Raw genomic sequence first — 52,842 nt, 5'->3', positions numbered from 1 at the left:
AGTATTTTAATTTGTAGGCCCTCATCACCTTCTGCTGCTAGTTTATAACACTTTATGACACTTTACCCATGCACCTTGCCTGCGTGAATGCATTGGTGGGATTGGGGCTTGGCCAAGACTTTTGAGAGTGGCAAAGGTGATTTAAAGTACATCTTAATTTATTACTTTTTAATTAAAAAAAAACAAACAAAATGTATAAATCACTCTACCTGATTTGTACTGTCTTAAAAACGCAAGAAACAGACCTAGTTCATTTTAGAGGTTTTGCAGTGGTCTAAAGTTATTCTCCACTTACCTTATACATTCCAACCATCTTAATTATTCACTGCAAGTTTATAAGCACTTTTGACAACTCTCAGACACCAGTAGTGAGTTTTCCCATTGTGGTAAATCCAACAACTGGCATGCTAACAGTCTTTCACATTTATTGATTATCGGACAATAAAGCAGTTTATAATTAGATGCAGACAGGACACAGTTGATGTATTTTGACCTCAGGAGCATATACATTATATATGTACTGGGGCAAGACACATTTTGCTTAAATATATGGGAAAAAAATGTACAGTTTAATTTTTCAGTTGCCAATAGCAATGCTTTATCCTGATCAAATACAAAGCAATGATTGTCGGTCCTGGATGTCACCCCTGGCACCAAATTTCTTCTTTTCCTCTGCAGAATTCCCCTTCTTTCAGCATGTGATAACCTGTCCACTGTCCCCTCTTTGCCATTTGGGTGGGGGCGGGGGTATAGGGGGGGACAGGAAGTGGATCAGGAGCTCAGACGTACTGTACGGTCCCTCGCGTCTGGGCCGGAACCAGGATGTGTTGCTAGGCACAGGGATGATTGTGTCAGCACTTGTTGGGCCCGCTCCGTTTCCTTACAGGTGATCTCCTGAATGGACAATGACAGATATACGTTTCCTGCTATTTTTCACTTGTGCACAAGAGTAAGGGAGGGGGTCCGAAAACATGGCTGAAGCATTATGGGTAATCTCCCAAAGTTAGCCAGACAAAAAAGACATGATAAGACCCTTGGGTGACCCTGGAGGTGGGCTGGGGTGAAAGCCAAATTTGATGGTCAAAAATCCCAAAGACAAATGGTGGAGGATGACCAGGAAGCATTGAGGAAGCCACGCGTGATTTCTGACGCGTTTGATGAACTTTTTTGGGTGAGAGGTCGAGGAGGACAGAGGCAGGACGGGGCAGGACGGGGCAGGGGTGACAGTGGTGGCGTGTGGCAGAAAAGACAAAAAAAAAGGTTGTGCTTTTGATTAATGAATTTTCAACTTTGTGCAACTGTGAAATGCGAGGTGTGTACAGCCCAGCAGGGAGGAAGGAGGGATGGTTGAAGAACATTTTGATATTTTCACTAGGGTGATTAATGCTTGAGGATATTAGTCCTTGGAAAGTGTTGGCCCCTGAAGTTGTGTTTTGCTACATGTCTGACAGACCAGAGCGATTTGGCCCCCTTTAGTTTTATGACGCAGTCTGAAGAGGGGTCAGTGCTTTTTCCACAAAGCAGGAAATATCTGTGTGATGTATTTCTAATGGGCAAACACCTAAGGAGCAGTTTAATGACATCCATTTGATTTAATATGAAACATTATTTTAAATTTGATGAAGATACTTGCAAATAACAAGTGAAGGATTACAGCCAAAGGCACTGAATTAAACAACAACAGAAAAAAGAGCATAAGTGGTCCTCACAGACAGTGTAGTTTGAAGTAATGATTTAGTAACGTGGTAAGTGAACTGAAGTCAGATTATGTCATTAAATTTGAATGATGCCCATGAGAAGAACAATTAAGTCTGTATCAATCTTGCATGTATCTTTTGGGTGTATTCATAAATGCATACATGGCTACTCAGAGTTTACTTTGCACTTCTACTAGAGAAAGCATATTTTGCAGTAACAGAACTTACTTGAGTACAGTTTTTGGTACCCAGCAACATAGACTGAATTAAAATTGGTCAACAAGCTACAGTTGTTTGAGTAATAAGACAAGATATGTGTATATGACTGTTCAGTTAATGTGGACATGTGGACAGAAGAGAAAGTGCCTTTAGGATGCTAAACTTAAAAATGTCACAAATCCATTTAGTGAAAGTATTGTGAGATATGGCAGAGTTAGGGTTTCCAGTCTCTCAGTTTGAATGTGCTATGGTCAAACTGAAATCATGCATTTTCCCACTATTGTGTGTTCCTAAAAAGTCCCTTCTTAAGTGCAGAACAAGTCATTGAATTTCCCTAAATGCACAAAAACAGTCTAAATATAAACTACTGTCTCTATATACAGTATGCTGTTTCCTTTCATTCAGGCTTAGCTCAAAGTGAGGCATTGGGTAAACAACCGGGAAACTCAAAATTCAAAACTTAATAACACCTCATTGTACAGGTGAAATGCCGACTTCAGTTTTCAGTCTGGGACATAGTAGCTCACCACTAGTTGAAAGACAGTAAATCATATTTGTGTTTTAGACCGCGGCTATTCCCTATGGAGCAGCGGACACATTAAGAGGTGACAGGAAGCCCCGGGGTCAGCCATGTTGGGGACCCTCCACTCTGCTATCTTGTTTTTGGAAGACATAAATCACACAAAATGCACCGGTTCCTCTCTTCTTCAAAGGCCTTTGTTTTCAGGCCTCAGCAGAGAGGTTATCAACGGGGCAATGGCAATAGAGTGTATAATGGGCCTGCACAAACCGCCAGATAAGATGCATGTAGTCTCACACCAATAAAATCTGTGTTTTTTTAGGATTACGCCAGTATGACAGCGTACAACTTGACTGCCAGTGTAAACGTGAAGAAGAATTGTTCAACTTCCTGTGTAAGGCTTTCTGCAACTGACCCTGTCTCAATGATTAAATGGCTCTGAGCGGGTTTAGTGGCATCACCGCCGTTGGATCAGAAGGTTAGCGACTCCACTGCTATTTGATATTGATGTAGTCGATAAACATGTCTTGAAGTTATGTCTGTCGGCTTGACGCTCCAAGGTTAAGCACTGTTAAGCACACCTTGTTAGACAGTGTTTGTCTATGTGTCACCATATGTCAGCCTATTTTATGTCGAACAACTTTCCCCGTTCACCTCTCTTAATGGTAGGTCACCCTCACGCTTTGAACCAAGGAGCAACGCTGTTATGGAGGAGCCGGTCTCTAACACAGTGGCTAATGGTTGAATCGCTAGCCCGGATGATCTCCAGCTAACCTTGCCCACGGGTCTCTTTTGTCTGCACGCTGCACACGCCTGGCTCTATCCCCTCTCTGTTATTGAGCGAGGGGAGGGAGGGGGCTTAATCAATGGCGAATCTCTGGCATCGTTCTCAGGACAGTGACCGAAATCATTCCCTCCACCCCCACCTCACCCCACTCTCCATACACACACACACCCGTGACCCCTCCCCTTCTGATTGACACTTGAAAGGTGGCCCGAGAAGGGGGCCGCGGGCGATGTTCCGCGCTTTGGAGCAGTGCGTGCGGGGGAACAGCTGGTGACATCTGCAGAGAGGCCCACAAAAGGCAGTTGAAAGCGTAGCATTGCACCCCTCCCTGGGCTCTATCGCTCGCTCCTTCCCCGCTCCTCCCTGCCGGGCCTCGTCCCTCCGTCTGCCTCCCTTGTCCCCTCTACTCGTTTGACTTTTATATTTTTGTGCTTCGGTGTCCCCTTCTTGTCCTCCCCTCAGATGTCCTCACTTTCTCCTCCGAGCCAATGCTTTGTGCCGCAGTGATACCAGGTCCTGAGCACCTTTGAAATGAAAGCTTTAAACTTTAAGAGCTAAAGCATGTGTGCCTATGCAGTACGTGGAACAGGGGAAAAGTGTTTATATTGTACCATAACAAAACACATCACAATTAATTGCCTCTAGTCATTTATTTATCTGGGTCTTCACTGAGAATTCATCAATTGTCTTTGCATTAGATCTCCCCACATATAAAACTGTGTGTCATATTGATATCCATGTGCACACGCCTAGTTAAAAGCTGGCTTTAAAGAGGGCCCCATTGTCCCCGTTCAATGGCATTGCCCCAGCCCAGCTCACGCTGAGTGCTTGGGAAGCGGAAAGGGGTATTGACTCTCGTTAAAAGAATACACGGACGTTTGGTGACGAGACACACATCGCCCAAAGGAATGTCAAACTTCCGATCCATTCCCCCTCGCTTTCTCTTTCTCTCCCCTCCTATTTTCAACTCGTCCCATCTCTCGAATGCATCAATCCCTTTCAGTGTCCTAATTTAGAGAGCAGTTGGTCTTATTCTGAAACACTTTATAATAAACAGGCGTTTTATGTATGTTCAACCTTTGAGATGGAAGATAAATATTAGGCAGTTGAATCGAGTTGCATAAATACAGGTCAAATATTTTAGTAGATTGTTTTCTTAAGATTAAAGAAGATTTAAAAATATATATATATATATATATATATATATATATATATATATATATATATATATATATATATATATATATATATATATATACACACATCCACATACATATATATATTGAGCCACAGGAATCATTAAATACATAAGTGACTTCACAAATGAGAGAAATGATGGTTGTAATGAAGACAGAGAACCTGGATGCAGTAAATTGATTGATTGTCAGGAATAGAATTTCTTTAACCTTTTATACTTTTCAAATCCAATAATTGTGGCCACTTCAGAAGGTGGAAGGGATGTTTTATAGTTGTATTCCATAACAAAACATCAAAGAGCTTTTCCACACCTCTCTAACCTGACCCCGCCTTCAGTGGCAGTTTCCGCTTCTGCCTTTCATCCTCTGCCTTCTCCAAGACTATAGCACAGGGTCAAAAGGTGGCTGTGCTGCAGGTGCCCTCCGGACATGAATATTTCAGGGCTGTGTGAATCCCTCCTTTCAGGGAGCCAGGCGCGCTGACTGAAGGTATCTTCAGGAGCCAGGGCCGGGCTGACGGACGAGCACAAAGCAGCCGTCACAGCGGAGCTTACAGTCAGGCCTTTCTCTGTGAGCTACTGTTTGTGTGCAGGCAGAAGGCTCAGGCAGCTCCCCCGCGGCCTCCTTTGTTGGACTAACCTGTTGTATGAATGGACCGGAGCCCTGAGTGACAGAGGAAAGTGTAGCTGTTGGTAAAGTGAGATATTGACCTGGGTCGCGGTGGAGGGAGAGTTAAGCGGTCACCACATGAGCTGAATGTACATCAGTATGAAATGTGTCAGGCTAAGGGTTGTTCAAGGAAACTAAGGCAAAAGAGTTTGTAAAAACGTGCTTGTGTTGTCACTCCTGTTCTTTTGTGTTATGTCTACAGTTGTTTCCTGTTAGCTCAAGAGCAGAGGGCTTCACCTATTGCTGCCCAGTAACATGAAACAAGATTCCCCCCAATGATAATATTCAGTTTCAGCTCTGCCAGCACGTCCTGCCTGGCCCGGTGCAGAGTCCCTCCAAGACAAAGGGAGAAGGAGCCCAGCGGGGGAACAGTGGCTTCTTGTTTTTATGACATTGGTAACATGAACTCCTTGGAAGACTTCTGCTGTCATCCCACAGGTGGGGGGATGAGAGGGTCACGACCTCCCACACACATTCACCTGCTGCATGACGCGCTGGGTAAAAACGGGATTGAATACGTTTATTGGCTTAGCTGCCCACAGCCTTTGTGAGGACTCTCTAGGGAGGCTAGACACAGATTAGGCTATGGGTTGATTGATTCATATCAGCATGCACTACCTACTGAGGAATTTATAGTGCAGAGAAGGCTTTAACTATCCTACAGTTCATATCCAGGAGGATTTTCAATGTCCAGGTCAAATACTTTATTTGTCATTTTATTAACAAGTCAAACACAATTCTGTAGACAGAGGGCTAGGTTTAAGTCTTGTGCACACTGCCACTATGAGGCATTCTGTGAAGTTGGAGGAAACACACAGAAGCTTCACACAGGAAAGTAACATTCAGAGTGGCATAAAACTCAGGACCTCGTTGGTGTGAGGAAGAGTTTTAACAACTATACCACTTTGTTTCTCTTCAAGCATTTGCTATTCTAAAACATTCCACAACATATCTATAACTGTATGTGTAGTGATGCCACCTGTTGTTCTTAACCAATTACATTCTGCGCTCACACCTTCTGGACTGAGTAAAAAAGCACTCATTCAGTATATGACTCCATAATGAGGACTAAAATAACAATGTGTTCAACTACAAATATGTGCTAATGAGTTTTCATATTTTCCAACTACAAAGCATGTGACAACCCTTTTTTCCAGCAGCCACTGTTTTCCACTGCAGGTATGTCAGCTTGACAAAAAGTGTCACTGGCACTTGGCCTCTGACAGAATCCAGCTATTTTTAAAGTCTTATTTGTTGCACTATTAATATTCCCGCTCTGCAGTCCATGGCAGGGTTCAAAGGCGCGCGCCATGGAGTAGGAGATGACAAGTCTGCCCCGGCCCACCGCGAGCCAAAAAAGTGACAGCGACGTGCACCGTTCTCTCTTGTTAACGAAATAAATAAATGTGGTCTGAAAAGCCAATAAGCTGCGAGTAGGAAGCTGCGCCAAAGATCGCAGCGTCAAAACCAACCGCTCCAGCCATTAATCTCCCTAACTCTCTCTGCCCCTTCTCACCGTCTCCCCCTCCGCCCAGAGAATTAGTGCCATAGATGTATAATTCACGGTGCTTTGGCTTTAGAAGGCAGCGGTTCTGTTGGAAAACACGGTGACAGCCAAGTTAGCGCACCCTCTCATTCAACTCTGCCACCTGTTCACCGGGGAGGGGCCGAGAGGGACATCTGATTTATATTTCATCTTTGCTCCCAGTCTAATGACTTCATTACACAGCCGCACCTCTCATGTATTAAAGATGACAACTTAAAGGCTTCCAAAAACCCTCACATGATGGAGCGTGAGGCAGAAACTTCAGCTTGTACCTGGGACTGCTTGCGTCAACTTTAACTTGTCAGCAAGCAGCTCCCGAGACAACACATCCCTTCAAGTCCAATCAGTGTCACAAAGTTACAAAAAAACCTAAGCACATTTAGTTCTGATAAATGTTTTGCCCCTCTGCAAGTTAAGGCTAGTCTACAGGCAGTTTCACGACCACGATGTAGTTGGTTGTTAAAGGTTTTGTATTGCATATACTGTATTACTAGCTTCACTCACTAAAGACCAAATTGTCAATTTAAGTCGATTCTACAGGTTTTGAATTATGATTTGGTTGACAATTGTGAGAAACTATTAGTGCCTTAGCACTGGATCTTTTGTGGAATTCTCTTGTCTGCAGACACCTGCATCAGCATACCCGTGCTGGCCATTTATTAGCGCTGCTTGATTTCTGGAGGTGAGGAGGAATAACAAGTTAGTGTTTTGGCAGCGTTGTCTCTGGCCCATCTGTGTGCCTGCTGCATCAGTCTCAGGCTTTTCCTCGCTCATGATGAGGCCTGTCAGAGGCTTTTGAACATCCTAACTGCTGCTCCCCACCGGCCCTAATCACACATTAATGACATGAGGAGGACCCCGGGGCAATTACCCAGCAGCAAACTGCCTCACCTCCGCTCGCCTGCACACAGGTCAAGCCTGTTAGTGCCCAGGTTAGCTCACCAGATACAGCGCGCTCAAGGAATGAGCTACACCCTCTGTAATGGGAGGTGAGTGACAATGAACTGCTAAATGGAAGATTTATTATTATTCAAATGAACTGATTTGTCTTCTTAGAAGCAATTTGACATGAAGTACTCAGATTCAGTATATCCACATTTCTTTTCTGCTAATTAGGTTCAAACTATAACAATACTAATGATATTGTAATATCAAAAGTTTCTCAAAAATATTATTTCACAATATATCAATTGTGATCTTGTTTTCTGAGATAAAAGACACAATGATTGGCTTAATTTCAGTGTAGCAAAATCAATCAATACATAGTTGTTATTGAACACTTTTAAGTCATAAATTTGTCAATAATCCAGGCATCACTGATATGTAACCCTCTGAGATTAAAAATAATTCTACTTCCAGAGCAGTTATGTTGCTTGTGTTTAAATGCTTCTTTATTATAATATCTTAGATTCAATGCACTCCATTCTGTGCTTTCAGTGTCGTCCATTTCCCTGTTTGGAGATGAGCGAGAGTGTATGAAATATTAACGGGCCATTTGCTCCCCTGCTCCCCTGTTTGAGCACTGGAGGTTGGCCCTGCGTCTCTAGCCTCCTCTTTGAGCCCATCTGCTGGGTTAGGGGCACTGGGAGACCTCCACAGAAGAGTCAGGGAGGGGGGGACCATAGTCACCCATGGCGTGCCCCAGGGATTCACGCACCCGACCGGCTGGGTGACGACGCATCAAAGCTTTCCAACCTTCCAGATCCTTGTACATGTTAAAGGCTAGCTCCTATGTAAAAACACAAACCATTAGACTCCAGGGGTTTCCGTGGGGGGCTAGTAGGGGGTGCTATTTTGGTGCTGCCTTTGTAGAAGAGGCACTGGTCACACAGCCCTTGACTAAATGCCCAGAATCTCTCTAGACATGTTTCCTTTGTAATCAATAAAGGTTGCATCCCCTGTCTGCACACAATATTCCCTCATGATTATTGGTAAGACTTTCATTTGAAGGACCATGTCACAAGCTGCACTCTCAAGTCACAACTGAGGCATTTTACATGGGGATGGCATTCACTTTGAAGAACTCTGGCATTCCCATAAGCAGAAGACACATTTTTACATATATTTCTATATATTTTGTCTATATATAAAAAGAGACATAACATAACAAAAAGTATAAGGAGATAAGGAATAAACCACAAGTGCTTAATCTTGTCTATAAATTTAGCCAATTTCCTTATTGGATCAAACCATAAAATCATTAGTGGCTTCAAAGATCATGGCTACTAGACATGAAACTCAATGCCAATCTGTACCAATCATTCCACACTAGATAGATGTCTTAAGTCCAAAATATTTTTATTCTGTGTTCAATTGTCCAAAGAGTTGAACATCTTGAATCCAAACAAGCTAAATGACCTGATTATCCAGTGTCTGCCTCACACACTCTCCTATAAGACCTTTCTTTTCTGACATCGGCCCCATAATCTTCAGAGCAGTCCATACAATCTGTGGCTGTTTGTTTGTTGACATTTGACGCCCTTGTTTGGTGTAATAGATTTGTCCCTGGCTCAGAGAGGGGCAGGGCCAGTGTCAGTCTTATGAGGCCCCTGGGTTAAGGAGGCAGCATTAGCCCGCTGCTAACTGATTAGTGATCACACAGCTGCCCCATGCATATGTAGGAGATATACGGCCAAACTATTACCGTAATTAAATGCACCCGCAATTAACGTGTCCTCAGTTTATATGACCAGATCAAAGCAGAGCATACAAATGCTTCTTCATGATAAAATGTGCATCGCTCATTTTTAAATTTAATAAGAATTTCAAGGCTTCAAGCTAAAGTATGTCACACTATTTACATTTTCAGATATTCAGATATAACCAAGATGAACAGAAAATAGTATCTGACCTGTCAGTCATAATAGTTACATGAACTTATTTGGATGCAATCACTTTTAATCCCCTTTAATACTTTACTTTAAGAACTAGGTATACCCTGGAATTACTTAGTATTAAGGAGTATTAGAAACCACTCATCACCCAAATAAGCCCTATAGAAAGAAAGGGCCTATAGATTAGATTGATATTATAAAGACAGGATTAAGTTTGAGAAAGCCAGAAAATATAATCACAGCTGACCTTCTTTCATAGACCTCACACGCACCAGCAGACACACTGTAGTGTGCCCTTTCTTGCCCCTTGTCCCAGAATAACAGCATCACTAAACTTCCAAATAGATTGAATGTAAAAAAAAGTTAAATAAAAAAAAATCTGCCATGTTAGCATGCATTAACCAAAACAAAAAAGTAAACAAGGAGCCATGGAACAACCCAATAAATTGCTGGGTGACAACTGGTAAATACATTTATCACTCTATCGAGCACAGTCCTGCCCACTTTTGCTACTGACTGCTACTAACCTGCACTTTCGGTAATGGAGGCGCCTAACTTCCAGAATTAGGTCAATAATATCTGAATAGTTCTGAATGCTAAATTTAGCATGTAGCATCTTAAAATGTACATTGGTTTAAGATTAGGCTAACTTAAAATCCTCTGTGTGAAGTGACAACCCGATCTCTATATGAGTCAGATAATAAAGATGGTATCATGTTGCGCCAAACTGACCCTGAAGTGCTGAAGACACAATTGGCCCATAGAAGTGTGACACTACGCAGAATAATAGATTTGATCGTGTGTTAATGGACAATCTCCGTGTCAGATTACACCCCAGAGGACCACTACAGCTCACACTGTATGGACACATCAACCTCTCAAGCAAATATACACTTACTTATCAACACTAGTCTTGTATTTTGTAAAATGGTCTGGAGATCTCTAAATCAGGAAATTATATAATCAGTCATTACAGTGTTTACATCATCATTCATTAAAAGGGCACAATGTAGCACCTTTATTTTCAGTGGAGAAGTGGTTTTGCTTGGAATTTTCCACAAAATCACATAACATGCAATCTCTGTGGAGAAAAACAAGTATTTTTGGCAATAAAAAATATGATTATACATTCTGTGGAACATTATAGGCAAAGTAAAAACATTTTTTGAGAAATGCAGGTAATGGACCCTCCACCAGCCTTTTTAGTTTTATGTAAAGCTCAACTGAAAGCATTAGCACTTTCCATTAAGTATGTTTCTGAATAGAACAATATGGTACATACAGTTTTTTAAAAAGTGAAAGTGAAAAAGAAGACCATATGTAGGGGGTAACTTGGGCAGATTGAGGTGTTAACAACATTATTGCATACTTCCTCTCATAAAGCGAACCATTGTTTCCTGTGTGGCTCTCAGGACGGGAATATTCTAATCCCAGATTAAAAAGAATGGGCTATCTGACACACATGAGCGCACAATGAGTCTTTTGTGTTAGTGTGTATTCATGATTTGTGTGTCAGTGTTATTGTTTGTGGGTTGGACTTGGACACCTGCAAGAGGAGCACCAACGTTCTCAGAGATGGCATTGGGCAGATTTGTCCATTCAGCGCTAACGGCACATTCATGAATACATGCTAGTTAAGACTGTCATCAACTGTTTCAGTGTTTTTGACAAGAGGGGCCATCATTTACCCCCACTTCAACAACAACAACAACAAATCTTGAACAACAAATAACTGATTGTTGCTGTCAATTTTTCAGTAAGATGAAATGTTGGATAGTACAGGATCATCAAGTTCTATAAAGCTTCTACAGATTGTCCCATCTAAACGTATTTGAGACAGGTTGCTGCTAATGTCACCACTCTTCAAAAGCTAGAAATGACTATAAAATTTGAATAATGTATTGCTGCTTAAATTCAGGATTAATGTATTCATTTATTGCATTTTCCATTGGGTAGGTTTTGATTATTTTTTCAGTAAATGTTTTCCTCCCTGGTTCCTCCCAATTCACCTTTATGAGGGGGTCACAGATTATTACATCCAACATCATCTTGGTGCCAAAGCAGTGGTGTATGAGAGTCTGTGGTTCATGGCTGGAAAATAGCAGCGTCCTTGTGACAGATGTCCTGTAGAAGATCTCTGCCCCCCTCCCCTCACCCCTCACCTCAACCACTGTCCCCCTGTCCCATGCCCTAAGTGCTCCTCCTAAGCTGGGACCAAGCAGCGAGAGATGCTTCCAGCCTGCTTAACCTACTTCCCAAGACCTGGATCATAACATGTGTTTGTGTGTGTTTACACATCGCTGCACATAATAACATTGTTAGGATGGAACCATTAGCACTATACATATTAGACAAACAAGACATATCCTTCTTTTCATAATCTTCAACCAAATGGTTTGAAGAAGGAAATATATACAACATTAACATCTGCTTTTGATGACCAATATATATAGGCACTTAAGGAAACCTTTTCGAGGACAATGGCCCTATGTGCAAAAATATCATATATAATGCCCAGAACAAAACGAAAGATGCCACTATACACTTACATCATTTGGTCAGGAGGAGCAGTGTGTGTTTTTTGTGGAACACTGGACCAGCTCTATAGCCTTCATCAGGAGCTTGAGGGTTCAAGAGAGTTTTCCTAGTCCACATGTGCTTTGTGAATCTGGAAAAGGCATTTGACTGTGTCCCTCTCGTTGTCCTTTAGGGGATATTACTGGAGTATGGGTCTGGGGCCCTTTGCTAAGGGCTGTCTGGTCGCTGTATGATCAGAGCAGGATCTGCGTTCACATTGCGGCAGTAAGTCAGACCGGTTGCCAATGTGTGTTGGGCTCTGGCAGGGCTACCCTTTGTCATGGGTTCTGTTCATTGTTTTTATGGACAGTATTTCTAGGAGCAGTCAGAAATCAGAGGCTGTCAGCTTTGGGGACCACAGGATCTCATCTCTGCTGTTCGTAGATGCTGTTGTCCTGCTGGCAGTTTACGAATGTGACGCACCTCCAAATCCAAGGTCATAGTTTTTGAACCAAAAAAGGTGGCTTTCCCTCTCCAGGTGGGTGGAGAGTCTCTGCTTCAAGGAGTCCAAGTATGAGTGAGTATCAGACTGTTGTGGTGCCTGTCCCACTGGGAGGAAGCCCTGGGGAAGATCCAGGACACATTGGAGGGAGTTTCGGCTGGCCTTGGAATGCCTCAGGATTCCCCAGAAGAGTTGGAGGAAATGTGTGTGGAAAAGGGGAGTCTGAGGATATGTGCTCTCTAAAAGGCATTGACCCTAATTTGCTTCAACACACCTATAAAAACAAAGATTAAACCTACATATTAATGTTCTTTCAAATGTATACTGTAAAAGCTCAAAGATGTATACAATCAAACTAGACAAGCTCTAAGGCTGTGGGATGATCTGAGAAAAACGTTATGAGACTGTCTCCATCACACACACACACAATACATAAATAAACTGCCATTGCATTTTCTGAAGAGTGTTTTTGCGTTGACGAGTAGCCGCTCCTCAGTCAGAGCAACCGCAGCTCAGAGGTAGGATTAAGGCCCTGCCATGACAAACTCTCTCATTTTATTTACAGCAAGACCAATCAGGCAGATGAAAGCACAGTTTGTAGTTAAAGAGAAATTAAACGAGGGTTAGGGGATAGATTCTCTTAAATAAGCAGAAATTAAACAGATGAGGGTATCTTTAAATACCGTTGCTTCATCCTTTAATGTAATGAGAGGAGGCAGACTACAGGGCAGAGGATAGAAAGGTGACTGTGGTTTTATTCTTCCTTTGAGAGCTGAGTGCTGCGGACAGACTTATCCTAATGTAGATTACATGGTAAATCTCCCACATAGAAGGGGCGTGCACTGGTTGTGTTCACCTCATTTCACTTGGGACATGTAATAATGCAGAAAGATGTTTTGGAAACCCCAAGAAGCTATTTGCCTTGTTACCAACCCTCTACAAAAGATGCATTGAACAAAAGTTAAACCTATACTAAAGTAACATGAGAATATTTGCAGGTTTACTGCAAAAAATTAATTAATACATTTTAGGTACAGAATAGGCTATAAAGAGAGTCTGTATGCATCAAATAGTTACATGTAATATGCATTTCGACCAACCTGGACGTGTTTTCTACTAGATCTGGTGAAATGTTGGTATCCCTCTGTTGTGCCTTGGCATAGATGCCATTTATTGTTCAAGCAGATCATTAGAGAGTGAAGGGAAGTGTGTGTGTGTCTCTCCATGTGTGCAAAATAATCCCTGTGAAATCCAGATTTCTCAATCTAGGAGCTCAAGCTGACACTTTAAATAAAATCATTCTAATCCCACATGGTAAGAGAAATGAAAATGAGGAGATTAACATGGGCAGCCTCTGCCTCGTCTCCTACTCTCACCCCTTTTACCTTGCTCCATTTCATCCTTGGGAATTTATTACACTCAGAAATAGATGTAGCTTGAACTATTTGGAGAAGAGAATGGTCTGTATGTAAATAATTACAGTCCCCTGGCATGATCCATTATTTCCTCACATCTGTTAGTGATAAAGCTACTTTAGTAGCCACAGCTGCCATGAGGCTGACTAATGGAAACTTGGTTGCCAATCTGCAACAACAGTCTTTCGGACATCAAAGGTTACTCACACACTTATTGAAGGTGAGTTTCTTGTCCAAGAATATACTTCGACAGTCTGCACAAACTTTGGGTTGGTGGACCAACAGTGAACAACTGACACCCCAAAACTGCCAACTACAACTAACTTTGGACCATTAAATAAACCTGTTACTCTTTCAGCATTTGTTTCAGATTAGCCAAAGATGACCCTGCCTCCCTCAGCAGATCCAGCCTCACAGTGCCACTTATTCACACTTGATGCACTGTGTTTATTGCCTAATCCTGCTGTTGTGCTCATACTTCCTGCTTCCTCCTCCTCCTCTCTATCTGTCCATCTCTGTCCTCTTTCCTCTGCTCTGTCACCTCCTCTCTTCTCCCCTTGTTCACTCAGATGCATCACTTTTGAAAACCCTGTGGCACTTTATTTCCATTTGCACCAGTCTTATCTCTATCCGGCCTGTGTCTATCTCTTAAGTGCGTCCTCTTTTCCTTCTCCCACTCCTTTTAACGGATAATCTGCAGCTAAGTGCAAACTGCTTCACTCACTGTCTTTGTATCTCTTAAGAGAGCGGCCTCTAATCTGTGGCCTGAACTTTATAGATTGAGATTAAGATGAGTGAAGAGGGGAATCAAGAATAAACCTACTCCAAAGTACACACACAAATTATTCGGAGTTTAGTATGAAAGAAATAGAATACTTAAAGCTTAAATTTGGACACAGATATATGTTTTAAATGTGTTTATAAATGACTAAAATACTTCAGACTGCGCTTCTCAAATATAATGCCAAATATAATGCAGAGTTCTTGGTAGGGTTATGTTCGGTCTTTGAGTTCCTCTGTCCTCGTCACGGGTCATGGGTGGATAAAGCCCTGTCACTTTGGTCCAGGAGGCCTCACTGACAGTCTGTCCCAACTCCACAAACTTCCGAACGGGAAGCAGAGATTCCTGCAAGGAAAAGGCCAGGAACACCAGGAACAGCCCGGGGCATCAGCTGCTCTAGCTCTGCTAAAGACACTGAACAAAGTGTCATTAAAAGGGACAGTGTAATGTGGAAATGTATTGATGCTGCTTCTACAACTTTAAATAATTGTAACTGTGTTTACAGCTAACACTGTACTGTAATACTACTACTACTATGACTACTACAAAATGTGATATCAATTAACTGAATTTCACTTTCAATGATTTTTAATCAGAGCTAAAAAGTCATTACACACTACCACTTTATACAGGTGTAGAATGCTATAGGTATTCAATTTTATTTTATTTATACAGCGCGTTTAAAAACAACTTCAGCTGCCCAAAATGTTTCACATGAAAGTCAACAATATACAAATATACAGATAATGTGATGCATAGTCAAAGAACAATAAAACACCCAGATATCCTAGTACTAAATACCAGGGATAAGAGGTTGGTTTTTAGTCTAGTCTTAAACTTGTGCTACAGACTGAGAGGATCTGACAGGCAGAGAGAGGCGGTTCCATAGTTTGGGCGCTTCCACAGAAAAGGCTTTGTCACCTCTGGTCTTTGGGCACAGCCAGCAGGAGCTGTTCAGCTAACCTCAGGGCTCTGGGTGGAGTATACTGCTGCAGTAACTCCCTCAAATATACAGAACCCTTAGAGTGCAGACATGTAAATACAATCAATAACATTTTGAATTGCACGTGATAAGGATCCAGTGTAGGTTGAACAGCACAGGTGTGAGGTGCTCTTGTCTCTTTTGTGAGCAGACGAGCTGCAGTGTTCTGGACATTCTGTAAGCGCTTGGTATGTCACAGATAGTTAAAGAATTTGTTTGCTACAGAAATGCTCTCACATATTATCTTTCAACATTCACTAATAATAAAGACAATTATTTTTGGGTACAGCTGTTTTACACAAGGACGTTTAAGTGTCGTCTCTTTTTCCAAACCTGCATTCTTCTCAGTAAATGAATGAAAACGTGCTCCTGCTGCCGTGAGTCTCAGAGAGGAGGACAGAGATAGGAGCATTACACATTATTCTTAGAGCTGTTATTCAGACAGAACAAAAGAGACGACAGTCCGGTACCTGGCCACTAAGGTACATATAAACCAGGTTAGAGCATGGTCAAGGCACCACACTATAGAGAGAAAGAAAAAGACTGCTTATGCTGAAAAATGAGGAGATAATCCCACCATCTCATCTAAGAATTCTGTGGCTCTCAAATATATAAGTGCATTGGCCATCGCATTCCCCCTCATTACAACCAAAATAACCCCTTGAATGCATATGATGGTAGCTCATGCATGTGTAAGTAGATCTTTTATCTCTGTGACAATGAAGCCACAAATAGACACATGCCCAGCTAATCTTAGGCTAATCTGGTCCTTTAAGACTGCGCTGGTTTTGTATGTGCCTAAAAAACACAAGGGAAAAAAGAGTCAACAGAAGGTTCTATTGCCAGGGCTGTGGTCATGAAACAAGACAACAATTTCTATTTGTTTCTCTCATCTCAAGTCGTTCAAATAAATATGCTCTCTCTCCCCTCCATCATAATGTTACTTCAACTATCTGCCACAAGCCCAATTGTTATTTCAGTACTGTTTATATTAATCTTTACAGTGCTAACAGATCACATTGACAGATTATGTAATTTCTTATTTTTTTATTCTTCAGACTGAAATATTATTAACATATATGACACTTGCCACATCAGTAATGCATGTGGATGAAACTCAAGTTTGTTTGTTTTTTGTTTTTTTCTGAAATTAGTAAAATTAAAAGACACTGTTGCAATTCAGTAAATCTACTGGCATTTGACTTCTCCAAAATTGTAATTTGGAGGAAGTAATCACGTGTATGGTTAGGTGCCAAGGAACAAACACACTTTTTATTGCAGTAATGTGAGCTGATTCTCTGGCTTGATTGTAAAAAAAATAATCATATAAGAGCTCTTAGCACAATCTTCGATGAATTGTTTACTGATTTTCAATTCAATTGTATTTATATAGCATATTTAAATACAACTTCAGCTGCCCAAAGTGCTTCTTGTAAAAATCAACAAAACACAAATATACAAATAATACAACACATAGGCAAAGTACAATAAAACAATAAAACACCATAATATATCCTGCCTATAGGTAGAATTAAATGCCAGGAGGAGGTGGTGGGTTTTCAGTCTAGTCTTAAACTGCCTTAAAAATGAAGAGGATCTGACAGTCATTTGGTTTTACTGTGTGAACACAGACCTATATTAAATTTCTGTTTTGGAATGCAGAAACAACATACTTCCTCTGGAGAATACAGAGGGGAACAGTACATCTTCATTGCCTGTTTTTGAGCATATGTGATGATGCCAGAGGAGGGATCTGAATGGTCCAAAGAGTGGCACACGACCGGAAATAGGATGCAATATCCACATGTTAAACACTTGTTTCCTGATATTTTCCCTTTCTCCTTTATTGTAGCCTGTGGAATATATCTATAAAGTCTATTTTTGTTTGTCACTTCATACAATGATCAGCCCAGACAATCATAGCAAAATAAGAACAAAAGGGTGGCACATAAGACTGAACAAGAACATAAACCTAGGATTTTCTATAGTGCAGTCCTATAGAATTTAAAGCCAACGGGAAATGTAGTAGATGTCATTTCTTTCAATTACATTATAATCACATTGTAATGGTGAAGTCTAAGAAATACAATTGTTTCAAAAACAAGTTGATTTTTTTTCAGGTAATGCAAAATATGAAAATCCTAAAGATAGAGGGGGAGCAGAGATGATGATGGTGAAGAGGAGGAGGAAGAGGAGGAGAGGCAGACTGGGGCGTGGGGGGTCTTCCCAGGGGTCGTGCTCTGAGGCCGTGGAGCAGCACGAGAGGCAGGATGTTCTGGTTTATTCAGCTCAGGAGTGGGGGCAGCGTGGACAAGGTGCACCATGCCCTCAGCACCAGCCTCCCTGTGATTTATAGCAGCGCTGGCACACGGCTCTGTCCACAGGGAAAGTCTTTGAAAACGGCAGGATCCCAGCTTGTGCACGCGGATCCAGGTGTGTGTGTCTGACTGGATGTAGGTAGAGCGTGGGTAAATGTACGCTGACTCCAGTGTACAAGGGGTGCCATTATAGGCTGCTGTGTTTTGACCTGTGTCTGGTGAGTGTTCAGGCACAGTCCAACTGAGGATATGTGGTCAAGACACTCTGATTAATTACCACACGCATGTATGCATTAGAGGCTTACATTATAGAACAAACTACTATAGTAATTATGGGGCGGAATAAAGAGAATTGTACAAAAGGGCACCACCTGTGGAAAACTCTCAGCTTAGGTATGTAAAGGTACAAGAAGAGCTTTTACTGTACTACTGTAATACAAAACAACTTGTTCCAAAACTACAGCAGTCACACTTACATTACTCTGTCAACAGGGTTTAAACCAGGACCAAACCAGGATTAAACCAGGATTAAGTGTGAATGTTCTCACAAGTCAATACAAATAAAAGCTCCATAATAAAAGACATTTCAGAAGGTTCAAAAAAAGAAACAAGTTAAGTGTCAGAAATAGGATGTGAGGTTTTAAGTTCACTGTCAGAGATGTTTCTTTGTTTTAACTGAAAATGAATCAATAATTGTAAGGTAAAAAAGGTAATGTTTTCCTGTGTTACAGATCAGTGCACAAATAACATGTGTAATTATCCATCTGAGATTGCAAGTCTATTACAACAGCAAAAACAACATTACCCTAGTTCTGACCTCCCCCCGGGACATCCTGGGCTTTTCTGGGGTTATAGGTCATCACAAAGATGGAGCCACCAGCAAAAATCCAGAGGGGTCAAAGGTTATAGTGAACAAGAGGGTGCCAACAGGTACACAGCATAGCACACCGCTAAACATATAAGTAATGCATGTGTTGACAGGAGCTACTTAAACCCTGAATAGGTCACTTCACAGCCTTTCTAGTCTTTATAGCCAACACAAAGACAGAGTTACAGGTAACCGCTGGCTAATTACTCCTAATTGCATCAGTCACCTAGAGAAAGCACTGAGAGAGAGAGCGTGTGTGTGGCCGTTAACCAAGCATATATTCAGGAGCTATTAAAAGCTCATTAACCTGCATTTTATTAGAAGCCCCCTGCCCTTGTCCGTCACAGCGTTAATGTATTTTCCGTAAGGCTTTTGCTTCCTCCCTCTTTAGATCTAATTGCTCTTTTGATTTTACGACTATACGCCTGTGTTGGGGCTGTATATCTACTCTTTTTTCTTCTCATATTTTTATGACCAGGATTTAGTGCTGCACAATAAGCCCCCCAGGGAGCACCACTTACCTCCACTGAGTAATGTGATTATAGCCGATCAGAAAAGGCAAAACAGAGCATCTCTTATCTGTAACAGACAGGTTTTTTTTTTTCTTTTCAATTTTTTAGTTCTATGTCATAGCAGGTAATGTTTTTTGAAAACCGATAGGCCACCCCCCAAAAACTAAATATAACTGGACAAAAGTCTTGGACTTAAAACTGTATGAAGGTGAAGTGATACATTTAGCTTAACAAAACAGAAATAATTGTTCAAACTCACCAAAAAAAAAAAAAAAAAAAAAAAAAAAAACAACCATGAGCTAGAAGTAAAAAAGTGAAGAAATGTATTGGTCACATTGGTAGACAAAATTAAGTCAGAAAACAACAACCAGTCATCTTTATAGATTTTGATGAAATTTGACTAGTCTATCACTGTGTTCTTTCCACAGTAAATTAGACTAAGTCACCGCCAGAAGTAAACACAAAAGTCCTTTCGTGTTTACAAAGTAAAGTCCTCTCTGTGTGTTGACAGGTGAGAGTTCACAAAAGCAAAGTTGGTCCCCTCCCAACGGAGCTGCGAGCGTGTAACCCCCAAGAAACACGCGCGTGTGTCAGACGGAGAGATAAACAGGGCTCAGTGGCTGGGGGGGCTCTTTGACTTTGAGCACTAAGCCCTTATTTCATGCTGCCATTGTTTGTTTTAAGGACGTCAGCCTTAATACAGTTCCAGGCGATTTCCCACTGCGCGTCTCTGCGCGCCGCACCTCCAAGGCTCCGCTCGTGTGGGCGCACGAGTGAGAAGCGCGCACGCCCTTCATTCTCTTTGACTTTAGCCCAACTCATAGGACAGACACAAATTTCAAGGTTTATGTACTTTCGTAGACTTATGGTTCGTGCAAAGAAGAAGCTCTTTAAATCTCTGCTGCAAAACAAATATGTTCAGTTCTCAATAGTCTATTTGCTTGAAACAAAAACGAAAGAGATGTCTTGGTTTTAGGTGTTTATTATTTTTCTATTATTAGAACAGTAACAACGGTGGTTTGTGAGCAGACGGTAAACTGTGCTAATCCTGCAGGCTACCTTAAGGCTATTCATGCATTAAGGCAAAGAGAGTTCTATGCAAACTATGCAATAAATCACTATTTGATTTCTCAAGTTCAAGAATGCTAAAAGTGCGTTCTCTAAGCCTATAATATGGCAGGGAACAAGAGGCTATTCCCCCGGACTTTGACCCTGCAGTCTGGACCGTGCGCATGTGGCTTTCACCTTGGACTTGCTTACTGGGAATCCACTGAATAAACATCTTCTCCAAATGTTAGCTAACTTCTGAAATCAGTAACACAACCCTATAACAGAGGGTCATGTGTTTGAGTGGATTGTTTGGTGTGCGTTATTGGCAGCGATGCGCATCGTTGCAGTGGGACATGACCTCTTTTGGACAAGCAACTACAGCTGGAATTAGAGATGTATTTTGTTTGCAGACATATACACAATTTAGTACAATTTGGCAAAATCACGTTATATTGTTGCTTTATTAATAAATAGTGTATGTGCTCGTTACGTTTTAACATCAGTGCGGGCATGCAAATAAAGGCTTTTTGCATGAGTGTGTGTCGGTCTTTCACTGAATGAGCCAGGCCACAGAGGACAAACCCAACTTTCTGTGCCTCTCTCTATCTGGGCTATTTCTCCCTCTGTCTGTGTCACATAAACACGGTGCGCCCGCCTCCATCATCAGCACTTGTAGCCTAAAAAGAGGGATGTGGGTCACGGGGGCCAGGCCGAGCCAGAATGGCCCCATCGTGCACAGAATAAGGACACTTTCTTTATTAGATCAATTACAGTAGTTTATCCTGGGTTTTTAGAACATTTTTGAACAAGGCCCCGACGAGGACTTAAGAGACTGTCACACGCCTACGCATTCATTAATACATGCGGACAAAGTCTTATGTATGCGCCCTTCTCTCCATCACCAACTCTCCTAACCCTTTTTATTCAGACACCCCGAGACCTCCGCGGAACAAAACAGCTTTTAGCGCACTCCCATCGTCTCCAGCTGAAAAATATGCACTCCTTTTATTCTTAAAATGCACGTGAAAAAACTGCAATATTATCAAGTTTAATTTTATTAGGAAAATTGTACAGTGTTTTAACAATTAATTATTTAATACAAACTTTTATTAAGCCATGGTTAGTTGATTTTGTTTATGTTGTTATGTTTTATAATCCCACCATTTAGTATTGACATTAACAAAAGCATAAAAAAAAGAATAATAAGGATGAGTCGTTCACATGACTGGCTTTTGTCTAATACGCACCAGGGTACTTAACAGCGGTCAGAAAGCGATCAAACCACGCACCTTTTACAGCACCCGAGGGACAGCTTTACTTTCAACAGCTCTTTAACTTTTTTTTCTTTTTGGGCCTGCGTCTAAACCCTACAAAAATAGCAGTAAGGCGCAATTAAGCCACCTGGACCGGGCCGTTTAAGAGACACCCGTTTCCGAGTTTCCGTTTCCAAACAGCGCTGTCTGCCTCCCTCTAAACACCGGACTTGTGTATGTGTGTTCTCAACCCGTGTGCGCGCACCGGAGGCACCCGAGGGAGTCGAGGCCAAGCGCGCAACAGGCCGACGACATCTGCTTTGGAAAACAGCTCTTCAGATCGCAAACTTTGCCCAATTTGATTGCTCTTAAATATCACAGCACGCCTGGCAAAGTGGAAAGTAGACGCGCCTATTTCCTGGCATCTTTCTGGCACCTGACGCAGCGCGCAGTGGAAAGGCTTTATGAGAGCTCAGCTATGACCCCGTATTTATTCAAGCGATATAAAAAGACAGGAGTGACGACAGAGGGAAAATGTGAAAGTCAAAAATATTATCCCTTTGAGACAGTCGTTAAAAAGCATTTCAGAGCCTTCTAAAATGTGAACTGGATAGGGAATAATCTCTAGGGAATACATTTGTAAAACATCATGTGTTTACGCGTGAAAAGTGGGCATCAAAAATCCACGGGAAATTATTAGACGTCAAATTAACACGATAACATAAATGTATTTTTCTTGGAGGAACAGGGCTTAGATATATTGAAATTTATTTCTCTTACGTTAATTAACAGTCCAAATGAATTTTTGCGCAAAATTTCAACAGGTCCAGTGAGATACCTGCGTGTCGTGTCTCGGCCGTTTGAGGCGCTTATCTCCGCTTATATTTTGGCTTGTCCCGGATCATGTGAATTCCACAGCAGACACGGACAACGCGCGTGGAGTTTGTCCATAAATCACAACGTGACATAAAATACGGTGCGTCAAATATGAGTCCAGCATGCCAGAGTGAACCCAAAATGCCCAAGTAACGCTTCAACCACACCAGACTTAACTAAGCATTTTTACACAATGCCACAGGAACAAAGAATAAAAATAACGGGCTAGAAAAACACACGTTGTAATTTAGTAATTCAACAGTCTATAAAGCCATTGCCAACACGTTTATATTTGTGATTTGTATTACACTGACTCCTTATCGAGTCTGTAAAAGTGAACATTGGGAGGTGTGCGCATTAAAACATTCTTTTTCATACGGAATCAAGGCTTGAAGTAATAATTAACATGCATTATTCCAACTGGGTTATTATTGTCACCTGAGTAAATGTCCACATTGGACTATTTGATATGAAGAGGCTTTAAATATGATATTTGGTTTTATTTGATTTGACTTTAAAAGTGTGATATTAAATAAATTGTCTCTAAAATGTAACTTACATTATCTTTTGAGGAGAAAAATATCTAATATTAAAACTGTACAGCCACAGTCAGTATTTTATAACGGCACACGCGTTATTCATTTCACACCGGAGCTTTGAGAAGACACCCGTAGAGTGCCCGTTTCCTTCCCCCCTCTCTCGCCCTCTCTCCTGTTCTGTCAATCCCTCTTCTCTCTCTCTCTCTCTCTTTCACTCAAGTCCCGTTGTGTGGTCAAGTTCTGTACATCATCCTCCGGCCCCGTACCGAGAGAAGGCTTCTTATTGGTTCGCTCGCCCCTCTTACATCACCGGGACGTTTCGTGACGCGCACGTCTTCCTGTTTCCTTCTGCCGCGTCTTAAAGTGAATCTTTTTAGTGGCCGAGGAGCGCTCCTGCATCACAGTGCCTCTTGCATCCCACGCGTCCGTATCTGAGGATAGACGGACGACGGACCCGTGACACCCGTTTCAATCCACTTTGTCGCGACTCTTTGTCCAGCTCTTTGAAAAATATTCATCCCTCCTCAGAGAAACTTCCCTTTTGACGCCTTTGGGAGTTTGAAACAGTCCTCTGTTCGTCTAAAGGGTGAGTAACCTTGTCCTCGCGCTGTGTCTCCTATGTGTGCCTCGCCGTGCTGTGCGTAAAACAAACTAATAAATCCATTCTTCTCATCAACATCCAATTATGTGTCCATGTACGTGGTTGTATTTGCTCTGTGCCGTTCCGCTCTGGTCCTGGTGGAGAGTTGAGTGAGCAGCGGTACAGTGGGTTTTTTATTGCAAGGATGATACGCGTAGCCCAGCCTTCTTCATCACAGCGCAGATTGGAGAGTTGGTTCACACTTATAGAAGTAAGTTTGTAAAGAGCGCGCTTCAGGGACTTAAAAACAGAAAGAAACTTTGTACTTTAGATGAATTTGATTTGCGCCACAATCCCATTTTACTCCAGTTTGTGGTTTGAATGTATTGGTTGTTCTATGACATTTAATGATCAAGGACGATCGCTGCGCTTGTGAACAGATGTGTTTCGCTCTGTCTTTATATTCTGGTCATTTTATATGTAAAAATCGCGCGCAGAAAATAAAACTTTTTTTTTTAAGTTTTGATAAAAATATGATGTGAACTTGTACTGCTGAGATATGAATTTCCCTGATATAGAGGAAGTGGAAGTTGACAAGTTGATAAAACAGGTGTAGCCTAATTAATTGTAAAGTAATAGTTTAAAGCGTCTCTGTGAGTGACAAAGAGTGTGAGTGCGCATGGGCAACAGAAGACAGGTGCTCCGTCAGAAAAGACAGGTGCTAAAGACTATTTGAAGCTCATTGTCAAGTTGGAGTTACATGGACTGTTTTATGAGCTTCAAATATGTTTTATTTGTTTTGTGTTTTATTTTACATTCATGAGATTTTATTGTTGTTACACACAACAAAATTAGAATGACTTTGTGAGCAGTACAGATTCCTTATGGCAATATGTGCATCAAATTCATAAACTAGGTCAGCTAAGTAGTTTAAATAGTATTTTGTCATATGTGATAAAAGTTAGTCAAATGTGTAGTTAAATACTAAAATTACAATCGCAATTAAATAGAATATGCATATTTCAGGATGTGTTTAAAAGTCTTAAAATCTGTTTATGTTCTTTTTTGGAACAGTTTTTCTCACATCAGTGTTTTAATTTTCATATATCATAGAAGAGAAAAGTAGAATAATAGTTTTACACGTAAAATATAAGGAATTTTTAGTTTTTGGTCTTGGTTTTCTGGAGATCGGACTTACCTTGTTGCTAACTGCTGCTCACACCATTATCGATGCAGGCCTGTACTGACAAAACGTTTTGCTTTCAGAGGGGCATTAGGGTTTTTGTAAGAACACTTTAGGTTGTTCCTTGCCAGAGTTGACCCCCTTGACCTATTCATTTAAGCAGAATTAACTGCCCTTGCCAGATGAAAAGACAAACAAAAAACACAGAAGTGAGCTCACGCTGGCACCAAAATCAATAGGCCTGTTTTGTGTTTCTTTTATGTGTCACTCTCTCCTTTTCCTCTGATATGATGGCCATATTGATTAATGTCAACTCACAACTGCAATTAAGAGAAAAAAAAAAAGTATGGGTACAAAATAATATTCCAGCCTTATTACACCAAACTTAAAAACATAAAATTTAAGCTTGTGTGAGTTTGTGCCGCTTTTAGAGGTGAATAACAATAGAATTAACAGAAATTTGAAACAAGTACAAGTTCTACATTTCTCAGTTTCAGATTTTATTTATCTATTTTGTTAATTGTCCCTGTGTGGGCTCATAGGGCTCGTATATGTAAATGAGGACAACTACTTAAGTAATTATCATAATTTTATGCAGCTTTGTGCTCCGTGGGAACTGGTTCAGTGTCTCGTGGCGTGTATCAGGGGAAAGGATAAAATGTAGGACTTTGCCCTGGAATGTTGAGCAAAGGCCTAATTCTAACCACACAAATCTCTGAAGTTCATCAAATCTAATCATGTTTATGTGTTTATATAGTAGCCTACTTATATCTCTCCTGATTCAAACCCTGTATTCACAGGTTTAGGTAAAATGTTTTATACATTAAATATGATTTGTCCTGTGATAACGCATGTCTATAAACTCTGTCCTCAGATACACAAAAGGCTTTGGCTAAGAGGAGTGACCTGCGGGATATGGCCCAATAGCCGCAGCACGTGATGCCGGACCATGACAGCGACTCCCTTCTGAACAGACAGACCAAACGCAGACGTGTGGACATTGGTGTGAAGAGGACAGTGGGCAGCATAGCCTCAGGAGCCACCACTGCAGATAGCATTGCTCGCGCCAAAGCAGCCATTTTCAGTGCCATGAACTCTCTGAGCTCCCACTCTCACCACGGATCAGACACAGACTCCATGGATTGCTCTGTAGTGCAGCCACACGGTGGGCCTGGCGTAGTGTCAGCTAGTGACAGTGAGTCCAAATCGAATGTTCTGCGAAAGCTACTGAAGAGGGCTAACTCATATGAGGATGCCATGATGCCCTTCCCTGGCACCACTATCATCTCTCAGCTTCTCAAAAATAACATTGCGAAGAATGGAGGAGGGCATGAGCGAGGGGACAGAGGTGAAAGGGATATGGGCTTCTCTAACTCAGGGCTTTCCAATACAAGTTCAGAAGCACCTCAAGAAGATGCATGCAGTAACTCGTCCCAGGACAGCACACCTCAGGAGTGCTTGTCTCCCTTTGGCCGTCCTCCTGGCCTGGCCAACTTTGACATTGAGCGTCTCAATGATGAACATCTGCGTGCCAAGCGAGCCCGCGTAGAGAACATTATTCGCGGCATGAGCCACTCACCCAGTGTGGTCGTACCTGCTTCGTCTCGACATGAGCGTGACCACGACATTGACGCAGATCGGGACATGGAGTTAGACTGCCCTCCCCCCAACTCCCAGCAGCAGGCCCCCAGCAGCCCCCGGGGTGGGGAGGTGTGCAGCAGCAACCGAGAGAACAAGCGCAAGCAGCGCCTGCCTCAGCAGCAGCAGCAGAGCTTCACCCAGCTGGTGTGTCAAAGGAAGGAGCAGAAGATAGAGGAGCGCAGGCAACTCAAGCTCCAACTGGAGGACATGCAGAAGCAGCTGCGGCAGCTCCAGGAGAAGTTCTTTCAGATCTATGACTCAACAGATGACTCTGAACACAATGAGCTCCACAACGACCTTCATAATGATATAGGAAACATGTCTGAGGACAGCCCGGCCCGCTCCGACAATGGTGCTGATGAAAGAAGTGGAGAGGACCTGCGCTCTGACAATGAGATGTCTGACCTGGACCCAGGCCATTTCCTGGACCGGGCCAGAGCACTACTTCAGGAACAAGCTCTGCTGGATGGAGACAAGCCACGGAGAGAGGGGCTGGGACGCAAGGGCCCAATGCATCCTGAAGGAAAACAGCTGGCTGAAACACTGAAGCAGGAACTCAACTCAGCCATGACCCAAGTGGTGGACACGGTGGTCAAAGTTTTTGCCAAGCCTCCACGTCCCACACCTCAACAAGCCTTCCCCCCACTCTCCCTCCCTCCTGAAAGGTTTCCCCCCACAGTGAACGGAGACAATCCTAACTTCCACACAGCCAACCAACGCCTGCAGTGCTTTGGTGATGTCATCATTCCCAACCCTCTGGACTCTTTTGCCAGTATGCCAGGCCTGCCAGGGCCAGCCAACGACCAAACAGAGGCTCTGCCTCTAGTGGTGAGGAAGACTCCCAGTGAACATCACCACCAGTCCTCAGCTGTAGGGGCCCATGGTGGGCACCACCACCCAGCCCTCCACCCCTCCTCACTGTCTGCCTCTATGGGCTTCAGCCCCCCATCTTTCAGGCACCCTTTTCCCATTCCACTCTTAGGTTACCCTTTTCAGAGCCCTCTGGGAGCACCCACAGGTGGTTATGGAGGGAAAGACCGGTCCTCACCTGATTCCATGGACCTGTCCCGAGAAACTACCAGTTTGAGGACCAAGATGGCCGGTCACCACCTAAGTCACCACCACCACCATCGCTCTCTTTCACCAGCACACCCCGGCAGCACAGCCGAATCTCTGTCTCTGTCCCTCATCAAATCTGAGTGCAGCGACCTCCAAGACATGGCCGACATCTCGCCCTACTCCGGCAGCAATGTATCCTTTTATACAGTAGTAACCACAGCATTAACAGATGAATCTAGTAAAGTTTTCAAGTTTTCTAGTCAAAATATTGACTAATCTGACTGTTGTTCTCTCTTACACATTTTAATATATCTGTTTATTCATTTTTACACCGATACATCTTCATTCCCACAACACCAGATAATCTTTTCTTCCATCTTCAACCTCGAGTGCTTTCAAAGCTCTCCAGTCACATATCACTTACTTACAAAGATTAGTTCCCTACGACATTTACTGCCCCAATTCCTTTTATAAAAATGGTCACAGGGAAGGAAGGAGATAGCGTAATGAAACTTGGCAAACAATGGTCTTGTATAGTGTCCCTTATAGTTAACCCCAGAGTGCCCCAACAGTGGCCTGCGGATAAAGAGGCTATGCCCAGTGGGAGGCTCAAATTGACCCCCCTGGAGACTCAAGGCTAATAGACACATTCAGTCCTTCTCTGTTTCTGCGATACCACCTTGGCCTTGCCATTGTGTTTCCAGTTATTGCTTTTCGTGCTTAACTAATTCTGTAAGTAATGACCAGGAGAATATGTCATTTTATTTTACATCTGTGTAGTGTGTTGTTTCTCACTAAAGGTTCGCCTGAGGACTCAGTAAAGATGTATATTTATGAGTGCTTGTGTTTTCCCTCTTCCTTATCACCTATCGCTGTTGTAAAAGGCCCACTATCATTGTCGTCTCTCTTCTCTTTTTTTCATTTCATAAAGATCTGTCAACAGCCTGGGGGGCCCTTCGGCTGTTGCTTGGCAGCCGAATACTTCTTTTTTTGTTTTCTCTCCCTGTACAACCACCGCCCCCCTCCTCCCTGTTCTTTCTTTGAAGCGGACGTTAACAGGTGTTTGCAGCGAGCTGTTTATCTTTCATTACCTCGCCTTGTCTTGTCTTCTGACCCAAGGGTGAACGCTTTCCAGAGATCCATAATCCTTTGCTTCTACTGGTTCCCGATGGAGGGATGAAAAGAGGGAGATAGACATACACTCACTGAGAGAAAGTAGACAACAATCAACCAGTAAGCACATATGCCAGATGTTGTGGCTTTATTGTTGCATTAGAAATTGCAGACTCTTTCCAGGTGTACATGTCCAGTTAAAAATTAGGAAACTATTTATAGTCTATTTGATTTGACAAAGTTGACCATTGGTTGAACTTTTGTAAGTTTCATCTTTGAGTTTTAGAAGTCAGGGACAGTTTGACATTTTATGGGGTGCGTTCAAGTTCAGCAGCTCGAGCGATTTGAGGAGCAGATGGCTGCTATCAATTTCCACATTTGTTCTCCACTCGACTCCAAATATTCTTGTCCTTACACCTGAAATTAGGAAGAGGAGCAGCTATTTTCCCCCTCATGACTTTGTGCTACGGGGAAGTGTTGTGAGAATGATGATGTCTTGTCAGATGTGGCATGCGAACAGTGGGCCAGCTGGTGTGAGTGCACCATCATGACAAAATAATAGCCCTGCACGCCACCCCTAAGTCCAATCACAATTACATTTGCAAGCTGTGAGTGAATTGAAAATGAAAATGCCTCATTAGGTGATATGAAGCGTCTTAATTGTCATCTGAAAGGGACTGATATCACATTCAGGGGTAAAACCAAACTCGCTTTGTTTTAAAATCATTTGTAATTTAGCAGTGAAGAAAAATTATAATCCTAATTAAATTTGCAAAAACAAATAATTCTTAGTGCAAACGCAAAGCTTTCACACAAACAAATCCAGCTATAGTCTGGTTGAAAGGGCGCCTTTTCCTGTGCTCTCAGTCTGTGTGAGCAGCCATTGTGTTGGTCCACTTGCAGCAGATGGTGTGGTGTGGAGAGTGGAGTGCTGCTCTTTTGGCCAGGCCTGACAGAGTAACACCAGTCTGCCAGGGTTTCCCCCACAAGACCCTCGCTGCGCACACAGCCTCCCTGTCTCTCTCCCTGTGCTCGGTGAATCAGACAAAGTAGACAGGCTCTTTAAGGAGCCAGCCCGGTGTGGCTTTGCCATGTAACCCTGGGGCCAAGGGCAATCCAATCTCCCAGCTGATGCCTCCTTCCGACTCTATAGTTACAGCTACATCTGGACACTTGACTGACTTTAACGATCAGAGCCACCCCTGTTAGATCATAAATAACGTCACCCAATGTATTTTGTCCAGTCAAGTGTAAACAGTCTTCATAAAAACTTAGGGCTGTACCTAGTGTATAATTTAAAGCCCTGTATTGCCTAGTTGATGAAAACCCTTGTTGAAACAGCCTGAGGTTTTCATATGCGTCCCGCCCCCCCATCCCGAGCTCCTTTCAATGTCTTCTTCTCCAGATTGATATTATCAGATGCATTATACGGCTGTTAATTCACCATGGAAATGGCTTGGGCCGTTCAGTGGCGCAGATGTGCTCCGGTCCCCCCAATCTCCGGCTCCGTCCAAAGGCTCACAGAAGCCCCTTTCTCCTTCTCCTCCTCCTTCGTGTGCTCCTCCAAGGCTTTGGCAGAGGCAGAACGCCTGGGGGGCAGGGGTGGAGCACGGGGAGGAGGAGGGGTGTAATTGAAGGTTGGAACCATGCTCTCCCTCAAGGTGCCCCTACAGCCCATCTTCATCGTCTTCAATCCAAGCTATCCATTAAGAAGACGAGGCCTCTGACATGTATTTGGAGATGGCCTGAGAAGGTTGTGCACATCACTCCTCATACAGATAATGTTTGGCTATTGATATTAAGCCAACAACACACTGTCATATTCAGGGTTGGCACGTGTTGTCGCCAAGCCATTAGGCATTCTTGCCCGTCACTGGCGTTAACTGCTGTCTTTGTCTGTGATATGCAAATGTCTCGTTTTTTTCTTCTTCCCTTTTTGGGTGGAGGTGAGCGCGGAGTGTAGGCAAAGACTTACTTTGACTGTGAAATGAGTCTCCTTATGTAAAAAGCAGAGCAGAGCTAGCCAGCGTTTTTATTTACCGTGACACTTACACCTGATATAAACTATTCTAATCACATGCAAAAGCTTCTGCCTTGGTGCACTGTCTTCATACTCCCGTCAGCATCGAGGCTTGAAAGAAATTTGGTTAGCTCTCATGTGAGTTACATTTTCTTGTGAATTCAGCAGCTAATCATTCGCAGATTAAATAAACCTAAACAAATACATATTTCTCCTTCTCCTTTTATGTGTCCTTAATAGCAGCTATTTCAGATCCAGGAGGGTCTTTCACCCAATCACCTGAAGAAGGCCAAGCTCATGTTTTTCTACACTCGCTATCCCAGCTCCAACATGCTAAAGATGTACTTCTCTGATGTGAAGGTGAGTTTCAATCTATAAACTATTGCTTATCACAGTCTTCCATCACTTCTTTTTCTTATACTCATTTTCTGTAAATGCAACTGCCTTAACACAGAGGAAGTGTTTAAATTTAACAATCAGCTTCAGTTACTGTAGACAATGGTGGCTTGTTGATCTCGGAAAAAAAAGTCCTTCTCCCATTTGTTAAGTTATGGTTTTATGCAAAAGATGTAAGAAGAGGAAGTTTACATGAAGCGACCAGGCACAGATGAGTAATGGCTCTGTGGGCAGGGCAGATGGGAGGATGGAGCTTAGCGACAGGAGTGGTTACCTACAAAGTGCACAGTGGATAGAGGGCATAGCATTAGCCCAACTGAGACCTACAGAATATTAAGACTAGCTAACAATGTCGACGTAGCACAAATAGTTACACAATGGGCGTTGTTGTGTCTGACCGAGTTTTTGCACATTTTGTTGTTGTTTGCACACCCCTCTTGGACCATACAGAGGGGTAAACACAGTGACAGATCCAGGCCATCTTATTCAAATCAGAAGATAAAGGTTCTCTTTACTCCCAGCTGCCCCCACTTGGAAACCAGTGCCACCAACCTTGTCATGTGACTATCTCTCAAATGATTGGTCCAAATCTATAAGCAATGTTCATAAAGGCAAATATAAGTTGCTCATAAGTTTGCTATTGTGTAATTAGAAAACAAATGTAGTGTAGATTTTTTTAAAAATAATTTTTATTTTTACCACAGGTTCTGACTACCATTAGTTGATTGACTAGTTACAAGAAAGTGGCCTCTTCCTGAATGGTCTCATCAGATAATTAAACAAGGTCAAGATAGTTAAGGGGATTATGAGACATATCAGTTTGTTTTTGTTTTCAGTGAAGACAATGAGCTCAAGCTGTACATTAGCAGACATGTATGGGAATGAGACTGACTATCTAATTAGATGCAGCTAGTGTGGCCTCTTAGCTTCACACAAAAGTCTTGAAGCCTAAGTCTGCACTAATCAGGCTTGGGTTGTAAGGAACCTAATGAACGTGGGAAGTGGGTTGCTCTCGACAACTGCGGGACGCCACCACTCACTTTCTCCCTCATTAAGCTCTTTTTAAGACTATTGTGACTTTGTTGACTTTTGGTGTTTTGACATGTGTCTCAATGATAGCTTACATTTTAGGTCACAATAATATTCATTGTGTTGATGCGATGTAATTAATTAGAACACATTAGATCATTCAAATCAAATTAAAAATATTTTCCTTTGTAATGTGAGCTATGTCTATGAGAGACCTATGACTTGGTTTGCCTTACTTTTAATGGCATGTAGCCCTATCAACAAGGCAATTTACATAACTGCTCAAAATGGCACAAAAATAGTGAATACAACTAAATAAATAAATACTTTTTTTTTCCAATTATATATATATATATATATATATATATATATATATATATATATATATATATATATATATATATATATATATATGCACACATATAATTTTAAAAAATGAAATCACGAGATAGAGCGCAGGTCAAAGAAGAAAATCCATGTAATTTAAATGCATTATTCCAAAAATAATTATTTTATGTTTTAATGAACTTATCAATAAAATTTAATCTTAATTTAAGCATATAATATTAAACATATTCTTAGGACTAAACAGTGAACCTCCAAAACATTTTGTATTTAGTGAAATGCATTTTTCACACCTCGCTAAAAGTTTGACTCTAATAGCCCTAACTCTTCATTTGAACCAGCCCTGTGCTGTGGAATAACAGAGGTCAGTAGGGTTTCCCTTCTTTCTAAATGCCATTCCTTCTCTTGTCTTTTTTTCGCTGATGTTGTGGTGTGGTATGTGCGCCTCGTCGGGCCGAGTGTGTGAGAGAAAGAAAAGCCAGCCTCTGGATTTGAGTCGCTGCAGTAACAAAAGCTCACTTTCCAGGGCCACTTTTTGTGTGTGGTCAGCCAATAGGCAGCCAGAGATTATCTCCCACAATTCACTCCTGCAAAAACAGGAAGAGGTGGAAAGCCCTGATGACTGTGAAGGGGCTTATGATAGTGTGTCATTCTGTCCATCTCTGCACTTGTTGTGTAGCTCAAAACTCTGAGCTCATTGGTAGACTTTGTATTTAATTTAAAATAACTAATTAAGAAAGATATATCAATACAATTAGCCACCTATATTGAGCTATTATATCAACAGATTGTACTACAATACAAGAGATTTTTTTTTTATATTCAAAGAAAACACCAAATCAGCTACCTCCTCCATGATTGTGTACTGACTGACTCATATAGGTTTTAACACCAGATGCCACAGGCCAACACAGAAAAGATTATATCTAATTATTATATTGATTACTAGAAGACATGTAAAAAGTCAAATTGAAATAAGGTAACAGCTATTTTACATCAAACTGACAGACCACAAACACCAACCAACACCAACATACTGAGTTACTGAAGTCTACATGACAGTTTTCCTATTCTGGACTTAAGTGTGGTCCGCAGCATGTACAGGACCGGGGTCTATATCTTACACTGCTGTCTCTAAGTGCTGACCTTTCACAGCCTCTTGAGTGTGAGTGTGAGAAATGCACTCTCCGTGTCTCTCTCATCTGCCCCTCGGTCGCCTGGCCCTAACACACACACTTGGATATCCACACACATGTATTTCCCATAGTGTCGTTGCCGGCTGACCCCTGCCAGCCCTGATTAAGGAGCTGCAGTGATGTGCGCCTTTGAACCGATTACCTCCCCTTTTTACACTGAGCTCTCTTGTCCTCAGCCACGATCAGGGGGTCTTTTGTACCCCACCAGCAACTTAATGAACCAAGACTGCTGGAAGCGACGGGGGCATTTGCCAAAAAACAAATTCCCTGGGGCGCCTCATTTGGGAGTACAGCGTAATTTAGCTTGTTTAGCGGCATCTACGGTAAATATTGTAGCTTTTGTTGCGCTTCAGTCAAGAAATCCTGGCTGAGAGGAGGCTTCTTCTCAAACAGCCTGTCAGTATAATAAAGTAATCCTTGTGAAGTGAAAAATGTATGTGTCACTAGCAAAGGTGACACTTAAGGTCTAAAGATTGAGGGATGGCAACACTTTCGCCGACTTTAATCTTACTATGAGACAGATGCTATGCTAACACGTACCTCGGCCAATTCACTCAACTAGGCTAGTTTTCAATAGGCAAGGCTTAGCGAGTGAAAAGCGTTTGCGCTCCATCACGTCGTACTGTCTGATACATTGTGTGTGTTTAAGAATAGCCCGCGCCGCAGCTGATGTAGTATTTGTAAGTGTCAGTAGTTTGTTTGTTCGACTCGCCCATGTCACGACCCCGGCTTGCTGACTACTCACGTTCCGGACCCCCCTTGCTCCCCTCATCACCCCTCCATCACACCCCTTCCTCCCCCCCGAGCATCAAAACGCCATTGTCCATCGGGGCTGACCTGCGCCGTCCTCCTCCCTCTCCTCATTTTCACATTTATGCTCACCATGCACTTTAGGACCTATCCTCTATCCCATACACACACATGTCCCGCCAAACAATGTCAGGGAGACTTATGCTTTCACCATTATGTCATCCCCAAAATGGCAGTGATCCCTCTCTCTCTCTCCTCTACCTCATCCCACCTTGAACCAACTATTCCCAACTTCTCTATCCTCTGTCTCCTCTGTGTTGTATGCATATTCATCTTTGTGCACTTGTGTTTGTTTTCCACTGCCGCGCCAGATTGTGAACTGCATATATTGTGTGTGTATGTACGTCCTGAACAATAGCCAGAGCCTAATCTCCATGTCAAAACCACTCGGCCTCCCTAGTGAGCCGTCCGCTCAGCGTTTAGTAGTGTTTTGTCCCCCATTCTTCGCCACAAAGAGAGCAGAGGGGAGGAAAGAGAACGCCTCTATTAGGAGGTGTCTATAGCACTGAGCTAATAAAAGATTTTGAGGTTATGAAGATTAGTGTGAAATTGAGATTTTTATTTTTATTTAAAAAAATTTTAATGGGAAGTTTTATGTTAGCATAATATGTTATTACATTACATGTTTTGACGGTGTATTTTGGATTGTATTTAACTTATTGGCTATGCTAGAATTTTTTATAATTATATATATACACACATATATATATATATATATATATATATACACATATATATATATATATATATATATATACACATACACACACACATATATATATATATATATATATATATATATATATATATATAAAGTAAAATGTCATTAAATATAAACACAGGGATCTTTTTTATCAGATCAGCTCAACAGTGAACTTAAATACTCTGTAATCAATATTTGGTCACTCTCCTATATGTCAGCCATGCATTTTTTATATTCAAGGATGAGTGTGAGTGGTGTATTTTACAGTGACTAGCGCAGGCAGTTATCAGTGCCCCCCGAGGGCCTTATCTAGTGGTCTGGATGTTTAGACAGTTTGTTTTCACTACTTAGACCAGGCGGAAAAAAGCACTGGACTCTTAATAGGTTTACCTCGCCCTATTGAGTCCAGCGGAGCGGCGCAGATCACATATCCTCTGTCTCTTGGTCCTTTCTTTTCCTCTCCTTTGGACTTGTTCCTGGCAGTGAGGAAAAATAAAAAGAGTGTAATTGTTGAATGGGGTTAAGTACATGTTAGAGCCCCCCACAGGCCAGGACAGCTTCAGATGATGACTTAATCGTTGTCCTGGTCAATTATGTGTTTGTGGTGCGCCCCTCCACCTCTGTCTCTGTGGTGGGGTTATGATAGGGGGAGGTCTGGTCCCAGCGGGGGCACCTCCTCCTTCTGAGCTGTCCAAATTAATGTCTCTATTATCCTCACTCACTCTGTTGCTCTTTTTCCTGTATCCTTTTAACTTTCTCCAATGTTTTATGTAAACAAAAAGATCCTAATTTAATCCTGTATAATAGATTTATACATAAATAAGCTTTGAAAGTCACTCACATATAAGTATTGCAAATATAAGTAAAGTTCCAATCCAAGTTTGTCTGTATAGCACATTCATCATTCATCTCTTTACTGCAGCCATCTTTTTCACCTCATCACGACTTATGAAGACACCTTGTAACTCAAACTTCACTATATCCAATTTCTTTGATCCGATTTCACACCTTGTTTCTCTTTAATTTCAGTTCAACCGCTGCATCACGTCCCAGCTGATCAAGTGGTTCAGTAACTTCCGAGAATTCTACTACATTCAGATGGAGAAGTTTGCGAGACAGGCCATCAACGACGGGGTGACAGGGGCGGATGAGCTCGGAGTCAGCCGCGACTGCGAACTCTTCAGAGCCCTCAACATGCACTACAACAAGGCCAACGACTTTGAGGTACACAAAAGATATTAGACTATACAAACTGTGTTCGCTTCGTGACAAACAGTGCTGAAATAATGTAGTCCTTATGGGAAGGCTTGGATTACACCTGATACTTGAAGGTGCAGAGAGGGTAGGATGACATCTCTCTGTGTCCTTTCTCAGTCAAGTTCACATCGCCTATAGATGCTGCAATGCTTGACACAATGTACTGTGTGGCAAAAGAGCTTTGTCTTTCATGGAAGAATAGACAAAATTATAAAAGCAAGTTTTTAACAACATTACAGTTTTGTCTGAATGTCATCACATTACTATGAATAGCACATAATGTAAAAATAACCATAACAATATCTTAAAGTGCCTAATTTATTGGCTGCTACAGATGTATTAGGAATGTTGGCTACTTAAAAAAGTGTGAAACCTTTTTGTGTGAGCCTCATGCACAAATAATGGCATGACATCAATGTAAAGAAGAAATTCATTTTTGTTAATTAGTCTCAAAGAAAGGACAGGAACTTAAGTCCAAAGAGGAAGAAACCAGTTGTCTTCCCTAATGTTTAATTCCTTTTAGTGGTTTACAGCCTGCACGCAAAGGTGTTTTTGAGAACCGTATTTAACTTCCCTGTCCTCATTTTTCTGTTATATGGTCTGTATGGCTCTGCATCTTCCAGTACAGTACACAGTATATTGCTAATTCTCAGTAGACACCCTCACCTTTACCATATGTCGTTTGTCACACTTCTCTTTTACTTTGTCAAAGTCGGGGAACAATCGTCCTGGGTTTTATTTTGAAGAAACACTTTGTCCGTATACTGTAAGTGAGTGCTCGTGGGTGTTTTGTTGTTGCTGCATTTCCCTGTGTCCTGTTCACCTCGAAGGGTACAGTCGTCCCTTGGACCGGCCTGGCATGCTGGCAAAGCATTTCTCCATTGCGTGTGTGAGTGTGTGTGTGTGAGTGTGTGTGTGTCACTTTGAGGGGGGGATCTCACTGTTATCAAGGTTAAGCGTCCTACTGTTTTACTGAGAGGAAAGGGGGGAGGAATAGATGGATAGATAGGGGAAAGAGGGTGAGAGCTCGGAGACAAAGGGATGACGGTGGGGCAGGGAGGGAGGAAGAGGGAATTGTGGGTAAAGAAGCAGAGGAGAAAAGGAAGTGCCCTTGTGAGCGCTGGGACTGTTGTAGCACTCACATTTAAAGTGGTGCGCTTCTGTTGGCTGTGGTTTAGGATCTGCCTCTCCTGCTTTATTTGTCCACTGGGGCTGGTCTCATGTACACTCCTCCAATCCATCTCCACCTCTCCTTGGGGAGGCTGTGAAAGACCATGCACCTAAACACTTGGTTGTGATCTGAGGTAAAGAGCATTTCTGTACAAACACGTGTTAATATGACAACATTAATTATAGAAGAATAGGGATTTGAATTCTTGTATAGTGTTGCAGTCTTTGCTTATTATAAGGAGATCCGACGGTCGGGAAACTTGTTCTCTCCTTTAGGATTCATTTTTCATAATCCTGGAATCAGCTTCTCTTTTCATATTAAATTATGCTTTGTGATATCCATATGTGCAAAGTAAACATTTCAAACTGTCTAAGTTCTTTGTCTGACATCAAAGTATGTTTTAAATCTCTTGCAATAACAAGCGCATCTATTTGCATAGGACTCAAATGGGATATAGCATAACCCCCTTAATAAAACAACCTTAATCCCTCTTTCAGCTGCACTAAACTGTTCACGTAGTCGTTCTAGCTTGTCAGATACCTCAAGTACATTTAAAAGCAAATAACTTATGCAGCAATCTTCTTTGTATAAGCCATAAAACTCCAGGCTTCACCCTCCAGGCAGGACCATCAGTCTTGCTTGTACCAGGAAGGTACTGTTGAACCAGGCTTAAGGGGAACAGCTTATTTGCATACATAAATGTGAAAATTTGCAAGAAGACAGGCAGAGAGGAAAAGAGTGCGTGGCTGGGTGAATAAGTCTTCTGTTGGCTGTGGAGGAGAGAAACCAGAGGAGGGAGGTGGAGGGCGTTTTGCATATTAAGGTTTTTTTTGCCGGGCAGGTGTCTGTGAGATACAGGAGCTGATTACCACAAGGAAAATTTGCCCAGCCATGCAAATTTTAACTCCCCTTGACAAACTAACTGCCTTGTGAGCGAGAAGTGTGCTTGACATAAGAGAAAAATAAGTTTAAGAGGAAGTAAGAGCCCTGACAAACTAGTTTGTAATACATTCTCTCATCTACAATACAGTGTAATATCAACAAAACAAAGAGATGCCAAGTCCAACAACCGTCCAGTACATTTCTAAATTGATTCAAAGCATTAAGTAAATACTGTAATTAAAAAATTAGTTTAGAACAATTCAAAAACATTCTGAATAATGCTGTCACAATACTAAAATCTAATTTAGATTCTTAGCAATAGGCTCAACACTTCCAATACCACCACTATGATAAAAAAAAACGGTGTTCTTGACAATACAATGTAACCTTCAGCTCAAAATAACAGTATTATCTTTAATATTACCATACTGACTAAAAAAGGTCAAATTTATTCTGACTATCATAAGTCTGAACAGTTATAATGTAATGTAATACATAGCCATTGTGTTGGTAGCTATTTTAAAGCTACGACTATGATTACATCTCTCACTATAGCTTTTAGACGTCACACTTTTTTCTCCAAATCCCTGCTCCTCTGGGTCCCAGTGTACATTAGTGACACCTCCTGTAATGATTCCACTATTCTGCTCCTGTCTGTGGAGTTAATGTAGGAGTTATTAGCGTTGGCCCGGGTGTGTGCGTGGGCTCTGAACCACCGAGATGTTTGTGTGGGAATTTAGCAAAGTCTTGTGAAGGTGCGCGGAGACGTTTGTTACATTTCTTCTGTTTGCGCGGGTGAATCATAGAGGTAATGTGTATCAGGATGCCCCTTAGGCCTTATTTTTTGGTAGCCCTCCTCCTCCTCCTCTTCCTCCTCTACCTGCCTCCTGCACCACCACTTGAAACACGAGCCTACGCATATTCAGCAAGCGCGCACATAAACCCGACAGTGAGTTTTCCCTTTGCCAGATTTCTGCGTCATCAAAGTCCCATCCACCTTGGTTACTTGCTTGGAAAGAATATGTCCTCTGTATTCACGTCTATGGCCTTTCTTGTTTGATGCTAATCTGCCCTGTCACTGTGCTGGCCTAATACGAACTCCGGCTCCTCTTTTGTGGCAATTGTTCTCAACTTTTTTTTCCGTTTTTTCGTTTTTCCTTCTGTCGCCTCTTTCGCGCTTTCATCCTCCTCTTTTGCATGTCTTCCATCCTCTCCATTAGGAAGTTTTAACGGCTTAATTGTCACATTGCTTCTGGCAGAATGAACACCATCGGTAATTAAAGAGCCGGGCGTTAATTACCTAGACCCCGGCGTTCCTACGTTCCTCTGTTTCTCAAGCCCCCCTCCTGGTTTTCTACCCTTCTCTTCTTCTATCTTTTCTGCTCATCAAAGTCTTCAGCTAAAAAGCAGCCTTGACTTTGAGCGAGCGCCCGCTTTCATGTGAGGACTCAAGTGAAAAATCTGGCTTCAGTGTGTCCTGTGTCTTTGAAGCCCTGCAATGACAACACACTCATCATCTTTCATAAGACAAGAATGTGTGCGACCTCGCTAATAGTTTGGGACATACACACGCACACACACACATACATACACGCACACAAAAAGAGGTGGGGCGCGATGATGATGATGGCTCTGGGAAACTCTCCGATTTCAATAAGGCAAAGTTTTCACTCCTCCCCAAAGTAGAAGCTTCAATGGTCTTTGAAACAGCGCTTGGACATGCAGGTGTTAAATGTGGCCGCAAGCATAATTTAATTTTGTTCAAAGTTCCTCAGTGACTATAAAACAGTATTTTTGAATTTTATTTTTGCTCAAAAATCAAGAACACTTAAAAAGAAAAAAAGTGTTATTGCTTTACCTGTAATATTCCACAGTATGGCAATAAATCAATTTATCTTATATTTATAAATAATAGGTATTTTTATTGCTCAAAAATACATTGAAAAACATGTGAGACCTGTGAAGCCTGTAACATGGCCTGATGGTATCACCTGCCAGTTTCTATGCCAGTAAGAGACGTTAAATGCCATATGCCATACTGTGAAAGATTTCAGCCAGTCAGTCAGTCATAACATTTCAAATTTGGAGCCAACTAATAATAGAGGTATAATATATTACAAAGACAAGGCTACACTGAACCAGTCAATGGGAACGGGAATACCCAATAACTCATTATAACCATTTAAAAGCTTTTAAGACAAACATCCAAGAAAAATTGGAAGCCACATTCACGTTTTTCCTGAATAGTTGCTGGTCCAACTGTACCCCCATGTACTTGTGTTGTGATACCAAACACTAGGCGTCTTTCCCTTTGAAGTCGCACTTATCTGATCCAAGTCATTGTTCACTTTTCTCTCACTCAGCTCTTCTTTCAATCACATGTTCTTTCTTTCTCTCTCTCTCTCTATCGCTCCTTCCCTCTGTCTCCCAAATTCTCTCCATCCATTAGAAGAGCCACAGAGAGCTGAGAGCAGATGCTGTCTGTCCAACTGCCTTGCCCCGTTGTATTGTGCGCTTCACCTCTCCTTCCCCCTTGTCTCCCTCGGCCCTCCTCTTCACGTCCCACTCGGGGATCCATTTGTATTCTCCGTCCCGGCATCGCTAATGTCTCCTCTCTCCTCCTCCTCCTTCCTTGTCTCCTTATTGGAACAGGGGAGGTCCCATTTGGATGAGTTTAGACGTTTGCATGACCTGATTTTGACCTCTAGGGTTTCGGGGTCAACAGGTCATCGACATGCTTGTGGTGTGAAGGAAAAGATATAGAAACTTGCCTATGAAGATACTATGTGTAGAGACGCACCGCTTACGGCATTCTCTCTCACTCTCACTTTGAGGACAGATTTGAAACAAGAATAAAGCACAAGATCCGGAATAAGATGAAATAGTTGCGGTATAGATTCAGGATCAAAGCTGCCAAAAATAAATCCAATACGATTTGACAGCGGGTCACAAACAAGGCACGCACACATACTTTCTGCTCATCCTTCTATCTCTTCAAATCCCTGCAGTCTCAAGTAAAGCAAAGGGACTATTCAAATGTATTTGAGTGCCGTACAGTACATAGAATAACATGGAACAAACAGCTGTTACTGTTTTGTCTACAAGTTTAATTATCATAGCAAGTATTCTTCATAAAAAGGGGGCATTCATGGATTCTGTTATATGCAACATTTGAGGAGCTTTTCCAATTTAAAACATATAATTTTAGTTCATTGCTATAGCTGTGGTCATAATTTTTCATGGGGTTGGAATGACAATTGAAATAAGTTGTGACCACAACTCAAAAGGTCAATACTAAAAACGAAATGATGACAAATATAACCAGCAACTCTGAATAACTGATCACATAATCAAATGCACTAAATGAAATAAATCTCAAGAAATCAATTACATTTGGCATTTGACACTACGGCCCGCTAGTATCTAATAACAAAAGAGCAGGGATAGATAAAGATTATGGTAGAAAGCTAATCTGAGGATATGATTGCTGAATGGTGTTACAATTACCAGGAAGAATTAGTGCAAGAAAGGCGGTGAAAGCGAGATCAGCTGCTGTGAATGGCCTCCGGCGATCGAGGCTTTGACGTATCCTGACAGCTCTTTTCTTCTCACCATGTATAATGAAAATACCAAAGATTTAGCAGATTAAATCACCAAATTCTAAAATCAAAATTTAGAAATAACTCCAAAATAAATAAAACAAATTTTCCCTGTAGTTTTGATTTTGTTACATATAGAGAAACGTATTTTGATTGGTGCCCCCTCCTCCCTGCTCTGTTCCCTGGTCACCTTGTGAGGGCCAGCCGGCTCGGTGGCACAGCTGCTGATTATGTCATTATTTCGGGGCTGTTTTGGGGTGTGTGTGTGGAACTAATGAAGCGTGGCGAAGTGGACTCATGCCAAAATGACCAGGGTGTGCATCAGATGTGTCAAAGAGCCTCTGTCTACTCTGTCCTCTTCTTATTGCCACCTAGTAACAGAACTGATCAGTCAGCTATAACCTCTCCAGTGAATCTTGTACTTTCTTCCCGTGCCCTTATGCTTTTGACCAAATACATCCATGTATTTTGTGCTGTTAAAATTAATACATGAAATATGTCAATAGCAGATCATTTGGATTTGAGGTAAGAAATGCAAAAGTTGAGACAATAGTGAAGAAAGTCTGGTTACGGGTCATTAAATCGTATGAAACTGCTGCAAAATTTTCAAAGCTGCTGTCATATTTTGCATAAAGATAAGAAAAAGTTATAATTGAAGCAAGAAAAATACGCACATCCAAACTTTAAAGTGAAACCAACTGTCAAAAAGTCATGAATGTGAACCGTCCCATTTTATATTTACATTATCATATCTTTGGCAAATCGTCGTTACATGTCATTCCCTCCATCCACGCTCCATTCTGCCTTCACTCACTATGCGTTTATTGTTTCCCCGCACGCCCCTCCTATACCCCTGGAGCCTGCTATTCTTCCTGGGTCTCCATCTCCTCCTCTCCAGATGTCCCGCGCCTATCTTCCAGACGCCCTGGCCTTTCTCTTTGCCTTCTGCCTCCTGCTTCTCCGTGTCCCACAGCCGCACTGACTTTGTGACCCCCAGAGGCCCTGCTACAACACTTCGAGACCCCCCTCCCTGCTCTTTCTCAGCTTGCGACTTCTGCATGAATTCATAAGTCGACATAAAGACCCAAGCTTCAATGTTTGAGTCCCCCTACTGTTTACAATGGCTATGAATCGTAAGCGTCATAGTCAATAGCTATTATATACACAATACAATCTCTAAGCGTAACGTTTTTTCTTAAATAACTGCTGGGTTACCACAGGCAGTCTGACAAAATGAATATCTCAATAGTTTTTTCATTATCTCAATAACAGTATTCAGGCGATATTTTAACAATGTGCTAAAGTGCCTGTACATGTCTTGATTGAGGGTCGCGTCTAGCACAAAATATTAATAAAAATCATTACATTAAACACAAATCATTTTCAAAACATTATTTATAAACTACAGGCAATTTTGGATTGTAGACCTGCCCCTTTACACACACTTTCCACTATGGAAGAACATCTGACAGTACAATTTGATCAGTGCTTTTGACCCCGTCCTTGACTCTTAAGATGAAGTTGCACCTTGAGAAAAACCCATGTGACGCTAAGAGACACGCACACATTACACAAACCACATACGCGCGCACACACCCACACACACACATACACACAACAAGACACGCTGCACTTCAAGGCTTCATGTTCTCAAGGCTATCAGCAAAGTCTGCAGTCGTTATTTGCTCAGCTTTGCCGTCTGTTTCCTGCCTTTATTCATTATAAACTATACACTTTAACAAGACTTACTAGTATTGATTATTTGTGTGGAACGTTAGCCTTATATACTTGAGATAGAGGGAATTCAAAGTTTCACAATCTGTTCAATATGTCCCAGTATCTTGTATCTTGTTTTGGACTCTCCACCTCAGCCATGGCACGGTCTTATCAGTCACAGGGGCTTGGGGACGAGTGCAGAGAAAAAGGGGGTAGGAAGAACATGGGTTGTGTTTGCCCAAAGTGACAGTGTGGGCCAAGGGCTTATCAAGGCCTTTGTAGATTATTGATCCAAGCAGATACACGCCGTGCTCTGGATATGCATGCCGTGTTCAAGGTTTGGGAAGTTCTGGCTCGAGTCAGTCAAACGTCACAGTCCCACTCAACTTCAGTTTTTATTCAAATGTTTCACAGTGACAAACTAGAGTCATTTCTGAAAGAGGTCACTTCAGGTCAGTATCAAGTGGAAAGCTTCTTTGTTCTTGTTTTTGAGGAATACAAATAACAACTACACATTTTTCCAACTTAAGAATAATTTAAGTTAGCATACAAGTTAGCCAGCATACTTGTTAACCACGGAAATTACTGGGTTTTTCAATGCCGTGGAATCATCATTGGAAAACTGTTATATTTAAGTAAACAATTTCAATATCTAGTATGTTTTTTACACTGTAAAAAGAGACATACCAAAAAAGGGAAAGTGCAACAACAACAAATCGGTCTAATGAAATATTTTAAAGGTCCATGGTGTAACTTTTCTTGTCTTCATAGAGAAATGTATTGCCTATAACGTTCCACAATATGGCAGATCTGTGGAGACATGACCTCATTCACAGTAGAAATACTGTATTTTTGAGCTATAAAACACCTGTAACAGAATAAATGCAGTACAGATAAGTTTAATGCCAAACCATGGAATATTCTAACCAAAGCAATAACATCACTGAGACAAGACAGATAATAATACAATGGCTGTTAACTGCTGTATTACTGATTAGAAGGACAAAGTTTTTGGAGAGTAAAAAAGTAAATTCAGGTTGTGTATATTTAGGTATCATGAACTTGGCCTGCTGACTGCCCTCGTATGCCCAAACACATGGGAAGTGCGGCATTCCCAGGCTCATCCCAAGTTAGGAATTAACCCGGTTGGCAGTGTGTGTCCCTGCATTTCATCCTTCAAGGCTGCAGCTTGCCACCAGTCGCACACATGACGCTTGTATAGCCTTATCTTCCAGGGTCTCGTCTTGTTTGGCCAACGCTATGCAAATAGAAGGTGCAATACATCTCCTGACAGTTCCCAAAAGCGAAGGGGCGAAAACACATGCTGGCCAAACAAACAGCTAACCCTGAGTCACCGGGAGACAAGAGATTTTGCAGGCTTTACCAGTACATGCACGCACACACACACACACACACACACCCACACCCACACACACACACACATACATACATGAGAGCAAGTGTGTAACAGTAGCCTTCAGTGGAGGGGCCCCTTGGCTACCTTTTTAAACATTTGTCTAAGCAGTCTTAAGACAGGGGGGTTGCTGCGCAGAATGAATAGCTCCCAGCAAGCCGTCCACAGCCTTCCATTGTCCTCCGTCATATTTTATTATCTCATCAAAAAAGCAGGAAATCCGATTCCCTCTCTCTGAAAAAGAGCTTATCCTTCAGTCTCAAAGCAACCTGTCACAAGAGAGGCCGATGGAGAGAAATGGACTGGGAGTGATTAACAACCTCAGAGCGACCGCTTCCAAGTCAACTTCCATGTTACTCCTTTTGTAGCACAGTGTTTCCTTTACATGGCAGAAAAGAATAGTTATAATGCATTTGTCAATGGTAAAAGTTTAGATTATTTTCACTCATGAAGCTCAGTCACAATCTCCACTATTCACTTCATTTCAGGCTGTCAAACTTTTTATTAGTCATTAGTGATTTCTTCCAAACGAACAGGGCATACCTTTGAAAGTAGCAAACATATGACACGCATTAATAAGTAGACTAATAATACCTTCCCATCATACTTGTTCCATCCCTTGATCTGACTACTTGTTCTGCCATTGGCACCTCCTTCCTCACCTCTCTGTACATCTGTCCTTTAATTTTGGGCTCTGCTGAGAAGTTGTTCAAAAGCCCTATGAAATATGTATGAAGGATTGTGAGCCACGCGATTGGCCCCATTTACCGGACAGCCCGGGTGAATGAGAGCCCACACCGGATAATCCCCCACAATGCCCCTGGAACAAAGGCCCAACAGCTGACCCCAGAGAGAGGGAGAGATAAAGTACAGGGCAGGAGGGAGGGGGCGGGTGGGATGAGGGAGGGGTCGCGGACAGTTAAGACAGCTCATACTCAAAAACAAAGGATTGTACACAGGAAATAACTGTACGTTTTGTCCAACTGTTGATGAGTTTAAGCAAAAGAAAAATGTTTACATTTTTAAAACAATTATGATCACATTGTGACCATAGCCTAGCTGGGCTGGCTGTAAAACCTTGACATAGAGTGTTTTCATTTCTGGCTAGGCATTCATTATATTGGGTAATATTTTGTAATATATATGACACTGGAAAAGGACCAAAGATGTCACATGCATGTCTGAAAATTGTTATTTTGTCTTTCACTTTTTCTCCATTCTCTGCATCAGCATATGTCACACTGTCCATCTCCTTAGACCCTGGTGGGCCCCTCCTTCCCTGCTCCCTCCTCCCTCACAGTCTCACTCTCGTGCTCTCTCAGTCAAGAGGATCTGAAATACCAATACCCTTTTCTCCTTGACATTGCTTTCTCCTTGCAGTCAGCGTTTTGCTGTCCTTTTATAGTCAAAACGTCAGGAGAAATTCCATGCAGGAATATTCTTAGTAATGCGGTACTCCCTGCATCTACATGGTTCTATGCAGAACGACTCATTTTGTGGAGTCTTATGGGAAAAGCTGGTGTATACTTAGACACAGAAATGCCCTCACTTCAGGGTCATTGGGCCAGTGTTCCATGTGTGACAGTAACCCAAACAATGAGTTATATCACTTGCATGGCCCCAATGGGGAGTTTAATATTTGGGGTTCTACTTGGCCAAGCTTCTTATTCACGCCTCACCTTTTGGACAGCGCCAGAGCACAGGGCATCTCCATTCATCACCTGGAGGGGGGCGGCTGGCTGTCCCTTGAGTGCGTGTGTGTTGGACTGTCTATGTGCGCGTTACAGTGGCCACTAACCTTGGCGCGTCCTGACACTCCTGATGAGTATCCGCAGGACGCTGCATGGAGGAGCACTGTCAGGCGTTTGGGCACCAGGAGAGAGCGGGGGGGAGGGAGTCAGCACTATCCAGCCAGGTGACCCCTGAAGGCTGGGAGACTGGGCCAAACCTGGGCGGCTGTGTGTGCTGTTGTATATTTCTCTCTTGGAGGTGTGTGTGCGTATGTGTGTATGAGCATGTGTGCATCTGACAGAGTGCTGGCTTGGGGGAAGGTGTCACAGATCTTTGCCAGACTAATCATCTCCATAGTGTTAGTGAGCACAACTGTCAGGAGTACTAAAGAGGCAGCGTGTCTCCGTACTCCCAAAACGTTTAGTACTTCCTCTTTGGTCTGCCCCGCTCCTTCACTGCTCCTCGTTACGCTACATGCAGATTTACAGGGTGTCCATAAAGCTGTCACATACTTCAGAGTGCCACAGGGGAAGTGGGAGACGTGTGCGTAATGTGTGAGAAAACCTGAGGATTTTAGAAGAAGTAGGCACTAACTTGATAAGATTTTAAGGAAGTTACCAATGAGACAATACGTGTATAGTCTCAATAAATTATGGACATAGTAGCTTCTATTTCTACTTTATTGCTTTTAAATGTTTCGTTATCTGTCTCTGCAACACCAAGCCTTTGTACTACTGTTTATGTTCAAAGTGACAGGTTTTAAGTTTTTTCTAATTATAACTTGGTTTGGTGGGACAGTACTTGTGGTAAACATTTGTCAGTTTTACATGAGTTGAGTGGCAAAAATATTAAGAAGGAATTAAGTACAAAATACAGGAAGTAGCAATGATTTCTAAAACCACAAACACCTCTACCTATGTCATCAACACCAAAATGCAAGAAAAATTTACAGGCAAGGAAGACATTTTTATGTCAGTTTACACCTTCATTTAACAAAATAAAGATTATGTCATTTATTTTTATTAATCTAACTATTGGCTCTTGTTTACATTACCTTTCGCACTTTACGTTGACTCTTTAGAGAATTCTGTTTACTTCACTTAAAAAAAGTGGAAAAGGTGATTTATTTTAACCAAGTCTGCGCATCCACACTGTTGTACAGATTTTAATATGTACTCTCTCTCTTGCCTGTGTGCAGGTGCCCGACCGGTTCCTGGAGGTGGCAGAGGTCACGCTCAGAGAGTTTTTTAACGCCATAGTGGCCGGTAAAGACGTGGACCCCTCCTGGAAGAAGGCCATCTACAAAGTCATCTGTAAACTGGACAGCGAGGTGCCCGAGATTTTCAAATCCCCCAACTGTCTCCAAGAGCTCCTACACGAGTAAACCACCATTCCTGCTCCTCTTTCTACTTCTGAACATCCTAATATTATTTATCTGATTTTTGAAGAGTTCCAATTTTTCCTTTTGATTTTGTTTATTTTTGAATGTATGGAAGTTATGAAGTAGCATTCCCGATTTGAAGGCCACTGCGGCGATTCCTGAATGAACCTAGCTATTGTGTTGTTGTTCTTATATAATTATTACTATTATTATTATTATTATTATTTGTTTATTTTTTATGAATCTACTGAAATGAAGAGACTTTAATGTTATTGGGTGTTTTTTTTCTTTTATGGACTGTGTGATCCCTCATCTGTTTGGCTTGTTGTATGAAAACTAACTTTAGTTGTGAATGTGTGAATGGGGCACTTGTATTACACTGTTATGAACATAGATTTTACTCAAATGAACTGATTTTGAAGCCACTGACACTGGACTTCTGGGATCTTTGACTGGACATGAGTGGTCTGCACTGGTCTGTGAGATTTCGATTGCTGAACTTGACCATGTTTTGAAGTGTGCAACTCTGGCACTGTGTTAAAGGGGTGTACAATATTTTGATGATTATTATTATTGTTACATTGTTGTTGTTTATGATTATTTGTCAACAATGCTTGCTGAGGATTGGCACTTGGAGATTTTGTTTGTCCCTTATTGCCACTGCAGAAACAAAATAAATTATTACTATTATTATTATTTTACATCTTTTGGTGTGTCTTTCCACTTTGACTTTTCTTCTTGGCTTAGATAAAGCTTGTTTTTGACCATAAGCTTTGAGAACATGTATATGGTTGGTTAAAATGGTTTATATATTTTTATGAGGTTAGAAGCTACAGCAACACTACTTGTCCTGAGAAAGTTCAAAAATGGAAAAACAAAAAATATATACATAAAAAAATAAATCTATTTAGTCTTCGATTAAGTTATTTTGCTAATGAACAATCAACACAAAAGTGAAAAATATACCATCATTCTCTCAAGACGTACGTACCACACCAAAGGCCTTTATATTCAGACAACTGAATGGATCCAGTCTACACTTCATAGGTGGAGTACATTACTGAGCAGTACATACACAGTGAAAAGCATTATAAATTCAGGTTATCCTAAAACTTGTGTAGTGTCTGAAGATCTTTCCAAAGCTGTCTTTTATATATATAAATGAGCCGCAGAAAGTGAATAGTACAAATGAAAGTTGTCTGAGTAACTTGCATACTTGACTATATATCATTACTGTAGTCCCTGGTCCACAATGAGTCATGATATAGATGATTTAAAGAGCCCCTTGCAGCTGTGAACGGCAATCTCATTAATTTTATCAGAAGTGGATACCCCCATTCTCACACATGCACAGCCCTTCTTTACCGCTTACATTCACCTGCTTCTGAATAATCACGCCACAATACAGGGTCAAAGGTCAGCACTCAGCCCGAGGCAAGATGGGAGACACTCAGGACTACAAAGACCAGGCACAAAAGCAACAAGAAACACGCACCTGTAACCAAGCTGAAGTCTGCGTACAATCGGACTTTTAAGCTGTTATATTCTTACATGTGCTTTGATGAGGTACGTTTATGAAGCGCTGATCCCGTCTTGGGCAACTTAAACAGTGCAGAGTCCGTTACAAAGAGATCAAAGGGGGAGAGAGTTGCTTAACCTGCTGACTTATGCTGACAGACAAAGCATGTGACAAAAGAAAGGCAAGAGAAAAAAGAGAGATACTCCCTTCATTATGGGAGCAGTTCTCTCTTCTTAAGATCGCCAGTCCTGAGAGAGCCCAAAGCAGGAGGTTCTCACTGAAGAATTGGCCCGGACCTTGCAAATGGTTCTGTTAAAGTGACAAAGAAGAAGAGACAGAGCACAAGAGTTTTATCTGATGTGCAGCTGATTATCGCCCCACCTATACCCCTCTCAAGCAGACTCCTTTCCGGCTTCCACGCCCCAACACTTAAAAGAAGGAGCGGTTAATATTTTTGTTGTGAATAGCCTTTTGAAGATTTCACTGTACACAAAAGGGTTGCAAATATGGCACCATTTTAGATAAATCATTATACACTCTACTAAAACTTACTTTTATATACCTACATTATTGCTGTACAATGTTCATTTCTACTAGAGGATATTATTGATTGGGATTTAAAAAGAAGAAAAAAAAAGGATTTATATCTGATGTAGTTTTTAAAAATAGATACAATTGTGAATAGAGTCAGCCATGTGTGTACAGTGTATGACATACAGACTGGAACTTCTCAAGTTTACTTACTACTTTACTACACCAGCATATTATATTTTATTTACCGTATCTATTTGTCCTCGTTATTATTGCTATATAATGAGCTGGCATTAAAAGCAGGGCAGATGAGGCTGAGATGCCATACAGTAAAGTGTTTTCTTTTATAGCGGCGGGCTGGAGTGGTCTGCTGAAATTCATTGTGTATGTGGTTGTGTACATGTTGTGTGTGAAAAGACCGATTATGAGAACCTGTGAACCACTGAGTGACACAATTCTCAACATTGTGGCCCCTCCCCCACCCATGGGAGACCCACCCTGACATGTAAATCATTATCATTAAGCAATGCCATTTATGTCCATTTCCTCCTGAAAGAATTTGCTGGTTTGATTATAACGGCTTGTATCAAATATTTGTAAAGTTTCTTATTATATTCTTACATACTCACCATCACACAACTATAATTAAAGAATATAATAGTTTAAAAGCAACTGTATAATGAATTGGGAGTCTATATTAATATATTATCAATATAGTATTTAATTAAATACATCAATATTGTGTTTCTTTTTGTCCTTTCTGGAGGTTTTGATTTGGGACTCTTGTATTGCTCTGTCCCAAAATCAACAAGTGGAGGAACTGTCTCTCGTACAGTAACCGCTAAGGTTATAAAATCAAGCCAAACATTAAAAGAAACACTTTTTACTTGAGAGATATTAAACAGCTTACCATGCTATAATTTAAAATATTATTATTTTTGGTTTATTATGGATTTGAGTTCAGATAATGTTTTGCACAACTGGCTTTGTCCATGACACTTTACAGTAAGTGTTCCAATAAATGTGACATGTGCAACCTCGGTGTGTGACACTTTGGGCCAACAGTACTAATGTAGTTGCATTCATACCAGCTGGTATCAGTCTGGGAAAATAGTAGAATATAAATTATAAAAATGTATTTCGCTATAAATTACATGTTAATATTGCTATGCTGCCTTTGGGCCTATATGAATTTAAAACACACAAGTACAACTTGTGAAGCCCAAAAGTGCTGAACAGAATCATGTTAGAAGTGTTCCCGGTATTCCCGGTGCGTGCTGACATACGGTATCATTCCGTTTTGTTGGCAAGTTTATGAGTCTTTAAAGAAGAAGGCAGTATTTGAAAAGGCCTCCTGTGTTGTGTGCGTCATCTCAGCGTTTCTTATCATGACCTCTGTTGTACTTTCCACCAGGCCTGCCCGTCGCTCCGCTCCTTTTGTTCTGATGCCTCACTCGCTTTTCAATCTCCCTCTCACTTTGATGCTCATTTTTTTGGAGTTGCTCCTTTTGTGTTCTTGCTTCTTGCATGCTTTGCTTTTATTCTTTTAGTCCCGTGTTGCTTTCCCCTCGGCAGACCCCTCCTCTCTCTCCCTTTTCTCTCTCCTCTCTCTCTCCTGTATCTCCTCTCGCCTTCACCGGGGGCTACAGCTCCTTAGGTTGGGCTGAGGCAGCATCTTTGTACAACACCGACCGTCTGCTCTGTAATCAAATACCATCTGTCGCTACATCTGAAGACTCACTCTCTTCCTCTAGCTCTGCCCACATCTGCGCTCCCCATGTGCCAGTGTTTCTGTCTACAGCGACCCGTGTAATGTACGTACAATTATTCCACCTGAATCATTCTTGGCCCTGCAGGGAGGAAGTCACTTTCACCACTTCCTGTTTTTGCTCCCAGCGGGTTCAAAGGTCATTGTCTTCAGGTATCCATGTTTGCTTTGTGTCAGCAGGACCTTGGCTGGGATATAGGCACACACACACAGTAGATAGTGGACTTTAGCTTCTCAGTCTTAGATCAACGGCCCCCTATCTCAAAGGCTGCTGCCAGACTTTCCCAATGTTTGCCCAATGTTTGTCCCCGCTCTAGCACAGAAAACGTTGACACGGTCCCCAAGGTCCCTCTGTGGGAGCAGGGGCCCCTCCTCCAGTCACTTGTGGTCACTTGTTATCGCAAACGCCAGGTTCAAGAACATTTTCCACTGGATGTTTTTATAAGACTGTATGCTTTGACAACAGCTGTAGTCCCCAAAAAGGCAGGGTGCTAGGTCCAATTTAGGCAAAATTTACTCTTTAAGCCATGTTATAATGTTGTTACCTCATCAAAACATACCCGGAATTCTGTTATGTTTCATTTATAAATATCTGAGTAATTCCTTATTATTAGTCTGCCTACATGGCCAAAACTCAAAATGCTCGGTTCCACTTTGTGTTCTTGTGATGTTATGAAGAGGTAGTTTTCAAGTTAACAGTTACCTTTTGTTTAGTAA

General features: G+C 41.8%; 1 protein-coding gene across 2 annotated transcripts; it reads left to right on the top strand.

The window, feature by feature from the left end:
• Nucleotides 1-21,460: 21,460 nt before the first annotated feature.
• On the top strand, nt 21,461-49,000 carry LOC117393046 (prospero homeobox protein 1-like). Of its 2 annotated transcripts, none has more exons than XM_055232080.1 (5): nt 21,461-23,932; nt 25,719-27,736; nt 30,930-31,037; nt 36,186-36,380; nt 48,125-49,000. In XM_055232080.1, exons 2-5 carry the CDS (start codon nt 25,784-25,786, stop codon nt 48,308-48,310), a joined length of 2,442 nt encoding a protein of 813 aa, XP_055088055.1. In that variant the 5' UTR covers nt 21,461-23,932; nt 25,719-25,783; the 3' UTR covers nt 48,311-49,000. The 2 variants fall into 2 exon arrangements, with proteins under 2 accessions (XP_055088055.1, XP_033847107.1); XM_033991216.2 differs by having other exon boundaries at nt 21,462-23,667.
• The last annotated feature ends 3,842 nt before the right edge of the window (nt 49,001-52,842 follow it).

Source organism: Periophthalmus magnuspinnatus, chromosome 24 (assembly GCF_009829125.3).
Source record: "Periophthalmus magnuspinnatus isolate fPerMag1 chromosome 24, fPerMag1.2.pri, whole genome shotgun sequence".
NCBI lineage: Eukaryota > Metazoa > Chordata > Actinopteri > Gobiiformes > Gobiidae > Periophthalmus > Periophthalmus magnuspinnatus.
This window is presented reverse-complemented; position numbering and strand designations above follow the sequence as displayed.

Bases quoted from the DNA above. Each gene is read 5' to 3' on its own strand.
- LOC117393046 (XM_055232080.1), top strand. From the start codon at position 25,784: ATGCCGGACCATGACAGCGACTCCCTTCTGAACAGACAGACCAAACGC. The intron at 31,038-36,185 runs GTGAGTTTCAAT...CTTTAATTTCAG, and splicing joins TGTACTTCTCTGATGTGAAG to TTCAACCGCTGCATCACGTC. The intron at 36,381-48,124 runs GTACACAAAAGA...GCCTGTGTGCAG, and splicing joins ACAAGGCCAACGACTTTGAG to GTGCCCGACCGGTTCCTGGA.